General features: G+C 34.8%; 2 protein-coding genes across 3 annotated transcripts in view; both read right to left on the reverse strand.

Moving 5' to 3' along the window:
- Window positions 1-22338: 22338 nt before the first annotated feature.
- Window positions 22339-58122, reverse strand: LOC110092962 (far upstream element-binding protein 2). Of its 2 annotated transcripts, XM_020817683.2 has the most exons (8): window positions 57677-58121; window positions 57398-57526; window positions 55981-56180; window positions 45427-45612; window positions 45219-45314; window positions 45071-45142; window positions 44840-44956; window positions 22339-23834 (listed from the first exon to the last, which is right to left on the reverse strand). In XM_020817683.2, exons 1-8 carry the CDS (start codon window positions 58014-58016, stop codon window positions 22635-22637), a joined length of 2340 nt encoding a protein of 779 aa, XP_020673342.1. In that variant the 5' UTR covers window positions 58017-58121; the 3' UTR covers window positions 22339-22634. The 2 variants fall into 2 exon arrangements, with proteins under 2 accessions (XP_020673342.1, XP_020673343.1); XM_020817684.2 differs by lacking the exon at window positions 57398-57526 and having other exon boundaries at window positions 57677-58122.
- Window positions 58123-67769: 9647 nt separating this feature from the next.
- LOC110092972 (phosphoenolpyruvate/phosphate translocator 2, chloroplastic) overlaps window positions 67770-72089 on the reverse strand; it is a gene marked incomplete at its 5' end in the record, with an annotated part of 4606 nt that continues 286 nt past the window's right edge. Inside the window, 7 exon segments of the mRNA XM_020817694.2 lie at window positions 67770-68174; window positions 68916-69045; window positions 69837-69905; window positions 69999-70118; window positions 70989-71073; window positions 71244-71329; window positions 72004-72089. The exon segment at window positions 72004-72089 is cut by the window's right edge and continues 67 nt beyond it. Of these exon segments, the coding sequence (XP_020673353.1) occupies window positions 68104-68174; window positions 68916-69045; window positions 69837-69905; window positions 69999-70118; window positions 70989-71073; window positions 71244-71329; window positions 72004-72089 (647 nt within the window).

The following is a 72089-nucleotide window of genomic DNA, read 5'->3' on the forward strand; positions in this document are numbered from 1 at the left end:
CCCCACTCGATACATCAGCTCAAATGGAGTTTATTAGATGGTGGAATTCAGTTTCCCACAAGCGCAAGCCCCTGTGGTTAATTATATCTTGGGCTAGAGCCCAAGAAAACTCTCGATTAAGGATCATACATTATTCATTCTAAAATGGGATTGGCATAAGGATAGGGTGAAGACTAGGAAGTCCTACGTGTTTTAGATAGGTGGTCTACCATTTAGGTATACTACAAGACACCCAGCGCAATAGCCTTGAACCTTAGCTCTAAGGTGGATTTAATGTTCTACATAATACAAACACCTGTGTCCTAGCTAATGCACCTGGGCTTATATCCTTCCTGAAAAGGAAGACCATCTAACAACCTAAGTACATAAAATCCATATTATCCAGTCTTTATGAAAGATAGATGGGTGGATAGATTTTGAAAGTAGGGCTGACAGCTAGAGAGTTTTCTAAATGGCCCTGAACTTATGTAGGATGAATGCTCCTAGAGCTAATGTAATTAAAATTTAATTTATATAGTTAGTTTCTAATGCAATGCATGCTGGTTCAGGTATGCTTTAGACTTTAAAAAATAGGCTTATAAAAATAAATTTTTAGAATAGACTAGGCTTCCCTAGGTCTGGCACTTCATCCTCATAGGCCAGATTATTCGGACTCTACCAGCAGGCGGGAAAGTGTCTTATAGAAGGAGAGAGAAGAAATGAAATAATATGAATACGACCCTAGACAATTTTGACAGTTTCCTATGACGTTAAGTTTCTATATTACTTAGTTCTTAAAGTTTATGTCATTGGTTATGAGTAGAAAAGTTTTTATCCTAAAGAGCCTAGTAAAAATCAGGCCACGCACATGCAAGAAAGAAATCTAGAAAAATATGTGATTTTTACTGCTCAATCAATATAAACATATCAATATAAATCACCAGAATAAAAAAAAGTAGAGTTCAAAAAGTCTGTGGCAAGTGCCACATAAATACAACTCAGGGTCTGCAGAAAAGTAATGGTGGCCAGAATCCACCGACAATAACCTAGATTCTAATCCTATTAAATGACGCAAGTCTTAAAAGCTGAGCATTTCATTTTTAAGTCTTCGTCTTCTAGTGAATCATCTCTTCTCTGGATCATCTCCTTTTGAACACCTTCTTTTGGATTCTCCTCCCTTGGGTCTTCCTCCAGGAGAGTACCCAAATGACTAAGAAATTTCCCCATCAAGGGGGGACCTTTCTTATTCTCTTTGGGTACTTAGTATTTGAAATGCCAGACTTTTCAAGACTTTCATAACTCAATATTTATTACAAATTATAATTACATTACATTTGAAAAATAAAAAATCTAGACCCGGACTCTTACATGGTTATCCTAATAAAAATCATTCCAACCAGTTTATATCACATGGCTCAAGCAGTTATATATATTTAGAAAAGTAAACACACTTGGCCACACTCATTTGATTGAGGTAGGGGGCTTTAGCAATTTTTAGAGCATTTGCAGAAAATAGAATTAGTATTTAAAGTATTATTATAACTACCCCCTCTATTTTAGAGTTGCATGAGCATGGACACCTGCATAAGACTGGATTAGCATAAAAGTAGCCCTAGCCTAGGGGTAAGTCTAACACATAATTAATCATAGAGAAAATGAAGTAAGGTGTAGTACATAAGTAAAATAAACACTCACATCAATTCAGAACAACCAGCACACATGCCACATATAAGAACAAACACAACAGAGGAAAAAAAAAGCACCAGCCTAGCCTAGAACTAGAAGTGGTGCTCTAGTAAATAATTCTATATATGTGTTAAGGTCTGTGTGGCTGGGATAGATCCTAGGTTGGGTAGTTAGTTAAAGTTGCCTAAAATTTAGGTTTGTTGAAGGTTAGAAAAGAAACTTTATTTAAAGTTTAAATATTAGTGAATTTAGAATCCATTTTAGTTAATTTAGTTTGTTAATCAATTTTAATACTTAGGGTTGAAATATTTAAAGTTCAAATTATATTTGCCAATTTTGAAAAGTCTCGGGTCCTCCTAGGTACTAGCTTGAGGGGGTCCAAAAGGTCACTATGAGAGTTAGGCTAAGTTTTGGGGATCTAACATTTTAGGTAAATATTAGGCCTTAAGGAGAATAGTTAGGCTTTGTGTTTGCTGTATTTGGAGTTTCCTATGTAAATATATGAATTTTAGAAGATTTAGGCAATTAATGAATTATTAAAACTACCTAATTATGAGTGATTTTATGATTTTGATCCAAATCAGTTCCAAACTAATTTGAATCACCCCCAAAGGTTAGAAATAGCCTAAGAAGGTGTTCCCAAGTGTTTGGAGAAAATTTAAAATTTTTTATAAATTTTAATTGTTTAATAAGGGTGAAATAGTAATTTTTAATTAAAGTTAAATTAAGGTCCATATTGAAGTCTAACTAAGGAGCCCTAATTATTCAAAGTTAAGGACTAAATTATAAACAATTTAAGGTATTATAAGGAATTTTTTTATTTAAAATGGATTTATTATAATTTTTCAAAGTTATCGGGACCTAATTAATGGGTACAGTAGGGTTGGTTAATTAAGGGGTCTAAAGAGTCCTAAAAAATCCTAAAAAATTCTGAGAGGTTTGATATGTCACTAAGTTTAAGTTTTGAAAGTTTCATATCAATCAATGATCTATCCTATCTCTTAGAATTTTTCTAAGTTTGCTAGATGGGTCCTTAATTTTTGTCCTTAGGGTGTTGCTACGTTATATGAGTTTAAATCTGAGTTTTGAGCTAACTCGTGGGATAAAATTCAAAGGAGTACATAAAAACAATAAACAAGTCATATCTTTAGATTTAGGAGAGCCTAAACTAAGTACTCGAGCATCCTATACATATAAAAGATGATAAAAAAAGCGCGCTTATCAGTGAGATTAGTGAATGATTGGACCTCAATCACCCAACTAATCCACCTCCCCCATGAATGTTATTTACATGCATAATCTATGTTTAAAATTTCAAGAGTGGATCTCCCAAAATTAGGGGATTTAATAAGATATGTAATTTTAAAATAATGTAAAATACATATAAATATAGAAATTTTAGGAAAATAATATAATTAAAAGTTAATCAATTTTATAATAAATAAATATAAGGGAAATGCACTGGTAGCCTGAACGAAGTTTCAAAATAAATTTGAAAATAATTTTTAATTTCTAAATAATTATTATATTAATTATTTAAATAATAGTTAAGTAATCAAGTAATTCGTAAATCAGCTAGAAAAATAATGTTTGATATCTAATAATATTTTTTAAATAAAAATACATATTTTTTCTGAAGAGAACGAGGTATTGCACGCTAAAATTCTTTTTAAAATGACATAGATATGATTTTTCAAAGTTTAAAGGTAATAAAAGGGAAATAATAATAATAATAATAATAATAATACACAATATTTTAAATTAAAGATAACATTTTTCTTAAATTAATGATATATAATAATTTTATTTTTAATTTAAAAATAATTTATAATAATTACTTAAATAAAATCTGCATTAAAAATAATTTAAATTAATAAAAAAATTAATTTTAAATCAAAAGCTGGGGGCGGCGACTGTGGATGCGTGGCATCTCCTGGTTCGCGGGTTCAAATCGTGGCGGCGACTGGCACAGGCCATGTGGCAAAGCGGTATTGGTCCCGCCATCCGTGGCAAAACGCCTTCAATCGAACGAAAATTGCCTTGGAAGGATTATGGTCATGGGTCGCCAGAGATCTTGCCGGCGGCGGCCTTGACCGATGGAGTTTGACTTGTGGAAGGGAGAGGGATCCTAGGGGAGCTCTCACACGAAATATCTCATGATGAGAGTGCCTAGGGAGAGAATAAATGCAAAAGTTCCCTCTAAACCCTAAATTTATCCTATTTAAAGCCCCTAGACCTATCATGAACGGCTAGGATTGAATCAGGATTCAATTAGGAGGAAAATTAAATTATTTTGGCCATGGTTTTGAGTTGGAGAGGATTAGGAAATGATTTGAAAGCATTAAAGGGCCTTAATAGGTCATTTTGACCTATTAAAGACTTGGGTTGACCAAGACAAAGTTTGACTCGGTCAGCTTAGTCAATTAAACCAGAGGGGATGAGGGTTTGAGCTCAAGATGGGATTGAATCTGAATTGAATTTGAATAAGGGAGAGTTTGACCCAATTAGGCCTAAGTTGACCCAATTGAGCTAGAGTTGACCCAATCAACATAGTTTACTAGACCTAAATAGGTGGAGGGTTGAGTCCAAGAAAGGTTGGAATTGATTTAAAATTGGTTTGGACTCAAAAGGATCTAATGGGTCAACCTGGGTTGACTTGGTCAACTAGTCAACCAGGTTGACCCAAGACCTAGGTCTAGGCTCAACAGGCTTGGCTTGACTCCTTAAACCCATAAGGAAGGGTCCTAGGGTCTAGCCTGGTCAAATTTGACCTGGTCAACTCTTTGACCCAGGTTAGGGGAAAAAATAGGTCAACAAAACATAAAAGTTTTAATGTGGTATTTTTATCCATCCACCCCAATTTTATTCCAGTTAAGTGTCAATCTTAATCTAGGCCCAGCAATCAATTAACTTTTATAGATCAACCCCAACTATCGCCTAGTTGGATATCAATCTTAATTAGGCCGGCTATCAATCAATTGGTATCGATCTTTATCTTTCATATTAACAACCAATCTTCCATCCAACCTCCCTTGCTTACATGCAAATGTTATATTTTTGTCAATGACATGTATGAAATGCAATAATTCAAAAAATACAAAGAAAATCTATCAAATTAATTCACTATTTATTTACTTCAAAAAATTATATCTTTTAATTTAGCTGGTCAAAATGCAATATATTCAAAAATGCTCATATTGATGAGATCTATCACATACTAAAAGTTATACGATGAAAGTTTTACCAATGTAAAATTATCCTCATTTTTTATAACAGAAATACAAATTTGATAAAAAAATAATAACAATATTAAACTATTGAAAACAGAAATAGGATAATGATTCCTTACAATGAAAATAGGATAATGGTTCCTTATAATGAGACAAGCAAATCTTATAATATGATCAACTAATAAAGATCACTATATAACCTCCAAATCTTATATCTTATTTTCTCTCTTCTCACTCTTCTTCTTCAATTTCTCAAACAATTCTCTGTTAGCCAAAAATGAAAAGGGAAAAGGGATTTTAAAATATTTTAATGATTCTATTAATGACTTAGGATATTTAAATTAAAATAATAATAATATAATTTTTACTCTATCACTACTTTTAATGCAATGTTTAAGAATAATTATATATATTTTCTATTCTACTCAATATCAATCATCACTTAATATGAGCAATAAAAGTATAAAAAATTAATAATAAAATTAAAATGACCACTGAAGTCAAAAGAAATCTATCAAATAATAAGTCATACGGTAAATAGTACTATCACCTAATAAATCATGTCATCATTTAATATTATTTTGTATCAATATTAATGCTAGTATGATTTTAATTATATTATCAATCAATTCAATATATTATCATGTAAATATAATCATGAATGCAATATCTTTAATGTATTATTTTTGCACTTTCACCCCAATTATTGCTTAGTTGGTTATCAATCTTAATCTAAGCTCAACTATCAGAATTGGTATCGGTCAACCCCAATTATCTCCCAGTTGTGTATCAATCTTAATTATTAGGCCCAACTGAATATCTTTAATATATTATTTTTTCACTTTCACCCCAATTATTGCTTAGTTGGTTATCAATCTTAATCTAAGCTCAACTATCAATGAATTGGTATCGGTCAACCCCAATTATCTCCCAGTTGTGTATCAATCTTATTAGGCCCAACTGTCAATCAATTGGTATTGATTTTTATATTTAATATTAACAATCAGCCTTCCATCTAGCCTCTCCTGCTTACATGCAAATGTCAAATTTTTTTCAATGTCATGTATGAAATACAGTAATTCAAAACATATAGAAAAATCTATGAAATTTATATTATCTATTATGTATTTACTTTAAAAAAACATATCTTCAAATATAAATGATGAAAAATAATATATTTCTATCAAAATACTCATATTTATGAGATATATCACATACTAAAAGTTATGTAGTAACAATTTTACTAATACAAAATTATTTTCATCTTTTAAAACAAAAATATAAATTTGATAAAAAAAAAATCAAACATATAAATTTATTGAAATCATGAAGTGGATAATGGTTCCTTATAGAAAGACAAGCAAATCTTCTAATAAGACTAACTGATAAAAATCGCTTTACCTCTAAATCATAGATCTTATTTTCTCTCTTCTTACTTTTTCTCTCAAATTTCCCAAACAATTTTCTGTTAGCTAAAAATGAATAGGGAAAAGGGATTTTAAAATCTTTTTATGATTTAATTAGTGATTTAAGATATTTAGATTAAAATAATAATATAATTATCTAATTTAATTAGTTTTTAATATATATTTAATATAAATTATTTTAGGGCTTCAAAAATTATAGTAAATATTCATAAAATATTCCATTTTATTTAAAAAAATTTGGTAAAATTTATTTGTATAACGAACACTTAACAATCCCAAAACCCTCAATTGTACTGACATGTATCAATTTCTTAAGGATTTGCACTATTGCTCAATTACAAAGAATTTATTATAATTAAAATATAATAATATCTATCTTATGGAAACGACAATTTTCATATTTGACTTATAATGACTCCTTAAAAAATAATTTAACAAGTTAAAATAAAGGCTATTATAAGGACTACCTTGGGTCTAGTTAAGGTCAATCTTTTAGGAAGAGAATTAAGTTTTATTTTGAGTTGAATGATCAAACTTATCCTCATATGGTTTTCTCTAAGTTTTATAAAATCATGTAGTCATTCTAAGGTCATATCCTAATCAGCATAAGCTAAAGCTAGGAAGAGGTAGGCTAAGTTATGCTAGGGTTCACCTATGGAATGATCTAAGGAATGAAATTTAATCTTGAAATAGATAATAAATAATACTTTAAACATATCTAAGAGTGTACTAAACATCTAAGGAAGGGTATTAACTTATTCAAGTTCAATTTATTGAGATAGGTAATAGTCAAACCAAACTCAACTTGAAGGATAATTTGAACTAGTCAAACGTGAGCATAAGATATATAATATGTAGTCTTAAAAAATTTAGTGCTAATAGAAGGCCTGCACCAAACTCAAATCAAATCTCTCAAAATTAAATAACTATTTGGAAGTCCTTAATATTAAGAAAAAAATTAAGATATATATTCCATCTTCTTTTCATCAATTCATGTGCTCATGGAAATATATCACAATCACCTCTTTTAACTCACCTTATTTGGGCAAGTTGATCCAATGAAATCTTCCAAAGTTTTTAGTCAATAATAAGTCAAATAAATTTTTTAAAATGCCACTTTATTTGATTTCCCTCTCCAACTTAAATGGTTTGTTGATCTTCCTTACTTTATTTCCATTTCAGGGTTTGCAATTTCCTTTCTTGATATATTTTTTCTTTCGATTTGTTGTGTCTATTTCTTATTATGTGTGTTATGGTGAATTGATTTCTCTTTTTTCCCCCATAATAATGTGTTTTTTCTATTTTTAAGAATTCTCACAATAAAGTGAGTCAAATAATTTTTTTCCAAGAACTTGCCAATTAATTTATTCGTCGCTTGAGGTTCACCAAATATTTGTCTTGGTTACAAAATCTTATCAAGGTTTGATTCATTTTTTAGTATTACTACCTAGGCATGAATTAGCATGACTGACCTTACCCCAGTAGAGTCCTTCATCCTATATATATAGAGCCAAGGTTATATTATCGTATGATCAGTTTTCTAATAATACTAGAAACTAAATTAAAAAATAGATTAATTATAATAAGTGAATATTTCTCAATTATTGGACAACAAGGATATAAAATCTTACTCATTTTCCCAATTAGGAGAATATTAGGAGCGACTACGCTAAGAATGTCAATGAAAGAGCTAGGTTGGAGCTAGGTCTCAAGACGATACATTAAGCAGAAAATTTTGGCCAAATAATAATAAGAATAAGCCATCTCAACAGTAATCACTAGGTGGGCTCATGGTATCAGGTGCAAATAATGTGCAAAAAGGTTTAGTTTATCCATAAGGAGTAGCTTATAAAATGGCTACATAGAAGAAGGCACTGAGCTCATAGCCAAGGTAAAATTATGCAACATCAAGATAGTAAATCTTCTGGGTAAAACTTTAGTGGTGAGAGGAGAAGGTTGAAGCCTTGATCCATGCCAAGATACCTTGTTATGCCAAATGATAAGTAAACAACTTGTTAAGGCTCATCTTAAGGGTTTCAAGATTGGCTAAAGTTTATCAAAGACAAGGATTTTGATTTAAAGTACTCTAAGAATAGTTGAGCTTGTAGATTTTAATATTAAATATGATATCATATATAGGTTTTAAGGATTACTATAGCTTATCTAAGATTGACCAAATAATTTTAATACATTTTAAGAATAGTGAAAGTTATAAGTTTTAAAGCTAGTTAAGATACAACCTACAGGTTTTAAAGTTAACTATATATTGTTTAAGATTAATCTATCAATTCCATGGTAGTGTAAAATAGCTAAGTATATTAATTTTAAAGCTAGCTAAGTACAATCTACGGATTTTAAAGTTGATCATAACTTATGTAAGACAAGCCTATGATTTCAAGCTAGGTAATACAAAGATATATAAGCCTATGGATTTTAAGTGTATAGCTAACTTATAATTATTGACATTTATCTTGAGCATATGAACTTTCTTTAGTCTATAATACTGCCATAGCTAAGCTTGGTCATAATTTTACCACTCATTGTCTCCTCTCCTTAAAATATCTGATGTTAAGAAGAGGGAATTAGTTACCTTAAATGGGTTGTGAGAAGTATTACTCATAATGATTACATTTGTAAAATAAGTTAGATCTAATTTAGAAATTTTAGGAATCAAAACAAACCAACTCCAATGTAAAGAGGCTAATGATGCCATAAAAACACCAATGGAGGGAAGACACCATTACACAAAGGCACTAATGTTAAGAAAGAGGAGATAAAAGAGATTTAAGATTTTGAGTTATAGGTATGAAGGATTAAGCATGGATATAGATTGAGTTAGGTAGCTATTTTCTTAAGAAATCAAGTGTAAATGGATCTTGAGTTGATAACCATTAATCTTGAAATTAAAGTTAAATATTATACAAGATAATTGAGAGAAATTAGACAATACACTTAATAATCTCCAACTTAGAGTTTGATTTTTTTATCTAGTTAATTAATAATTATGTCGGAACAAGTCACTATATGGCACTGTTTTTTATTAGCCATTATGAGTGAAAAAATAATCTTATATAGCATTTGCAATCTTAAAATCTATGATGTAATTATGAGTCTAAGGAAGGTGCTGCCATAGTCCAATCAAGAAAAATCCCTTGAGCTATCATCAATTTGTAAGCCCTTAATCAATATGTTTAGACCTTAGGACAATTTTATGGATCATGGTAAATTGCTGCTAATGATATTATAAGTCCAATATAGACATCTCCTCCATATGCTATAGAGTTATATAACCACAAAATCCTTTGTTTACACTTAAGTTCCAGATAAATCATTTCAAATTTGATTTTATGTTCTAAACCTAGCTAATCTTAATCATGATCCTTCTTAAGGCTTTGTCCCCATCATCCTTGATGTTTTAGATATAAACTTTTATAGGTCAATTTTATGCAAGCATAAAGAGCATTCTTTAATCAAGAGTATTCTTGGATATCATATTGAATATGTAATTAACCATAGGAACTTGACCTTACGGAAAACCTCAAATTCATATTAAAATACCCTTGGTTAGTTTCACTAGCTATTTAGGGAAAACGTCTCTAATAGATACACCTAGTTTGTCTTTAATGGTAGTACATAAACCTTTTTCTCATTTGGTTCTTTTTTAGCCAACATATATTTTGCATGACATTGTCCAATTAGTCCCCTTCTTCCTCAAACAAGAGAATTTCACTATGTGAATAGTCAAACAATGTTAACTCCATTGCTATTATTCCCCATATTCAACTAGGCATAGTCTCCTAAGATATTGTCAAACTCCCCCTATAGAAAGTTCTCTCTGTAAGCATTACATTCACAGATTCTAATCATGATAGTATGATTGACCTTACCCCAATAGCGTCCTTCCAAGGTTATATTATCGTATGCTTAGTTTTCTAATAATACAAGAAACTAAATTAAAATATATATTAATTATAATAAGGGAATATTTCTCAATTATTGGACAACAAGGATACAAAATCTTACTCATTTTCCCAATTAGGAGAATATTAGGAGCGACTACGCTAAGAATGGCAATGAAAGAGCTAAGTTAGAGCTAGGTCTCAAGACGAGTCATTAAGAAGAAAATTTTGGCCAAATAATAATAAGAATAAGCCATCTCAATAGTAACCAGTAGGTGGGCTCATGGTATCAGGTGCAAATAATGTGCAAAGAGGTTTAGATTATCCATAAGGAGTAGCTTATAAATTGGCTACATAGAAGAAGGCACTGAGCTCATAGCCAAAGGTAAAATTATGCAACATCAAGATAGTAAGTCTTCTAGGTCAAACTTTTAGTGGTGAGAGGAGAAGGTAGAAGCCTTGATCCATGCCAATATACCTTGTTATGCCAAATGATAAGTAAACAACTTGTTAAAGCTCATCTTAAGGGTTCCAAGATTGACTAAAGTTTATCAAAGACAAGGATTTTGATTTTAAAGTACTCTGAGAATAGTTGAGCTTGTAGATTTTAATACTAAATATGGTGTCATATGTAGGTTTTAAGGTTTACTATAGCTTATCTAAGATTGAACAAATAATTTTAATACATTTTAAGAATAGTGAAAGTTATAAGTTTGAAAGCTAGTTAAGATACAACCTATAGGTTTTAAAGTGGACTATATCTTGCTTAAGATTAATCTATCAATTCCATAGTAGTGTAAAATAGCTAAGTATATTAATTTTAAAGCTAGCTAAGTACAATCTATGGATTTTAAAGTTGATCATAACTTATGTAAGACTAGCCTATGATTTCAAGCTAGGTAATACAAAGATATATAAGCCTATGGATTTTAAGTGTATAGCTAACTTATAATTATTGACCTTTATCTTGAGCATATGAACTTTGTTTAGTCTATAATACTGCCATAGCTAAGCTTGGTCATAATTTTATCACTCATTGCCTCCTCTCCTTAAAATATCTAATGTTAAGAAGAGGGAATTTGTTACCTTAAATGGGTTGTGAGAAGTATTACCCATAATGATTACATTTGTAAAATAAGTTAGATCTAATTTAGAAATTTTAGGAATCAAAAGAAACCAACTCCAAAGTAAAGAAGCTAATACAACAACAACAACAACATCAAGCCTTTATCCCACAACGTGGGGTCGGCTACATGAATCCTTTTTCTCCATTGTGTCCTATTAAAAGCCAAATTCTCATTTAAATCTAATAAAGAAAGGTCATTCCTAATATTTTCTAACCAAGTCTTTTTAGGTCTACCCCTACCTTTCTTAACACAAGTCAAATCTAATACCTCTACTCTCCTAACTGGGTCGTCGGAAGGCCGCCTTTTTATGTGACCAAACCATCTAAGGCGACTCTCTCTAATCTTATCTTCTACTGGAGCTACTCCAACCTTTTCACGTATATAATTTTTGTTCGACAATGGAGGGAAGACACCATTACGCAAAGGCACTAATGTTAAGAAAGAGGAGTTAAAAGATATTTAAGATTTTGAGTTATAGGTATGAAAGATTAAGCATGGATATAGATTGAGTTAGGTAGCTATTTTCTTAACAAATCAAGTGTAAATGGATCTTGAGTTGATAACCATTAATCATGAAATTAAAACTACATATTATACAAGATAATTGAGAGAATTTAGACAATACACTTAATAATCTCCAACTTAGAGTTAGAATTTTTTATGTAGTTACTTAATAATTATGTCGGAATAAGTCTCTACATGGCGCCGTCTTTTATTAGCCATTATGAGTGAAAAAATAATCTTATATAGCATCTGTGATCTTAAAATCTATGAAGTAATTATGAGTCTATGGCAGGTGCTTCCATAGTCCAATCAAGGAAACTCCCATGATCTATCATCAATTTGTAAGCCTTAATCAATACCTTTAGACCTTAGGACAATTTTATGGATCCCAGTAAATTGCTGCTAATGATATTATAAGTCCAATATAGACATCTCCTCCATATGCTATAGAGTTATATAACCATAAAATCCTTTGTTTACGTTTAAGTTTCGCATAAATCATTCCAAATTTGATTTTATGTTCTAAACCTAGCTAATCTTAATCATGATCCTTCTTAAGGCTTTGTCCCCATCATCCTTGATGTTTAGACATAAACTTTTATAGGTCAATTTTATGCAAGCATAAAGAGCATTATTTAATCAGGAGTATTCTTGGATATCATATTGAATATGTAATTAACCATAGGAACTTACCGTTACGGAAAACCTCAAATGCATATTAAAATACCCTTGGTTAGTTTCACTAGCTATTTAAGGAAAACGTCTCTAATAGATACACCTAGTTTGTCTTTAATGGTAGTACATAAACCTTTTTCTCATTCGGTTCTTTTTTAGCCAACATATATTTTGCATGACATTGTCCAATTAGTCCCCTTCTTCCTCAAACAAGAGAATTTCACTATGAGAATAATCAGACAATATTAACTCCATTGCTATTATTCCCCATATTCAACTAGGCATAGTCTTCTAAGAGGTTGTCAAACTCCCCCTATAGAAAGTTCTCTCTGTAGCATTACATTCACAGATTCTAATCATGATAGGTTTGTGTGGTTCCACTTAGTAGATGTGATAAAGTTTTAAGTTTTGTGATTTCAGATAATATCCACAAGTTTCTATTTCATATCAGGGTGAATGGTTGCTCTAAGGGGGTGAATTTTTTTACATTAAAATTATGACTTATCATTGTCTTTTTTTTTTTTTGGCCCAAGTTGATCCACAAATATTCTTACAAAAGTTTTATCAATTCGACAATTAGAATTCTAATATCTCAACTATGTTAGATTCATGCCGTTAAAATTCATGAGATAATATATTTTATTCACTAATAAGATGTTTTTCTAGGGTTAGCTACCATCAAACCACCATCATGCCATTATCAATGTCCTCTATCAAGTTGCCTAAACCAACCCTAGCTTAAGCAAGTCAATCAAGGATTCAAGATAACAAAGAGGTGAGATCATCTAGTCTTATTTTTTATCAAGGGACAATATTTTATTCTAGTCATATAAGATCATGAAGAATTATCATTTCATGTTGATTTATTTAACTTATAGTGCACAAGCCTTACTAGAATAGTATTTCAACATGAGACCAATTAGGATGTTCATTTATTTATTTATTTACTCAAGTTTGTTATAGTAAGTTTGAAACTTCCATTACACCAAGTACTCAATTTATTTGATTGGCAAGCTTTTGAAAGGATTAGGACAAGTTTGAATAGATCATTGAATTCCATAAGTTTCTACTATTTTATAAGCTCAATATCAAAGTTAATTAAGCAATTTAACAATTTTTTTAATTATTATTTTTATTTTTATTTTTTATTTAAAAAAAAAATAACTCATTGCTTTTGTAGCATGCTTAGGCTTCGTTTAAGATGACTTTCTTAATGTTTTATAAAGCAATTTTTAAGTACACAACTTGTTGAAGAAACATTGGCAAAAAACCTTCTCAACTGATGCCTTAGGTTTCGTCTGAGACAGCTTTTATAATGCTTTTAAAAGCAGCTTTTAGTATAAAAATTTTAAACTAAAAATTTTGTGTATTAAAAATTTATTTTAGAAAACAATAAGAAAGTTGTCCCAATTGAAAACTTAGGGTTCGTTTGGGACGGCTTTTTTATTGCTTTCTAAAACGGAGTTTTAATAAATTTTTTTTTTTTTGTTCTAAAACGGACTGCAATAAAAAAGCCGTCCCAAACGAATCCTTAGGCTTCGTTTGTTTTTTTTGTGATTTTGTAAAACACAGTTTTAAAAAACATTAGTTCAGAAAATGGAGTTTTCTAACGGAGAAACACATTTAAAAAGCATTCTCAAAACTGCAGAAAAATGAGTTATTGGGAACGTGATTTGACGAACCAAACAACACAAAAAAAAAAATTCCTCCGTTTTAGGAAACGGAGAAGGCAAAAAAACGCTCAAACAAACAAAGCCTTAGTTAAACAAGCTGGCGTTGCGTTAAAAACAATTAGCCGAATTTTCCATGCCTTGTTTTGACAACAAAAATTTCCCTTACAATATGAATACTTTATAGGAGTGGAGTGTGGTTATTTTAACTCTCTGGTAATCAGACTTGTTCATTCAAAATTGCTATGTGCTGGCAACGCTTCACTTGATAGAATAGTCTCAAAGTCTTTTGATATATAACTAATACAAATAATTACAAATACATAATATATTGAAATACTTCTAATTTTTTATTTATTTTATTTTAAGTTAGGTTTTCTTTGGGACGGTTTTGGTTTTTAAATTATAATTATATTTTTGTTTGACTACCGCTTTCTTGTTATTTATAGTTATTTTTTTTAGAAATTTCTGTTATGGAAAGTTGATATTTATAAATTCCTTTATAAAATATTGCAGCCGTCTCAAAGATGTCCTTAATATTAAAATTTTGGATTAAAAAAATACTCTTTAGAAATTTATATTCAAGGTATGTTGTGAGAATAAATAACTAATTAAGTTAGATATTTAAGTAACGGCGGAGATAATTCAGTCTGGAGGATTAATTATATGAACGGCCAAGATTGGCAGTTGACATATATTCATGTCCTAGAATATATATATATATATATAGAAACTGAAGAATATTAAATCTCACTAACAAGTAGTCTCAAATCGCTGTAAGGCTTCTTTTGAGATGACTTTCTTACGAATTTTTAAAATAATTTTTTAGTATAAAAATTAAATTTTTTGTACTAGAAAATTGCTTAAAGCAGTAAAAAAGTCATCCTAAACGATGTCTAAAGGTTTGTTTGGGACGACTTTCTTTTTATTTCTTAAAACAGCTTTTTAATACAAAATTTTTATTGTTTATACTAAAAAATTACTTTAATAATCAATAAAAAATCATCGCAAACGAAGCTAAAGTTAATTAAATTTATAAAAAAAAAACTTCTAATAATTTAATGAAACAAAACATAAAAAAGTCTTAAATCTTCTCTCTCTCTCTCTTAAGTTTCTCAGGAACTATTGGCTATATATAACTCTTAAGCATGCCTTCACTCTCTTTTCTTTTCTTATTTTTCTTTTTTCTTTTATTAACAAAATTAAAAGGTGGTGAGATTTTGAAAAAAAAATTATTCAAATGCATATTTGGGGCTGATAAAAATTTATAATAAAATTTTGTATTGAAAAACATAATTTAAATTAATTTATATTTTTCTCTAAAGCCATCATTTTTTTTTCATATTAATTTTAAGATTAAAATATTTGATTTCATAGGGATATTTGACTTTATGTCCCTTATGATGCATATATTTGGATAAATATGCTCTTTATATTTAATTTGAAGAAATACCCCTTTTGGTCATATTTGGCTGAAAGTAGCCTTATTTATTATTATGAGAGAAAGATCCTCATATTTATGTGAAATTTTGATTAATAAGACTACAGTTCGAATTTTCGTCTTTAGGGTTTTCTTCAGCAATCTAAGAGCTTGTTTGATCTCTCTTGTCAGTCCTCTTAGATTATAATAGGAATTAGAACAATTTGAAGCTAAGTTTGAACTAGAGTTTTGATTACTAAGATTTAGTTTGGGACGGGTTTTAATGATTTCTAAAATAATTTTTTAGTACAAAAATTTATAATTTAAGAAACTTTTTATGCTAGCAAGCTACTTTAAAAAGCAATAACAAAGCCGTAACAAACGAAACTAAGTTAGGAACTTATGTTCGAAATCAAACTTCAAACAAGCATGAAAAAGATTATACAAATAATATGAGATTTGAACTAACATTCTAACAGTAGTCAACCCAATACCCTCACCGCAGATCACATCGCCATTCCTTCCTCAATTTATTGATGTCAAATGTCACAAACATAATCACAACGAGCCGGCTCGGGCTCAGCTTGATAAATAGTTTGTGTTGAACTCGATGAGCTAATAAATTAAGTTTGAGCTCAAATAAGATTAATTAATCAAATTTAAACTCAAATCAGAGGAAACTCGAGCTCGACCAGGCTACTTTACCGCCTAATTCGGCTCACTAGTAACAACTACACCCTCTAACATTCCCAGATTCTCCAACATATTCAAAGCCAACTGTCTTGACAACTTCCTGGATTGCTGAGCTATCTGCCCAGCCAAAGCAAAACTACACTATAAAGTCTTATTTATCAAAACCTAACAGCTGTATTGTCCACCATCAACAGCAGACAAATTCAAAACATGAGTGGGAAATTGTGCAGTTTATTATTTTTTTCCCCAAATTTGTTGGAGCAGTAAGACTGAAAGTTGTATTACACGAAGTACTTCTCAAATTATTAGCCTGGCAAGATTTTGGAAGGATTTGGACGAGTTTGTTTGTATTATGGAATTCCATAAGGTTCTTTTGAATAATATATTACTTTATAGGGTTGGCATCAGAGTTCATTAAGCAATTTTGCTGTCTGATTCCCAAAATACAAAAGAAAAAAAGAATCTCACATTGCCTTTGTAGCATGTTGAGTCAAATGCAAGGACTTGCGTTAGAAACAAATAGCCCAGTTTTCCATGACTTGTTTTGACAAGGAAATTTTTCGTTATGGTGTGAATACTTTATAGGAGGGTGGTTATTTTAAGTCTCTTGTAATCAGACTGGTTAATTCATTCAACATTGCTGAGAGCTGGCAACCATTCACTTGGTTGGACAGTTCGAGAGAATATTGGATATTTGCAGACGTGGAAGAACATGAAATTAGAGAGAGCTTCGACATCATATTGTCAATTCCGACTACCTCCATTAGAATGGCAACATCCGATCATCACCATCCAATCGCCATGTTTGGACCACCACAGTTCGACCATAGATGTCGAACCACCGACATCTGATAACCACCATTCAAACACCAAAGTTTGCCACCACAGTCAGACCATCAACGTGCAACTATCGTAATCAGATCTCCGCTCTCTAACCACTATTACGCAACTAAGATCCTCCTACCACCATTGTCATACTATGGTCCTCTGACCACTATTGTCTAACTACAATCTCCCAACCACCATCATCTGACTATCGTCCTTTGAATATCATCATCTGATTAGAGTCCTCCAACCATTGCCACTTATTTCATTTCTTGATCGTCGTTGACCGAATAAAATCTTCTTATCATAGTCGCCCGACTACAGTTATACGACTACCATTTTCATCATCTCCTGACTACTATCATTTGACTACCATCGCTCAACTATGGTCCTCCAACCAACATCACCCAACAATAGTCCTCTAGTAACCATCACTCGACTACAGTTATTTGACTATCATTACCTACATATAGTTTATTGACCACCATTTTCTAACTATGGTCCTTTAATCACCATCATCCAACTACATCTCTCAGCCACTATGGCACAACTATAGTCTTTTGACCATCCCCCAACTACAGTTCTCCAACCACTATCAGATGACTACAATCCCTACACAATTGTTGCCCAACCATGATCTCTCAAACATTGTTGTCTAACTATAGTTCCTTAGCCATCGTCTCCTAATGATTATTATGTTAGTTTGTGTTGAATCTAATTGTGTTGATCAATCAAGTTAAACTATTGTCATGGATATCAACTCAGTTGTTCATGCTTGTTGAGATGGTGCGGGGGTCCCTCCCCCTGCTTGGGTACTGGTGATTTGCACCTGTTTTTTTCATACAACGCCCCATCATTGTTTACCTAAGCCCCGATGCTGCATTGTTCACTGGACAATTTTCTGCAAAATCAACAGAGAGCATATTGTTGCATCGTTGTATATTCAATGCTACAGTGCCGTCAGACAAATGAAATGACAAAGGTGAGTGTCGTAGGGCTCCAAACTGGCGCCACAATGACGCAAGGCCGGATGGGCAGTTTTTATTTCTTGATTTTCTTAAGGGTGGCGTCCTTGGTGATTGTATTTTAACTCTTTATTTGTTCTAAGTGTATAACGATGTAAGAATGAAGGGTAGCAAGGAAAGAGCGAGAGAGAAGAGAGGTCTATAAAATTTCTCTAAATTTTTATAGTTAATTTCTTGGTATGGTGTGACTCCATAATTTTTTCCCGATTTCAGGCTTTTCCACGTTAAGTTCAGGTGCCATTTTACTTATTTGTTTCATTGTGTGTCTTCCTTCCATCCCCAACATATCACCCAACTCAGTCTCCCAAACACTATCACATGATCGTGATCTCCTAACCAAGATTGCATAGCCACAATCTCCTACCCACCATCATGCGACCACAGTCTCCAACCCGTAGTCATGTGAGTACGACCTCCGGACATTACTTGACCAGGATGATCTCTTATCACTATTGACGGACTATGATCTCCCGGCCATTGTTATTTGACTATGATATCTCTCATAAACTTCCAAGCATACTTACCCATTAAAACAAATAAAAAGCATATTTTTGTATTATGAAGCATATAAAATCACAATTTTAATATAAATTGTATTAACTCATACCAAAATGATAATATCATGAATTATTATTGTTGCAGGCTAGAATATACGCGGCGATAGAGTTATAATTCTACGTCTTAGCGTTGCACGGATATCCAGCTCACACACAAAGAACACAATATTTTTTACGTGGAAAACCCGAAAAGGGAAAAAACCACGGGGCCTAGCCCAGTTGAAGATGATTCCACTAAAATTTGAGGAAAATACAATGGTCTGACTCGTCCTTGAAGACGACCAGATTAAAGATATCAACAGAGAGTTTTACAAAAGTTCAATGTCACTCCATTGTCAGGTGGTGGTCCGGCGGCACTCCAGTGTCAGGCGGTGGATTGGTAGTGGCACTTTAGTGTCAGGGGATAGTTCAGCTTCGGATGGCACTTCGGCGTCACTTGGTGGTCCGTCGGTGGTTTGGTAGAACTACGGCGGTGTTGCGACAGCAGTCCAGCGACCCTTGGTGGTCTGGCGGTGGTGTGGCAAGACTACGGCGGTGGTGCGACAGCACTCCGGCGTCCCTAGCTTGGTAGTCCGGTGGTGGTGCGATAGCACTCCGGAATCCCTTAGTGGTCCAGCAGTGGTGTGGCAGACCTACGGCGGTGGTGCAACAGCAGATTTATTTTTTGAAGTTTCTGAACTGATTTTGCCTCGAGATTCGTGCTGGATCAAGACTATTTTTTGGTGACATCTCAATTATAATGATATTTATAATTTAATTCATAAGAATAAATTTGATAAATTATTATATATGATAATTATATTATGATATATTTGAAAAAAAAAATAATACATATTAAATTTGAAATAAGTAGATTATCATGATTTTCTGTCATATTATCATTCTTGATATGTCACATAGAAACCACCATAATTGGAAACAAATATGGAAGCAAATTGATGGATGGACTTACAAAATTTAGCTCAAAATCATACAAACTCCAATTTCATCAAACTTGTATTCAAACTAATCTGTATGACAAACAAATCTAATGACACTAAAAGTGATCAAATCCGAGTCCAAATAAGTCTAGATCAAGCACTTAAAGCATTTTCGGAACCTTTGGATAATAATTAGAAAACCAACTAATCTACAAACATGGTTTAAAGTTGCGCAATAAGATGCGCGCAGCACAATTTCTCCCCTTTAAGCCTCAAAGCTCACGCAATGAGTTCATGATTTGAGGTGTATGCCTCAAATCTACTGAGGCGCGCCTCGCCTCACAGTTGAGAGGCGTCTGCCTCTAAAAAAAAAAAGAAGCTAATGTACATTCTCGGTACCGCTAGGTATCGCTAGGCACATGCTCGGTACTGCTCGGTACATGCTCGGTACCGCTCGGTACATGCTCGGTACTACTCGGTACATGCTTGGTACTGCTCGGTACATGCTTGGTACCGCTCGGTATCTTTCCATACAAATAACATACAAATTTTAAAAACAAGCAGAACTTCAAAATTACTTCAAGTTGAACCCCATCAGGGGGAAGCGCCCCCTTGGACCCCTGGCATACCGGTATATTATTGTATTCATGTTGTCTTATTATTGGGATATTTTGATTTCAATTCATATTTTGGGTATTTTTATGTTTTATATATTATTTACTCATTAGTATATACAAAATTTATCATTTATGCTTACGCAATTTATTTATTTTGAGACTTACGCCTCGCCTCACGAACAAAAAATGCCTCAATACCCGATTACACAATTTTAAACATTGTCTACAAATTTGGAATGTATATAATCAAATCAAGCATCTCAATGAGGAGAATCCAACCAGCCTAAAATAGCTTAATTTTGGTATCATGAAAGCATGCAAATATTGATCAAATGATTTATGATCAAGAAAATTAATACGGGTAGTCTAATGGATTGTTCCATTTTTTACTATAGTTATGGGGCATGCTAATCTTAAAATCTATAAATGACACCCCAGTCTCTACATGAGGAACCCTTGGCTTGAGATTATTCCACGTTTTTACTATAGTTATGGGGCGTGCTAATCTTAAAATCTATAAATGACACCCCAGTCTCTACATGAGGAACCCTTGGCTTGAGATTATTCCATGTTTTAACTATAGTTATGGGGCGTGCTAATCTTAAAATCTATAAATGACACCCCAGTCTCTACATGAGGAACCCTTGGCTTGAGATTCTAGTGAGATAAAAATGTGAAGAATCCAGATCTCTACTTGAGCGCCATTACCCAACTAATGATGTCAGATCACTAGATCACCACCATTGGACCACCACCTAATAATTTCCATCATCGGCACCCCACAACTATCTTTGTTTAACCATCACTATTGTTAGATCATAGGCTTCAAAATGCCACTATCTGGCCACCGTTATTTGACCACTACCACCTAGCCACCATCATCAAACCACAATCGCTTAACCACCATCATTGGAACACCCTCATCACCTAATCAATGCTATTTGACTGTCAATACTCAACCACCATTGTTGGACTATTGCCACCTAACCTGGCCATCAGACCACCACCATCACAGTATATCACCACCATCAGACTACCATCGCTAAACCATTATCACATATTTTCGGCACCCAATCAAAATTAAAAGATTATTTTCATTATCAGATAATCACATTAGATCATCATCCCATAACTTATTGTGTTTGGCTTCCATCCGTTGGCCTAAACCATCCAAACCATCCAAACACGTCTCATCATCCATCGACTATGAAGTATTTTCCACTAACCATTCATGCTCTTATAATATCATATTCTCTAAATAGGAGGATGAGAAAATCATTATGATCAACGCTCATGTAGTGAAATTATTTCACAGCTGGGATAGACACTTTAATTTCTCTATTTCCAAGTTTTTCATGCTAAAACTATATTTTCACCCCTATTTTTTATTCATATGTTTTTTTATGGGACCTTCGCTCAAAGATAGGATGCAAAACATTCTCTCTCTATTATCATAAATTTTTTTATCATATAATATTTTGTCACAATTTATGGCCGGGAACCAATCCCACCATTATAAGCCTTATAAACACTTGCTTGATGATCAACAGGTGTAATAATTATAACAACGGAGCCTCTTTCTACGTCACTTGCCATTCCACTTCTTTCTACTATAACATGTGTAACCCTACTGATGAACGTATATCATATCTATCCCTAGAAGAATCTATTCGTAAGATGGAGTCCTAGAATAAAAATTTTGAGCTCCTGTAAGGGATTCAGTAGCCAACGTCAATAAAATGTAAAAGGACCTTCTTCCCTTTAGATCAACTGCTAGTTAGGTTCGTTTAGCTTAAAACAATCTGTATAGAACCCCCATGCCATCGAACAAGGACTCCTACTGCACCAAGTTGTTAATCTTATCAACGCAGCTAACTAAATCCTAGGAGTAGATCTGTAGCTATCAAGAGGGGTCCTCATCTTAGGTCTTTCTATTCATCATTGATGTGAGTCCACACCTATGTTGACCTGATCTATCATATAAAAGCATAAATCTTCGACAATGAAGCCATTAATGCCCATCTATAGTAATTTGAATAGCCCATAGGCAACTAAATTTCCAACAAATCAGCTCACAGCGAATGACCAAGGCATAATAACTAGTAATATAGAAGCTTCACTCGAATGACCCAACACAGTGTTCAGCTAAGACAGGAACTCGTTCATCAAACGTTGGCTGCGCAAGCACATCTTGAAGCCTTGACCAAATCACCATAAACCATTCTAGTAGCAGAAATACCAAAATATTAAGACAATACAACTTCCGACTTCCAACTGCTACGAACGCTAACACTTAAAATAAGAAGAAAATTAAAATCCATGATGACGATAGTGACTACAAATATATATATCCTTACTTGGTATGAGCCCTTAAACGGTATTAGTGTTGACCATAAATTTGAGCAGAATCGTACTGACCGCCATATCCTGGCTGTGGAGAGACGCTCTTAGCATAACCAACTGGAGCACCAGGAACAGCATAACCACCTGGTTGTTGAGGCATCGACTGATCATAATAACCTGATGGATTGGCTGGAGGCTGAGAATAGCCAAGCTGGTTGCTAATAGGTTGCTGAGCGGCATAACCGGAGTTGGGTGCATTTCCTATATATGCTGCATCCGTCGTAGCCCCCTGGTACCCATAGTTCACATTGCTTTGAGCGGTCTGATCATAGCTTGGCTGAGAGGAGGAAGGGTACTGACTGTAACCACTAGACTGAGGAACAGATTGACCATATGGAGCAGGCACTGCTTGTCCACCTTGGCCATATACTGGAGCATGTTGTTGAGGATAACCACCAGACGGTGGCGGCTGCTGCGAGTATCCATTGGCAGTTGCATAGGTCTGAGTGTAAGGAGCCTGTTGTGTTGGAGCATTTGAAGTGTATGGATATGGCTGTTGCGCTGGTGGAGCACCTTGATACATCAGTTCTTCGGGCTGGGATGGTCGAGCTGGAGCTGGGGCATATGAAGGAGGAAGCTCACTATATGCCGGCTTGCCATAAGGTATGGATGATTGTTGTCCATACATTCCAGGCTGTGAACCAATGGACTGCTGCTGACCGTACATTTGCGGGCCAGGTGGCTGGTTGTCATAAGTGGGTTCATTATAGCCATATCCATATTTCTGCTGTGCAGGTGGAGGCTGAGTAAAGGGTGCTGAATTTCCATAAACATCTGAAGATTGCGACTGCGCATAGTTGTAGTTCATAGGAGCTGGTGTTGAAGCTGGAACAGATCCAGGCAATGGATTTGGTGGTTGGTTGTTACGGACAAATCCACCTTGGTTATAGTAATCGTAGCCACCTGGCTGTTGAGGGGTAGACTGCATAGGACCAGCTGGAGGCCTTTGTTGATCCCAGCTTGAGCCATATGCACCTCTTGTAGGAGGTTCCTGAGTATAGCTATTGTAGGTTTGAGGATATTGAGTTGTCTGAGGCGGATACATACCTATCTGCTGATGACTATAGCCAACTGTCTGCTGAGCTGGTGCTGTCGGGGTATGACTCCATTGAGTTACGGGAGCAGGCCCATGGGGCGGATGGGTTGTGCTGGAGTGTGATGATTGTCGTACGGGAGGCTACAGGCAGAAGAAAACAGTCATTATGATAATTCAAAGAACCTAAGTGTTCAAAGGATTCCAAATATATTTGAGAATCCAAGAAATAAAATCTGGGTCTAAATCCAGATGACAAGGAAAAGTCTATAAATCTGAAGTAATAACACATACAAATAAGAAGAACACAGAAGATTGATCAAAATTAAAGGGAGAAAGGAAATACATGTTCAAGAAATATGAAACATAACATGGCATCAGCAATTAAGTAAAACAGAAACATAAACAGATACGCGCAGGGTCAGTTCTATATCCAATAAAAATAAATGATATTAAATGATCACCAGAGCTTAATTATCAGATAGAATGGAAGCCCGAGTAGATTTATGTAAAGGATTAGATGAAAAATAAATTTGAATCATTAAGTACTTGTGACATTAGAATTTGCTGATTGCACTCCAAAAAAAAAAACCCTAATACTTGACAGCAGGACAAGCATACAACAAGGTTATGAAACTGACGAGAATGAGAAACGACCTTTTAAACATTCAATCATGGAGGATCAAGAATTGTAGGCTAACTTTGTTTCTAGGTAAACAAAAAGCACTTTAGTTATTCATCAACTGGCAGGATTTCAAATTGAAGCTTTACACCATCAGCAGGACTTACAATGCTCTGAGGGCAGGTTCTCACAAGCTGTAGAGTGTACCATGCCTCAAGAATCAATTTAGAACAATGCATTTGCACTCTGAATACATAAGCCAAAAGAAACCAGTGAAAATAATCAGAAGCTGATTGCATAAACAACCTCTAACAGTTTTCTTTTCTATTCTCCCTTTCAAATTGAGTAGCGACGATGATGCATGACCGCCAGAGATAAAAATCTACATCAAATAGAATTGATGGCTTGATACTTTCAAACAAATATAAGACAGTGCTGCTATAGGATCTCAGATAATATTAAAGTTGCAGTGATATTTATAAAAATGGGCTTAAAAAGAATTACTGAGAAAGAGCCAATAAGATCAGGATTTCAGTAGAGATCTAATTAATGAAGTCCTTAAAGTTCTTGGATATCCACAATCCCTAAAAAAGTAAAGCTTTTAATGGGACTACTACATATTTCAAAAAAATTCTAAACAATAACTAAATTCATGTTATTTCATCAATAGCACATGGTTTCGGTTGACAAAAGCAAAATTTTAGGCATGAATCATTAAAATCTTGAAAAAAGAACAATCAAATGGCACTATGGCAGAAACAAATTGTCCTCTTCCAGAAAATTATCTCGCAACTCAAATGGTAGGTATTCGATGACAAAAAATAATCAATGTCCACATGAAGTTGTGGTAGTACAAAAAAAAAACCAAGAAAAATAGCCACTTGCTAAAAACAATCACATTCCTAACTAAGCACATAGATTGCAGATGAAGAAATTAACACTCACATGATCTGAAAAAATCGAAATTTTCGCTCTACTATAGGTCAAGGACATGCATATTCATACAGATATTGAATACAATATACCCCAAACAGGAATGCATAGGCTACCAGAAAACATGTTAGTATTAGACACATGATGCACGCAATGGCCTACCAGACTACTAAGTAACGCTGAGCCTGGCATCATACTTTTAAATGATCATGAATTTTGATTCCAAGTCTTAAAGCAATCTTACCAACATGATAAGGATTAAAAGTTGATGCCCTTCTTTTGTTGATCAGAGTGAAGTTCTATTGCTACACCAAGATACCGACGTTGATTTCATGAGAAAGGTGTAGCCAGATCTGCAGGGTGAAAGCCAACCAACCCCAAGTTGGAATTTTCAGCATAAATAAGCCAACGTAACCGCCAATAAGTTTAATGTGGACCATGAAAGACTGGGGCAAAATGACTTTAATTTTAAATCCAATTATAAAAACAAGTTTAATTGTCAAGTACATGGAATTATTGAAGGTGGCCATAAAACACATGATTTATTGCTAGGAAGAATTTCAAGAAAATAATGGAAAAATATTCTTATAGCTAAAATGCATACAGTTTATTTAGTAGTCCGTAAACAAAGAACAAAAAGCATAAAGCAGGAATTCTTAGAAACAACAAACCAACATTATTTGCAGAAATTCCCTACCTCTAAACTACTTTCAATAACCTCAAACTGAAGAACAAAAAGAAAGAAACTTAGCATGAATATCTTGATCTTGTCAGCGCGTTATAATGACTGCGTCTCTTTCCTTGTAAAATGCAAGGGAAAAGATGGCCTTCATCCCGGATAAAATATAATCAGAATGCCCTCTCTCTTAAAAAAAATAAAACAAAACACAATTATGACCTAAATAATTTTCTTAATACATAGTATATATTTCCTATGTTTCTTCAAATACAAGTATAAGACAATTCATTCATATGCACAAGTCCTAAAAATTGATTGTACAAAATGCTAAAGGATATGATGGACTGGCTAAGCCGATCAACAAGGGGGGCAGGTCTAGCTAGTGAGGCAAAAAAGCCCTGTGGGCCCTACTAGTGTGGGCGGCGGGCAAGGAGAGAGGGGGGCTCAAAGGGGATTAATTCTACCTTTAATTACTTACTATAGAAAATCAAAATTGGAAAGAAATTAGGAATGTCTATTAAGGGAAAGAGAGAGCTGATTTGAATTCATATTTAAGAAGGAATTATGGATGTTTAATTAGGAAAAGAGGGCTGATTGGGAGGGAATTATGAAGGTTTATTTAGGATTAATTAAGTTTTCTCATTTCATTATGTGATTATATGTTTTGCAGTAATTTTCTTTGGAGTTGTTCCTAACGACGCCTAGGGTTTGTGGAGAGTAAATCTACCTCTCAAATAGTATATTAACTTGTTGTATCTTGATTTGTTTTGCCGATATAAAAAGAATTAGCCTATAATCTCATTATTTCTTGCTGATTTCTACTGTGTTTTCTCTTCATTAATGTTATTTTTTTGGCTATGTGAAAATCATATTCCTATCAAAATAGTATCAAAGCACCTTTTTCAGGAACTATGATGAGTAAGAAGGTTGATACATTGGAGAGGCTTGATGGGGAAGTTAAAAATCTGAATTCAGAGAGCAAATTTCAGTAATTGAGGACAATTTTTTGAATAGGGATGATGAGGGAGGACCATGAGGTGAAATTTTGGAGAAAGAAGAAGAGATGCCACCTTTGAAGCAACTTCCAAGGAGGGCAACACGTGAAGGGTATGAGTGGCAAAGAAATTGGGATGGCGAATAGTGGAGAGCTGATTTGGGGGAGAGGGAAATATGGAGGGATCACAACACCCACTACACTGGAGGATGAAGAAGCTGTTGGAGCCATGGCGATCAATGCCAAGGAGTACGACTAAGGGGTAAATCAAGAGGCTGGCTGAGTCATAAATTTAGAAGAAAAGAGCCCAGGATTTATACTTTAGATGTGATGAGAAGTTCACTCCAGGCTACCGTTGTAAGGACCATTCGTTATAGGTCTTAATAGTCTACGATGAAGAGGAAGATGCTATAGAGGAGGAAGACGATCACCTACACTTAAATGCTACAGAGGTATCCCTTAACTCAGTGGTCGAGTTGAAACCGAACCACACCATGAAGGTTAAGGAGAAAATAGGACATCAGGAGGTGGTAGTACTAGTAGATAGTAGAGCTACCCACAAAGTCATTTCCAACAGGATGGTGGATCAGTTGGGACTGAAATTAGTGGACATGGGGAGTTTTGGGGTTATGTTGGGAACAAGAAAAGTAGAGAGTAAAGGAATTTACAAAGGGGTGATCCTAAACCTTCCAAATGTTCAGGTATTGGAAGACTTTCTGTCATTGGATTTGGGGAGCATAAATGTGATACTGCAAATGAAGTGGCTGCAAAAGTTGGGGAATACCAAGATTGATTGGAAGGCTCTAACAATGGTGTTCAAGGTTGAGGGAAGGAGAGTGGTTATTAGAAGGGATCCTAGCTTGTCCAAAATTATGGTTTCACTCAAAATCATTATGAGGGCAATCCAAAGTGGAGTGGAATTCTTGGTGGAGCTGCGAGATTTGGAAAGAGAATAGGATGGGGAGAAGAAAGAGCACCAGACATAGTTCAACCATTACTACAACAATATCGAGAGGCGTTCCAACCATTTCAAGGGTTGCTTCCTCCGCGAGAACATGAGCATGTTATCATCTTGAAAGAAGGAGACTCGCCTGTTAGTGTTCGTCTGTATCATTATCCCCAAATCCAATAAGATGAGATCGAGGATTAATCAGAGAGATGTTAGAGGCAAGGATCATTCAACCCAATGTCAGTCTATTTTCTAATCCAACGCTATTAGTGAAAAAGAAAGATGACAGTTAGAGATTTTGCATCAACTATCGAGCGTTGACTAAGGAAATTATGTCAGACAAGATTTATATTCCAGTGATTGATGAGTTACAAAATGAGTATAGAGCGGTGCTTTTCTAGAAAATTGATCAAAAGTCAGAGTACCATTAAATCCGAATGAGACCCAAGGATGCAGCATTTAGGACTCATAAGGGACACCGAGTTTTTAGTGATATCCTTTGGCCTCGCTAATGCTCCAGCTATTTTCCAGTCCCTGATGAACAGGATATACCAACCATATTTGCGAGGGTTTGTGTCAGTCCTTTTTGATGATATTTTGATTTAGAGAAGGATTAAGGAGTACTTAAAACACTTGGGATTTGTGTTATCCACTCTGTGGTACCACCACTTGTTTGCTAATCTAAAGAAGTGCTCATTTGCCCAGCCTAGAGTGGAGTTTTGGGGCACATGGCATCACAGGAAGGAGTAGAAACTGACCAGAGCAAAATCGAGGCCATGCTGAGGTGACCAATAGCCAAGAGCTTGGGGGAGTTAAGAGGGTTCTTGGGGCTTAAATGCTACTACAGAAAATTCGTGAAGGGATACAGTTTAATAGCCTAGCCTTTAACCGAATAGCTAAAGAAGGATAATTTTAATTAGGGAAAAGTAGCTACCAAGGCCTTGAAGGAGTTGAAGAAAGCGATGACCAACATGTTAGTATTAGTCATGCCCGACATCAGCCAGCCTTTTGTGGTGGAGATTGATGCTTCGGGATATGGGCTATGAGTTGTACTTATGCAAGGCCAAAGACCGATGGCTTACTTCAGTCAGGTATTGACTGCCAGCATAAAGTTCAAGTCAATCTACGAGAAAGTGCTGATGGTGATTATGTTGACCATCTATAAGTGGTGAACCTACCTGTTAGGGTGACACTTCATTATCATGATTTATTAAAGAAGCTTAAGATTTCTTATGGAGAAAAGGGTAGTTACATAGGAGCATTATAGGTGTTTTTCAAAGTTGTTGGGTTATGATTTCGAAATCCAATGTCGACTAGGGTTGAACAAGGTCACAAATGAGTTATCCAGGTGTATAAGGGAGCCCTACATGATGGCACTGTCAATTCCCTTAGTTGTGGACTGGAAGGCATTGAGAAGGGAAAGTCAACAAGATGAAAGATTTGAGAAAATCATGAGAGAATTATTGGGAAACAAGGATAGTCATCTAGGCTATACCTCGGCCGATCAAAAACTGTTATATCAGGGGCAAATGGTGATACCAAGGGCGTCGCCATACGTACCCCTCTTGTTGCGGGAGTTTCACGTTCCATAGAAGAGCATTAGGGGTACATAATACCTATCAGAGGCTGACAACATAATTGTATTTAGGTTGGAATATAGAAAGATGAGGAGATGATGGCCAGCTGCGATATCTATTAGAAGCACAAATATATCGCAATAGCTTCGAAAGAACTTCTGTAACATATAGCTCTGCTCGAGGTGTGAAAAGAGATAACCCTGGATTTAATTGTAGGTCTGTCAAAATAAGATGGGATTTCGGTGATTTTGGCAAAGTTGATAGGCTGAGCAAGTATGCTCGCTTCATTTCCCTGTGACACCCGCACAGGGCGATTTCAATGGCAGCATCATTTATTCGAGAAGTAGTCCACCTAAATGGAATTCTGAAGTCCATAGTATCATATAGTGACAATGTGTTCCTGAGCCACTTTAGGAGAGAGCTATTTAGGATGCAAGGGAGAAGTTATTTCCATGGTATGATGGGCCTTATGAGGTTGTGGAGAGGATTGGTATCGTCTACCCCCTACTTCCAACATACACCAAGTATTCCATGTGCCCCGCGAGAAAAGTTATTGGCAACCATAGTCCATTAGTGAATATGTCGATGACTTTGATAGAAGAAATGGAGATGATCCTGGAGCCAATGGAAGTGAGAGGAGTTCGCTCAACAACCGGAGCTAGAGAAGTGCTAATCGAGTAGAAGGATCTTCTCGACTATGAAGCAACATGGGAACCATATCGGATGATTCAACAGCAGTTTCCTTCATTCCACATTGAGGATAAGATGGCACTTTGAGAGGGGAGTATTGATGCATTCAAATGTTTATTTTTTATGCTATTGTAATTTTTAAGTTTTATTTTTGTATTTACCCAATGATGGAAGGCAACCGATGAGCCTGCGTGGTTTTGGTGCTCTTGGGCATGTTTTTTTCCTTTTGGAGTGCTAACTACTTTGGGTCTTTGTGCTTGGGCAGCTTGGGTTTGTTAGTAGGAAGCTGAGCTGCTACTTAGCCTTTTTGGTTGTTCAGTTTCACTCTCTGCTTTCCCGATTCCCCTTGCTAGCTATTCGGTTCCTGCTCTTAGCTATCCCGGTTCCCCTTGCTATTGTTGTTAGGGTATGTGTCCAGCTGTGCCGCTTGCTCCTTTTTTCCCACCTTTTGGTTGGTTGTGGTGGGCGGCTAAACATGGCTATTGCCCTCCCTTTTATATCCTATTTATAGAGGAGTTTTGGGCTGTTTTAAGAAGTTTTGGCAAAGTAAAAACTAAGTAAAACCTGAGGGCTTCTTCCCTAGATTGAGAGCTATTTCTTCACTTCTTGTTGCTTCTTCCAAGTCTCCTAACCTCTCCACAAGTTTACACCCCATTGTATCCTTCTTCTAAAAAAATTTGAGAGTGGTGTTAGTTGGCAAGCTTTATTGGGATTTGTCGGAGGAGTAGTGACAAACATTGGATTGGATCAAAGTAGCTGTGATGGACCACTGGTTTGTATGTCCTTGAACATTCAATTTACCTATTTTATCGATACATATGAGGTGATCACTAGTTGGTTGTTCTGAGTGTAGTTTGTTTTGATTTATTCTTTTAAAACAATTTCAATTTGTTTAATGTTATATGGTGATTTGGCTTACTAAGGTTTAAATTGAGTTGTGTTCTACTTTCTTTAGTGTTCTCCTTTGGACTTTTAATCTTGCTAGTCCCATCAAGTATTGATAGACTGGTTGAGCCAGTCCAGCCAATCAACCTGGCCCTAGTAAGGGAGGCAAGTCTAGCAAAGCGGCAGAAGAGCCCAATGGGCCCCACTAGTGTGGGCAAGGAGAGGGGAGCTCAAAGGGGATTAATTCTACCTTTAATTAATTACCATAGAAAACCAAAATTGGGAGGGAATTAAGAAGGTTTACATAGAGAAAGGGGGCATATTTAAATTCAAATTTGAGAGGAATTAGGAAGGTTTTTTTTAGGGAAAGAGAGATGATTTGTATTTAGATTTGGGAGGGAATTAGAAAGGTTTACTTAGGATTAACTAGGTTGTTTTATTTTCATTATGTGATTTTGTGTTTTACAGTAATTTTCTTTGGAGTTGTTCTTGGCGGCGCCTAGGATTTGTGGAGAGTCAATCTACCTCTCAAATATTATATTAACTTGTATCTTGGTTTGTTGTGCTGATATCAATAAAATTAGCCCATAATGCCATTCTTTCTCTCTGATTTCTACTGAGTTTTCTCTTTATTATTGCAATTTTTTGGTTGTGGAGGTCAGATTCCTATCAGAATAATATAGACTAATTGCATAAAATCATAAAAAAAAAAATTATACACTGCATGATTCAAAAAAGTTACATAAAACATACAATAAGTAAGACGAAGAATATAAAAGAGCAATTTGTTGTCATTTCAAGTGAAGGAAGACCGAAACAATTTAATTTATAAAACTTGAAGAAAAAGGTCAAAAAAACTAGTTGAATTGATTTATTTATTTGCCATTTGAGAAAAAAAAAAGTATGATAAAGTCAAAATGATTAAATTCTACATGACTTTACAGTATATAACTTAGAACACATCAACACGTAATAAGTAACAAAAAAAAAGAAAGGCATTTGCAAGACGTGCAAAGAGCCTGAACAAAGAATCAAGAAACTATAAAGGCTCGGTTCTTTTTAACATGCATTGCCAAATTACAATGGCTCTTCTTTTTAATGCGCATTGACAAATAAGGTGCAAAATGCTCTTGAAGTGCTTCACCTTATTTGTGAACCTCAGAGTGCTGATGCCTCAATGCTTCAATTACCATGCGTAAAATATTAAACAGTCAACATCATCCTGCTCTTGCCCATTCTACTTTGGCCCTACCACTAATTATTATGCTAGCATAGTAAGACCCATAGTAATAATTTATCAAAACAAACCCTATGCCATCAATTTTTCCATTCAGGGTTAATATCACAATATATTATAATATATAAAAAAAACGAATCGATGACTTGTAAGAAATAATCAGATCTTCAAGTCATCAAAGAATCATTAAATAGAAAGCTGAACAGATTATCACTCTGGTAAAGTAGCACCAATAAAAAGCAGAAAAATATCTATCTGATATTAGCAATAGGAGCAAAAATAAAAAAATTAAAGAATTACATACATAAGTTTGAAATAACTATCCATCAGCTCTCGAACTGAATGATTGCAAATAACATGCAGTTACTCGGAACATTCTGTAACAAAATCCAATGATTCTATAGATACTCAAGGTATAAATGTCACAATCAGGAATTTGAGAGGTAAAAATCATACTTCCTTGCTCAATTTCTTCCCCTATTTTTAGATCTATACAGGATATCTTAATAAAGAAACAAATATTAACAGATTAATGCATAATAGCCTTAATACATTCCTTCCTAAATCAGCTACTACATTATAGAAAGGAATCAATACGATCATGGAGTGATTCTTGCGTGCTTCAAATGGATCGCTCTTCATGGTCATCAGATCTCCTTCAAGAGGGAGCAGCTGGGATTTAACACTCCCCCTCAAACTGGGAGGTATGGATCTATTATTCCCAGCTTGGCTATCATTCTAAGAAAGGTAGGGTTATCTAACCCTTTGTTAAGGATATATGTGAGCTGATCTTTTGATGACACATGGTTCATACATACAAGACCATTGTCTAACCTTTCTATTATAAAATGTCAGTCAACTTCTATGTAGTTGATCCTGTCATGTTGGACTAGATTGTGAGCTATTTTGATTATTGATTTGTTATCACAATGCATCTTTATAGGTTCGTCCCGCTTGATTCTTAGATCTTCTAGAATTATCTTGATCCATAGCACCTCACATATTCCTAGGGCCATAGCCCTATATTCTACTTCTGCACTAGATCTTGCCACCATATTTTATTTCTTCTTCTCCATGTAACTAGGTTTCCTCCAAGAAATGTGCAGTACCCCGAAGTAGATCTTCTTTCTACTGGTGATCCTGCATAGTCAGCATCAGTGTATACTTCTAGGGTTATTCCGTGGTCTCTTCTGAAGAGAATCCCTTTCCCTGGGTTACCCTTAAGATAGCGCAGTATTCTATCTACCGCTTGCATATGAGTCTGTTTTGAATTTTGCATAAATTGATTGACCATACTTACAGCAAATGCTATACTTGATCTTGTGTGGGAAAGTTAGATCAGTTTTCTCATAAGTCTATGGCAAACCCCTTTATCTACATCTAGATCTTCTTTTACTTCTCCCAATTTTGAAATTCGGCTCTACTGCATTGGTGTTGGCTTACATGCTAGCTTTCTTGTTTCCTTCAGAAGATCTTTAATGTACTTTTGTTCTAAGATGAAGATTCCTTTGCAAGAATGAGCTACTTCAATCCCAAGAAAGTATTTTAGCCTACCGAGTTCTTTGATATCAAATTCCTTGGCAAGATTTTTCATTAGACTTTCTTTCTCCTTTTTATCATTCTCAGTCAAGATAATATCATCCACATAGACTAATAGTATTGTTACTTCTCCTGAGTCTGTGTGTTTAAAGAAGAGTGTATGGTCCCCTTGACTCGGTCGATACCCATTAAGAAGCATGAATTTTGAGAATCTTCCAAACCATGCCCTAGGTGATTGCTTTAGCCCATATAGGGCCTTTCTCAACATGCATACTTTGTCACTTCCAGATTTTTCCTTAAATCCTAATGATATCTCCATAAATATTTCTTCCTCCAAGTCCCCATGTAGGAATGCATTCTTTACATCTAGTTGTTCTAGGTGCTAGTTGTATTTAGCTGCTAGTGAGAGTAGAATCCTGACAGTATTCATCTTAGCTAAATGTGCAAAGGTTTCCTGGTAGTTAATGACATATGTTTGAGTATACTCTTTTGCCACTAGTCTCGCCTTGTAGTACCATCGGCTTTGTATTTTACAGAGAACACACATTTGCAGCCGACTGCTTTTTTTCCTATCGATAGGTTGATGATCACCCATGAGGTGTTCTTCACTAGGGCCTGCATTTCATCTTTTATGGCATTTTTCCGAATTTTCATCAGATAAGGCCTCAAAAATATCATTAGGAATATGAATATCGTCTAGCGTAACCAAGAAGTTTTTATGCGGGGAAGAAAAATTATTGAAGGATATGGAGTTGGTTAAAGGGTTCAAGGGAGGTGGTGAATTTACCTTATTTTCAGGAGATGGTTCAGATTCTTAGATTTGCTTCAGAGCACAGTTTAAACTTGTATGCCTAGAATAGACATTCCCAAATCTAAGGATAATTTTGTCTTCAGTTTCCTTATTTTGAATTTCAGGTGGATTAGTTTGATGTGGTGGAAAAAAGTCAAGGGGGGGCAAGTATACTTTCATCATCTTCCTTTGTTTTCGTCTCCTCTTGAAGATGAGGTTTCGTAAAATATGAATTTTGTTCATCAAAAGTGACATCAATGGATACAAGTGTTTTCTTTATAGGGGGTGATAGCACTTGTAACCTTTTTGGGTGGCAAAGTATCCAATAAAGATACATTTGAGTGCTCTTGGAACTAATTTTCCTCTATTCTGACTATGGATGTGAACATAGGGAGTGCACCCAAAGATTCTGGTTGTAAGGTTATTATGGGTTCAAATATCAGGGTAAAAGGATGACAAAATATCCATTAGAGCTTTCAGTCCCATGGTTTTTGAAGGTAGTCGGTTTATGAAGTAAGTGGCAGTTAGGAGGGCTTCTCCCCAGTAGGATTTTGGTATATTTTGGTGGAGTAGGAAGGCGCAAGTGGAGGCTAGGAGGTAGTCATTCTTTTGTTTTGCAACCTCATTTTGTTATGGGGTGTGAACGCAAGAGGATTCGTGGATGATACCTTCACTCCAAAAATAAGAATATAGAGTTTGGTTGAATTAGTCTTTAGCATTGTTTGAATGAAATTTCTTTATTTTTACCCCGAATTGATTCTGGATCATGATGTGAAAAATGGGAAGAATGGTACTAACGGCAGATTTATTTTTGAGGAGATAGATCCAAGATACCCGAGTACAATCATCAATGAAAGATACAAACCAACAAGCCCCAAAGATGTTGGGGGTTTTTTAGGGTCCCCATATGTCACTATGAATGAGATAGAATGGAGTATTGCATCTCTCATTTTTTTTGGAAAGGAGTTCTTTTGTTTGACTAATTCACAAGTTTCACAATAAAAATGTTCATTTTCCAAATTATGAAAAAGTTTAGAATACATATATTTTAGGACCTCTAATGATGGATGTCCTAATCTGAAGTGATTAAGCCAAATAGTAGATTTCTTGTCAACAGGGGATAACCATAGTTTAAAATTGCGCAATAAGAGGCGCGCCTCTGCGCAATTTGGACCCAAAACGTCTTGAGACCTAAGCAATTTTGGCTTTGGCTGAGGCTTAAGCCTCAAGCAGAGTGAGGCGCGCCTAAATTGTGCTATTGCGCAATTTTGCTTAAGGCGTGCGCCTCAAAGATTGAGTCCCACTCACTTCAAGTAAATATGAAAATGTCTCTCCCTTCTACCAGTCCAAGCTAAACCGCAAGCATCCCGATCCCGCAACCTGCCGTTCCTGATCCCACAAAAAGCTCCAGGCCCGATCTCTCGCACGTCTCCGGCTCTTCTCCCGCCGACGCCGCCGCTCGCCGGTGAGCCCTTTATTTCCGGCCACCACTCTACATCCTTTCTTGATTAGTTCTTAGAGTTTTTTTGAAGTTTAGGGTAAGATTTTTCAACTTATAGGAAAGCTAGGGTTTCAAATTTTTTGAGTATTTTTGTTTTAATTTGCTTTTTTCCTTTAAGAAATATGGTTAAGGGCAAGAAAAAGTCTAATACGTCATTGCGGAGGGACCCTTCTTGGAAATACAGTGTACAAGTTGACATAGGCGGCGGTGAGAAGACTTATATGTATTTGAAATGCAATTTTTCGAGAGAAAGTGGTGAAGGGCGGAGTAACCCGCATGAAGGGACACTTATCATGCTCTCATAAAAACGTAGCATCGTATGCAAATGTGCCGGACAAGGTGAAGGATGAAATTATTGCTTACATGAAGAAAAGTATCACGGCAAAACACTTACAACATGAGCAATTTGATGAAAGGGTCGAACATGGTGCTTACTTCAAGAGCGAGAGTGGAAAGGGCTTTTCCTCCTCTATACATAATAGAGGTGCACGGGTCCGATAGATCAGTATATGACTAATCCAGGAGATGATAGAGAACAAGCACAGATGATGCCTGCGGCTGGTACCAGAGATGGTCTACGCCAGGTTTGCATGGATATTGGCAGATTTTTTTTAGAATGCCATACCATTTAACGTTGCGACATCGCCGGCCTACTTCAATATGCTGCGGTCTGTAGGGTTATATGGGAGAGGGTTGAAGGCACCTTCCATGTACGAGTTGCAAACATGGATTTTGAAGGAGCTGCATAACACAAAGCAAAGCATTGATGAGATTAAACGGACATGGATTGAGACTTGTTCTATTTTGGAATAAAAATGGATTTTTTTACCAGCAAGCAGCAAAATCAACTATTGTCAAACGGTCTCCAAGTATACTTATTTTTGTAAATGCATAATACTTTAATATGTTCTGATTATCATTTTTCTTCTTGGAAATAGTTGAATGGTGGATCCAATTTAGTGATTCAACCCCTGAGTTATAGAATTTTGTTGTTAGAGTTTTGGGCCTCACTTGTTCTTCTTCTGAATGTGAGCAAAAATTTGAGTACATATAGTCAAGTGCAAACAAAGAGAAGAAATCAGCTTTCAACACTCAGAATGAACTTCCTAGTGTATATTATGCACAACAAGAGGTTAAGAGAAAGAAGGTTGAGGAATAAGGGGTTGAAGGATGATTAGGACCCGTTGGTGTCTGATGATGTGTCATATGATAATGAGTGGTTCATAAATGATGAGACAGATTTGTCATTATCAGACCTACAGCTAGAGGATCTAAGTGTGGATGTCTTGAGGGATGAAGTAGATCAACTGGGTACATTCACTAGTTCTGCAGCACAACAATCAAATAAAGGTATTTCACATCTTCTTATATGCTATTGCATTATATTTATATCAAGTGAGCAATTAACATGATAATGATCATTCTTATTGAACAGGGAAGAGAAAAGTAAGTCACATTGAAATAAGCAATAGGTAGGATTAAATAATGTTTAACAATTATGGTTATTGGCAAGGTTTTGCATGGATATAAGATTTGTGAATAATTGAGGTACATGGAGCACATTTTTTAGAGTAAGGGAATGGGATAAGGGTATGCGTCCTTGGCCAACTACTGTGGCAAGAGAACCATCAGCAATGATAATTTTCTTATCACTTGAGCAAGGATTATAATTGATAAAGTGGGCAGTGGAGTTGTCATGTGATCTGTGGCTCTTAAGTCAATGATCAATATTCTTTCAAATGATTTATGTAGGTACTTAATCCACTGAATATGGGAAACTTACCTGAAAGTGCAAGAGAAGAGAATGCAGAAGTTTTTTCAAGGGATACCAGAAGCAGTCTTAGTTTGTCAATGTCTTCTTTATTGAGTTCTTTGAAACTTGTTGGTGCTTATGGGTTAGGCTGACTTGTCGTGGTGTTGGCGTATGATGTGTCTCTTTTCAAGTTTCTTTGATTTCACTCTTTACTTGGGGGCTTTCCGTGTATCTTCCAATATGTTTCCATCGTATGTCTTGACTTCTTGCAATAGCTACACCAAAGTGAGTCTCTATCTTTATATTTTGATGAGTGTTTACCTTTTTTCTTCCATGGAGCTTCTTTGGTCATCATTGCTGAGCTCTCAACAGCTGTTGGTTCCAGCATTACACTTCCTCGGCTTTCTTCAGAGCTGATGAGAGCAATTGTTACATTTAGCAATGGTGTCTCCTCTTTGCCGAGGATCTGGACTCTGACTTGATCAAATTATGTATTTAATCCTACAAATAAATCATAACTCTATCTTTCTCAATAAAGTTCTTTAGGATCTCAGCATCTTCTAGGCATCTAGTTTCTATGCATCTGTAGTTATCAAGTTCTTATCATAGGTTTTATAGTAGGGTGGCATACTCCGTCACAGTATTGCTTCCTTATTTTGTGATCCCTACTTTGATTTTAATTTCAAAGATTGAAGCAGCATCCCGAGCATTTGAAAAAGTTTGTTTGGCAGCATCCCATATGTCCTTTGCAATTGAGAGGAACATAAATGTATCGCTAATTTATAGAGTTGTGGAATTCCATAACCATGGCATAATCATGGAGTCTGCTTCATCTCATACCCCAAAATTAGGATCTCCTCATTTTGGTCCTCCTCTGAGGAGGAGGTGTTTTTGTCCTTTTCCTTTTAAGTATGTCTTTAAAAATTGAGACAACTTTAGGTAGTTCTTCCCGTTTAGGCGATAGGAATGTTGTATGCTTTGGAGATCACCTCATTCTTGGCGTATCATAGTGCCTTCTATTTGATCAAAGCTCTTGGATGAATTTTCTTCAGACATTATAACAGTAATAAAGGCTGCTTTTATTATATCAACAATAAGGTTGATATTAAATAAATCAGATTTTGAGCCTAATCAGGTTGCAGTCAGATCGCAAGCCTAATTGTTGGTTCAAATTTGTCGGATCGCATAAATAGGAGGCTTCGACCCGTGAGTTGGGGCGGAAAGGGGTTCCGTCCTGCTAGGCCTTTGGTTCCACACGCGTCGTCTGTCCCGAGAGCTTCTTCCAGCCCCGTGAGACTCTTCGACCATCCGCGAGTCTTCTTCTTCTACGAGCCTCTTCTTCCACGAGCCTTTTTCTTCCGCGAGCAAGGAGGATCGAGCTGCTTCGACCGCTAGCTTTGTCTTCGTCTTCTGCGAGGAGGATCGAGGCTTCCGGCTCCGTTCAGTAAGGCTTCTTCCCGCAAGGCTTCGATGGTTCCCTCTTCCCTTCGTGAATCTGATACCATGTCGCAAACAGGAATTTGAAAGGGAAAAATCATACTTCATTGCTCAATTTCTTCCCTATTTATAGATATGTACATGATATCTTAATAAAGAAATAAATATTTACAGATTAATGCATAATAGCCTTAATACATTCCTTCCTAAATCAGCTACTACATTATAGAAAGGAATCAATACGATCCTGGTGTGATTCTTGCGTGCTTCCCACGGATCGCTCTTCATGGTTGTCGGATCTCCTTCAAGAGGGAAGGGCTGGGATTTAACAATAAAAAGCATGATAAAAAATCAAATTGTGTATTTCTTGGAAAACAGGCTTAAAAATCTCTGCAGGCACAGAACAAGGACTGTTAAATGCTCAACTTATGCATACATGGAAGGCAATGAGACAAATAGTTCAGTCAAAATTAAATTTACAACTATGCCAACAGCAACATTATTCAACCGGGTTTCATAAAATGCTCAAAAATGTTATGCAACAAAAAAATGAAAAATAAATATATAGCTTTGTCCAGAGTAACTATTCAACAAATAAAAACTCAAGAAAGGATGAGTTTCAAAATATTTAAATTTTCTTTGATATAAGTACAATAAAATAATAATCAATTAATTTTTATATTACACTCATCTCAAAATAAATCCAAAGATCTAACACTTATCCTAAAAAAATTATGATCGGATCAGAACATCTCACAACGTTTTTTTTTTTTTTCTATTTCAACCCAAACAACTGAATATCTACCATAAATCTCAGGTGTACCTAAGCCAAGTTCCAACAAATCTATTCTAAAGTTTGAAAAGCTCCTCTCAAACTCTTAACTATAGAAAAATGCATCAATAGGGAACTCAAGCTCATAAACCAGCCAAAGCTAAAGTTTACAAGCAAGACACTCTCCTCTTGAAACTGTATTTCAATAGCACTAGTTATTAACAAAATATACAACAGAAACATTTAGCTACTTAAAAATTGGCATACTCAACTGTTGACCTCTAAAAATTCCAGAGGTCCATCGAGTTCTGATCAGCCTATGGTTTAGCCCGAATAAGCCTGTCATCTCTCGACTAAATCAATAGTCATGCAGTCATGCATAACCAACGTGACCCCAAATGAATGAACAATCTTCTTGATTCCCCAATCACGGTAGTCTCAACACAATCTTGTGGATATATTATATTGACTAAATATGATTCCAATTAACTCAATCAACTCTACCACTGAATCAATAGTCCTGTAAGACCTAATGTGTCCTCAAACCAATGGGCAACCCCCATCACTCCCACAATCGCAATAGAACACAATCTTGTAGATCCCATTATGCTCATCCAATGATATCCCAATTGACCCAATGCAAAAAAAAGGACCAGATCAGCTTCACCGAGTTTTGACTAACCTATGCTAAATGGAATTGAAAAAGCTAGTTCTGATTGTCCAAACAATCCCCAATTTGTACTGAAGTGACCTAATCGGGTCAAGAACAACTCAATTAACCATAGGTAAGCTAAATGGATTCTAATGGGTTCTCTTAGTGTCTTAATTGGCCCTAAGTTGGGCCTAGTTGATAGGGAGGACTTAATGTACACCCTAACGAGTCCCAATCAAAACCCTTAAGTCATAATTAACCTTGACTCTCTTAATTGACCCGGACTGAATCCATGTTAGTTTAGATACGCTCAATAAACTTGAATGAATACTCTATAAACATACTCGTTCTAAACTAACATAAGTAAAACAGGCTAATCCTAAATGGCCTAAACAAGCCCTATTAGCCTAATATGTCCCTGAAATGTCCTCCTAATATGGTCATGTGGGATCTAGCTCAACCTAAGAGACTTTAAAAAGTGTACCCTCAGTCCCAGTTGACCCTATATCCGTTCTAAATTCTAAGTTGACAATGATGATGGAAAGAGCCTCTATTGGGTCTTAATCAAACCCCTCTAATCATAATTAATTATGACAAAATATTACTTGAATCTAGTTAGATACACTCAAAAGACCAAAAAAGAACTTGTTGGTCCCACTTCCTCTGATCAAACTTTATTCAATCACAACTGATTTAATTAAGCAAATCAGGCCCAATCTTGGCTGATATGGCCTAAATTGGGTTTTTTCATGTCACTGAACACTTAATTGACCCAATGACTTGACTAGATTCATGAGTCCATAGTTCAAATAGAATGAAACTCAACCTTAATCAGCATTAAATGGGTACCCCAAAATTACGTTAGGCTAACTCAATTAAATTATGCATCTTTCATCTGAATCTCGTCAAGTGATCAATCCATAAGCTCGAATTAATTATCTCATCACAAATCTAAATGTAGTAATTAACCCACACAACTCAATGATGATAAGTTAATTAGCCTTAATTAGCTAATTAGGCCTTCGTCAAGCTCAAGTGGCTCTTAGCCTAGCCAATTAGGATCCTAGCCTTTAATTAGAGGCTTTTAAACCACATAATGATGTTCACTCAACCAAATTTGACTTCATACATTAAATTCCATGGTTTCCGCCTCAAAATTAATCCAATTCAAAAAACTCATACCCCTATTGCAACATGATATCATGAGTTGAGCCTAATCCTAATCTAAGATCAAAATTGAGTCCAATAATCATGATCTTAGCCTAATAATCATGACCTAAGCCCAAGGATCAAATTGAACTTAAAATTAAGCTTGGGGATCAATTCCATCATTGGCCCAACCTTGGGCTAGTATGCAAGCTCTAAATTAAGACAAGCCAAACTCAATTAACCTTAGCTCATACAAGCTTTAAGACAACCCCAACCAAGTCCAAATCCATTAAATTAGGAGCTCTATCAGGTTTGTAATCAAACATGTAATTCATCCTAGCACTTGAGCCCAAGGAATGAGCTTAGAAATGTTTTGGCTCGAGTTATGGCAAATGAAGTCATATCTTATGAGCCCACAAGAGAGCTTGCCCAAGGGCCATAAAACGTAACTCAACAGGACACTCATAAGGGAGTCTCCTCTCGTAAGGACAATCAAGGATCATTACATATCACTCAATTCATCACACGCTCTCCATCAAGGGAGGACCACTTGCCGCTATCCATAACAAAATGCTTCCAACTACACCATCATCTTAGCTACAAAAAAGCATCCAACTAAGAGGGTTCCAGCTCGCCCATTATAGAAAACCAACCACAAAACTTATCATCCCCACAACCTAAACACACTCACCTCCTACTCCTAAGCAATCCAAATCTCCACTATAAGTTGCCAATAACCTTGGGATACTAGTTAGCTACAACCCTCTCAGCTCAACACTCACTAGTAGGCTCGCCCTACTCTCCTCAAGATTGAGAAACAATATTAAGATAAGTAATCATCCATCAAGTCAGTCAAAATATGACACATGTATAGGACAGACTGTACTACAATTCATTATCTTATATATTTTTATTTGTCTATTGATGTAGCATTTCCTATAGCCCTTGGTCCCTATAAATAAGAAGTGAAGAAGAATATTTTGGATCTTTTGTACCATTTAGCACTTGTCTGTAGATATTCGAGCCAGTGGATTATTTTCTATAGTACTTTTTCCACTCTTTCTCTCCATTCTTACATAAATTCTCAAGAGTTTCCCTAGAACTTGGTTGCTCGTAAGGTCGGTTGTTACCCACAGACAAACTTTGATCAAACATCCTTAAAATGTAACTCATCCTAGTACTTGAGCCCTAGGCATGAGCTTATCACCATTTGTCCTCAAGATTGTTCTCAAAATTGAACGCAAGATGCAATTAACCAAGTGAATGCTCCTATGGAAAACAAAATAACCTAAAATTAAAATAAACATCAGTCTATCCCACAACTCATTGAAAAAAATCACTAAGATATCTTTTCCAAAATGCCTCTTCAAGGTTATTTTCAATCTCGCTTTCCAATATTGGAGCAACATCCCATTCAAAAGCCACGCATTATTGCAGCTTAAAGAATTAAATATAAAGAGCAAAAAAAAAAGAATAAAACAATAAAATATAAAATATAATACAAAATAACTAATACACACAACAAGTACTTAATAAAATAGAAACATGTATAATAACAAATATATCATTATCCTCATTCAATCGTCGGCCCAGTTACGACCCACCAGTCGAATAGCCAAATCAGACGGAGTCAGGGCTCGACCGCCGGAACCACCATTGGACCAATAATTAAAACAAAAAGAATGATTTAATGATTCATTACATATTCATAAAAAAAAATACAAAAATACAGAAAAAAAAACTAAAGGTTTTCTCAACTTTCTTATGATTAAAAGATGTTAGCCAAAGATGCATGTTGCCTGGAGGAAAAAAACTATGGGGTAGTTTGTTCTAATGAAAAGGGATTGCAATGTAAAAAAAATAAAGTATAAAGTAAAATTAGCGTAATGAAAACCCATTACAGTTGGTTGAGTACACTACAAATAAAAATTTACATTTTTTTTTCATTTGACGAAAATGAATGCAGAGTAAAAAAATAGTACATTATGAATGATATTTGATTGAACGTGGTTAACGGCGACGGGCAGAAACGATGAGCAGCAAAGATTGGATTGGCAGTGGCGGTGGCCCGAAACGATGGGTGTGAATGGTCGATGGCGGTTGACAAATAGCATTAGGTGGTGGCCCGTGGTAACGAAAGCAATCGACATCACTGTACAAGCTATATATTTGGAACTCACCAAACTAGAGCGAATTCCAAATACATTGAAAATGAACTATAATGTGAATTCCATATTGTCTGAAATAAAATGTATTTGAAACACAACCATCCAATCGATCTAATTGTTAAAACTACACTTACTTTGACTCATACTCAAAACATAGCTGACCAACCAACCTCTACATATTTTTACAATATCACTTCACACATGATCAAAGAGGACAGCGTAAGCCAATTAAATGGTACCTTGGGTCACCCATATGCCTTGGGTGTTAAAGAGTTGGTGCAAAATAAGTATGATTTCATGATGATTGGTAGGGTTTATTTCTTAAAACAAATAAGTTTTGTGTATCCCTTCGCACAAACACCAGCTCCCCATCATAATCTAACCATTCCCCTCTGTTTATATTCATATTCTCACTCTTCAGATCAATTAAGCCAGCAAGCTATTGTAAGTAGTACTTTGCAAGTTTTGGCTCAAAGAAGAACGACCTACTAGCATGAAGGCCATTATACAATTGTTTTGTGAAGCTGGACATTAAGGACATTGACACCTCAAGACTCTCCATTAGTTAACTAAAAGAAAAAGACTTTAATTTTACAATGATTTTATCAAGAGATCAAAATCTTCGTGACAAATAGTTTAATACTCAATAGTTGACTTCTGCATAATACGGTGGGAAGAAGCAAAAAAAAAACTCTACTGCTACTAAATTTTTACCACTATAATTTGTTTCGTCTCTCAAAAAAGTTGTCAACCTTATAACAGAGATATCAAGAGAACATTTAGAGCACACAGATTATAAAACAAAAACATTGACCTACAGACCTGGTTTATAACATCCTTGATCAATTCTTTAGCAGATTCAATTTGCTTTTTGTTACCAGTTATCCGGACTGTTCTTTCCCTTGATGAATCACCTTCAGGAAGATGTTGTGGTATCAACTGCATGATATCATAAACCAGTACATAATATCTTTAAAAGTTATGGTGCCCTTAGTTTCAACATTTCTGAGAAATAAGCACTTATTCATCAATTAAAAATAGATTTCAAAAAACCTGAATCCGAGCACCAGTTTTTGTTTGCATGTTCTTTATAGTTCCGCCACCTTTACCAATAATCACTCCAACCTAAAAAATGTAAAAAAAATTGCTAAGGAAAAAGGCTGCAATGAAAATGGCAATGAACGTTTGATATGGTCTGCACCTTCCCATTTGGTATTTGTATCTCAATTTGTTCACTGTCAGGTTGTGAAGTACTAAATCCCCTAGCCACCAATGACGGAGATCCTCCAGCATCAGCCTAACAAGAAAATTATAACAAAGTCCATATTTAACCAATCCTCTAGAACATAAGCAACTACAAATCAACATGGGTGACAATAAAATTAGCAATTCATAGTACAGTAGCAAACCTCAGCAATGACATTTTTTATCAACTGCTCTGCCTTATTAATATTTTCCGGAGTCCCTGTCAGCTCAACAGGTCGAGTGGAAGAAAGTTGACCAACGTCAGCATCCTTTGTGATCTGAATACTTGCCCCAGAATTTAATTGAAGAAATCTAATAGTTTCCCCGGATTTGCCAATAAGGATACCAACCTAAAGACCATAGTATTAGACAAAGGAATCAACACAGCACAAATATATATATATATATATATATAGAACAAATTACGAATGTATAAACTATGTTCTTACAGTCCACCAAAAAGTTTATTCTGGCAACCTTCTTCCTGAAGTGAGTATATCAATCAAAATAATAATAATAATAATAACACTTTTATAATTATTGCATGTTGGCCATTAAAAGAGAAGCTTACTTTTTTAAGTTTAGTGTTGCAACGATGATGATGCTTAGGTGGATGAGTGGCTTTACACTTAGAAATTGAATGCGAAACCACTATATATGTGAAAATGTTGGAGTTGCTCCTATATCAGATAAGATTAGAGAGAGTCACTTTAGATGATTTCGTCACATAAAGTGTTCATCTTCCGATGACTTGCTTAGGAGAGTAGATGTATTCAATGTTTAAAATTGCGTATTCGGGTATTGAGGCGTTTTTCATTCGTGAGGCGAGGCGTAAGCCTCAAGGCGTTTTGAGGCGTAAGCCTCAAAATCAAAAAATTGCGTAAACATAAAATGATAAATTTTTTATATACTAATGAGTGAATAATATAAAACATAAAAAAGCATAAGATATGAAGTGAAATCAAAATATCTCAATAATAAGACAACATGAAATATAGTTCAACTCAAAATTCAATCTTTCTCAAATCCCAGTATTCTTTTCATTAACATACAATTCCAATTTCAAAAAATAAATAGCAATGACATATCACATAAGAACTCATAAGTCATCAGCACTGTCATCACTAAGGGGTTCTTTATTTGAATCATCATTATGGTGAGCTGTTTTCTCCCCTTCCTCCTCTCCTATAGAGTCCAATGTCGGGCATTTACTTCAAGATTTATGTAAGTTTTAATATATATATAGCATGAGGCGTAAGCCTCATGCCAGTGAGGCGAGACGGTCCTCAACCAAGTTGAGGCGCAAGCCTCATAAAAAAAACTCGAGGCGTTTTTTATTGGAATTGCGCAAAGGCGAGCCTCATATTGCGCAATTTTAAACCATTTCAAGTTGATGTAGGAGGAAGTGACAAAGCATAAGTATATTTGAAATGCAATTATTGTGACAAGGTAGTTAACGGTGGTGTACTAAGGATGAAGGAACACGTCTCCGGACATCACAAAAAAATGTGGCACCATGTGCTAAAGTACCAAAAATACTAAAAGATGATATTAGATCATATATGAATAAGTCAACAATGTCAAATCTAGCTTATTATATGGGAGTGAGCGTAGTAGCCAGCACTTGTCATCATCCTTGCCACCAATGAATAACTGGGGTGTGCAAGAGGTCCCATGCATCATTACATCGTCAACCTAGAGGATGATAGGCAACGAAATAGGCCTTCTGCATAACAGATATTGTCCCCACAGACTGTCAGGGAGGCACGCAAATGTGTTTGTATCAATATAAGGAGTTTTTTTTTTATGAGAACACTTTCCCATTTAATGTTGCAATCTCTACTTCCTACTACACCATAATCCATTCCATCAGAGCTTATGATTGAGACTTGAAAACCTCGTCCATCTATGATTTAAGAATGTTAGTTTTAAAGGAGTTCGCCAACAAAGAGAAAGGCATTGAAGAAATTAAGCAAAATTGGAACAAGACCGAGGTTATTGTGATATCTGATGGATGGTCTGACATTAAGAATAGAAATTAAATCAACATGCTATTAATATTCCATACGGAACTATTTTCTTTAAGTCTGTACAAACATGTGATCAAGTGAAGGATGCAGAGTAGATTTTTGGATTACTAGATTGAGTGATTAAGAAGATAGGAGAGTATTTAGTTGTACTAATTGTAACAAATAATGCTAGATCTTGCAAGGCAGCAAGAGTCAAATTATTACAGAAGAGAATGAACTTATATTAGACTCCATGTGTTGTACATTATATAGATCTCGTACTTGAGAAGCTAAGTGAGTTGCCACAACACAAAAATGCACAAAGTAAAACCAAGAAGATCAGCAAAGTCATATATTATCATTACGATGAAGCTTTCAAAGAAAGAGATACAACAACCTGGTGCAAGAAGATTTGTTGCAGATTATTTGACACTATAAAGCATGCTAAAAGCCATGCACCCTCTGAAAGCAATATTTACTTCCACTCAGTAGTTGAGTTAAGCTTGAGCAAAGAAAGCTGAGGGAAAGGAGGTTAGAAAAATTCTTTTGATCGAAAGATCTAACTATATCATATGCAATAATAACAACAAAGCCACTAGTTCAACCGTTGAGGATGCTTGATACAGAGAAGAAGTTTGCAATGGATTTTATATACAAAGCAATGAATGGAGTGAAGGAGTTGATAACCTATACTTTATGAGGAGATGAGACAAACTATAAGGAAATATAGGATACAATCGATGATAAATGGGTATTACAACTTTATCATCATTCACATGTTGCAGACTATTATCTAAATCTCTAGTTTCAATATGCAATATATAAATTAACAAATCCTGAGATAAATTTAAGGCTTTACCATCATGAAAATACTTTTTTGCCAACACATCTGAAAGGGAAAATGCTAATATGCAACTTGTACCTTTTAAAAATAATGAAGGGGGGGGGGGGGGGGGGCGAGAAAAAAAAAGGGGGGGGGGGGGTCTCAGTAAGCAAAAGACAAATACAAAAACGAAATCTCCATTTTTTTTTTTTTGTTCCTATTGTGCTGGATGCAATTTCTACTTTCCATTTTTTTTTCAATTATGTTATTTCTTCATACTTAAATTGAGTGGTGTATACAATTTGTTTATGACACTCGGGAGTTACCATATTTTTTTTTTTAAGGTTTTGGAGTTTGCATGCTCTTCATACGGATGTGAATGCAACTGATGTATGTATAATCAAATTCACACAAAAAGAAGAAATCATGTAAAAATCTAATGATAAATTCTTTGATGTACATCATGTACAACCTGAAACTTAAGTACAAAAATTGAAAAAAAAGTTTGAAAGATGATGAGGATCCATTGCTATCTGATGATATTCCATTGAATGACGAATAGTTCATGTATGATGAAGTTGAAGTCACACCATCTAGTTTATAAAAAGAAGATATAAATGTTGATCTCTTTGATGGTGATAGAAATAAAGCATTTGCAACTAATACAAGCCAATAATAAAAAGAACAAAAAAGAGGAGTTTTTCATATTTTTTGTTGTTTAACAATATTTAAGGAATGGGAAAATGATTGAGATTAAAGATGAAAAAAGAAGAACGAGAGGCCTTGGACTCCACAAATGATGAGGAAAGGAAGAAAGCCATTTGATGCAACGACGAATCCAATTAGCACACCCTAAGTGATGACTTCTGAGTTATTATATTGTTAATTTGATCTTTGAAAGTTTAATGTTGAAGAGTATGAAACTAGGAATGAATGATCAAATTTTGTGACAAACATAGTTAATCTTTAACTTAGCCTTGATATATTTTGTTACTTTTAATTAATTAATATAACTTATATTACTATGGCATGTTGACGCATATATTACATCTATTTCACGCAATTTGTAACTTCATAATTTGCGTCTTGTGCAATTTATTACTTAATATGTACGTCAATTTATTACTTCTTAATACATTAAAACGTTAATATGTAATTTTGTAATATGTTATTTGATTATGATGCTAATAATTCACTTTCAACCTTTATTTTAACTTCATGCAATTTTTGAATTGTGAGACTTTCTCCTCTAAATACCTTGAGGCTTACACCTCATCTCACTCATAAAAAACTTCTCAACACTCAATTGCACAATTGTAAACCTTGCATTAAACCACCAAGTACCGATAGCACTGAAAAAAAGTAACTTACAAAGAAGATTTTTATACACCAGTCATATGTTTAAAATTGCGTATTCGGGTATTGAGAAGTTTTTCATTCGTGAGGCGAAGCGTAAGCCTCAAAATCAAAAGATTGCGTAAACATAAAATGATAATTTTTTTATATACTAATGAGTGAATAATATAAAACATAAAAAAGCATAAGATATTAAGTGAAATCAAAATATCCCAATAATAAGACAACATGAAATATAGTTCAACTCAAAATTCTATCTTTCCCAAATCTCAGTATTTTTTTCATTAACATATAATTCAAATTTCCAAAAATAAATAGCAATGACATATCACATAAGAACTCATAAGTCATTAGCACTGTCATCACTAAGGGGTTCTTCATTTGAATCATCATTATGATGAACTGCTCGCTCCCCCTTCCTCCTCTCCTATAGAGTCCAGTGTCGGGCATTTACTTCAAGATTTATGTATTAATATATTGCGTGAGGCGTAAGCCTCATGCCAGTGAGGCCAGGCAGGCCTCAAGGCGGGCCTCAACAAAGTTGAGGCGCAAGCCTCATAAAAAAACTTGAGGCGTAAGCATCGAGGCATTTTTTTCTAGAATTGCGCAAAGGCGGGCCACAAGGCGAGCCTCATATTGCGCAATTTTAAACCGCATGTAATCATCCAGTAAGAGTTTATTTTAATATTCCATTGGCAAACTGAACTTGAATAGCCTTTTTTTCCAATAGCATCGTTCATAACAATCAATATGTATTATCTACACTTTTCTTCAATGAATAGATGAAAGAATAATAAGCTAAAAAACCCAATGAGTGATCAATAAAAAAACAACAACAAAAAAGCCTTTATCCCACCATATGGGTGGGCTACATGATTTATTTTTCTCAATTGTCCTATTAAGAGTCAAATTATCATTTAAATCTAATAAAAAAGATATTTTTAATACTTTCTAATCAAGTCTTTTTTTATCTACCTTAATCAAAACATAAATATTCCACATTATTCAATCATCATATAGATAGAAAACAAGGCCTACCAACAGCCGACTATATAACATCATGGTTTTATTGTTAATACTAACACATGGCTTCGTATAGTAAATGAAATTCAAATATCAACATGCCTTGTGATTCATTCAAACGATGCACTGATTGGGGAAAAAAAGTTTTACATGCGTATCAAATTGACATGCAAATCACAAAGGACTTGTGAGGATTAAAAAATAATAATTAGCCTATTTTTGATGTATGCACAAAAACAAAATCAATATTATCTCTCTCACCCCCCTATAGGTAGCACCTCACGAAGGAACCAAAGGAATTTGAATTTTCAAATGGAAGAAAACAAGACTTAAACCAAAGAATAGATCTACATTTGGTGCATAGAAAACTCAATATTCCTGCTTTCATGTCCAGCCATTCTTGCATTTGTTTTATGTTTTATTCATGTATTCATGAAAGAAAAATGCTATATAAAGGAGAATGCTCCTATAATAAATGAAGACTTGGCTTGAATCATGTAAAATACTTGAAAAGCATTGGTAAGGAAGGAGCTTGGTGGATTCTCACTGTTATGGTTAGTTTGGTGAGTATCCATAAATAATACTTCGCATCTTCCCTTTCAATCATGAATGAATATTCATCCTCTCTATCATTCATGGTTTTATCAACTTCATCTCTCCACCCATTTATGTTAGGCTTGACCACCACATACTCTTAAGAATCATTTGTTCATGGTTTTATCATCATCATCTCTCCACCTATTCATGTTAGACATGGCCACCATAATCTTAACACCATTGATTTAAATTGCATCATATTAAATGATGACCATAAATTAAATATATTATTATAGCTCTTTGTTTTCATATTGAATAATAATGAGGTGTACCCTCAACCTTTCATTTAACATCCCCCTTTCCATCTATTACCAATTTGGAATCACAGACAAAAGAAGATTCATCTACTTATTTGTAAAAATAATTTGATCACCTCCTCTTTTTTGAATTAATTTGATGAGTAAACTCAAAGCCACTGATTGCTCTTTCTAATATTAACTTAGATTTTCAAATTAATACTCCCATGGCTCTTTTCTGTCAAAAAATATTTTTTTTCTCCCACCATTCCAAAAATAAGCCTAGGTCAAGGTGGACCACTGTGTAAAATTGCGCAACTTGAGGCGCGCCTCAACGCAATTTTCATTTGGAACGTATCGAGGCGAACGCATGGAAGGGCTTTTGTGAGGTGTACGCCTTGAGTTTATAGAGGCGCGCCACACTTCATTTATGTGAGGCATTCGCCTCAATAAAATAGAAAAAAAATTAAAAGCTTAAACCTAAGCATCCTCGATTCATCTTTCACGTGTTGTTTGACTTCGTCTACTGCAGCAAAATTTTGAATGATTTGCTAAAACTACTTCTCCTTCGTCGACGACTTTCCCTGTTTGATCATAAGTTAGCATAGTTCGACGAGTTGGATCGGAAGTCACGAAAGGTTTGACGACACCTTCGTCTGTTGTGGTAGTTTCGCACGATTCATTAAAATCCCATTCGCCTTCGTCCACGATATCCCCTATTCGATTGGAAGTCAGCACACGTCAACGAGGTTGTCTATTGGATCGAAAGTCACGAAAGGTTCCTCGACCTTTTCTCGCTGCGTTAATAACCATCTTTCTAAACTTTCATGTACTCCTTCGTCAGTGTTGTTCGGCCTCGCTTATGCTGCATTGAAGGTAAGCATTTTTTTTCTCTTGCTTAATTTTTTTATTGTTATTTTTACATGATACACTTCTCTACAATTTAATCTGCATCATTACTTTATTACATATGCTTTTAATGGATTTTGCGGTTGATTTGTATTATGAGTTTTTATTTCTGTGATTTGAATTTCAATTTGTATTCAAAGCAAGAGTTCTTACAAAAAAAGAAACGAAAAGTCAATTAAACTTCTCTTTCTATTGATTAAACTGAACAGCCCTCTCCAGCATTCCTCTTGCTTCATTGTCTGTTATTTCAAGCTTTAATCCATCTTTTCAAGTTTTCTAAGTTCATCTATTTTAATAATTGAATAAAATTAAATATTTTTCTTTTATTTAATGCATTAATAAATAGGATTAAATATTGACCCTCTAGATCATTTACATTTATGAAGGTTTTCTTTTTCTTAACAAGAAACTCAATAAGAGTTTAAGGGGATGCTTATTTACTAATAATTTTTAGTTGTTTTTTATTATTTATTTTATGATGAATTATTATGTTTTTCAAAATTTGTTCATATTAATGATAGTGTAAGTATGATAAAATATTTAAAAAATGGTTAGATCAAAATACTAAAAATATAATTTTATTTCTTATTAATATTTGATGACACAATTTTTTAAAATTTTACAATTATGGTTAAAAACCAAATTTTGTTTTTTAAATATTTGATAATAATTAGATGGGTAGATTAAACATCATTATTTGTTATTCATAAAACATTAAAAATAATGCTCAACAAACTACTGCTAATTTTGATTTAAAAATTATGAATAAATTTGTTAAATTATTAATTCAACTCAATTAAAATTTGATTATAATTAAATTAGTAAGTATAATAAAAACTTCTTAAAAAATTATACTCAAATCAACATAATATATTAATTTATCTTTCTAACTTGAAATTTTGATTATAATTAAATTAGTAAGTATAATGAAAACTTCTAAAAAAATTATACTCAAATCAACAAATCTTTTATACATATACATTCCTACCTTTCAAGTCAATCAGAAGAATTTGCAGCAGATTGTTATTGTAGTATTCTTCCACTTTTTGAGTGGCAAATAGTTGAGTAATATTGAAAAAAATATTGAGGAAATTAAGAGGACTTAGGGCCCAAACAAGGTATTACAATTATGTTTGATAAATGGTAAGATGTGAAGAACATAAGTTTAATTAACATATTGATTAATAACTTATATGGCACCTTTTTTTTTAAAAGTCAATTGAGGAATTTGATATTGTTAAAGATGTTGAGTTTATTTTTGGATTACTAGACAGTGTTGTTCAGAAGATTGGAGAGCACTTGATTGTCCAAGTGGTAACAAATAATGTTAGTGCTTATAGGGCCGCAAGGACAAAACTTATGAAGAAAAGGCAACATTTATATTGGAATCCCTATGCCACACATTGCATTGATCTAATCCTTGAGAAGCTTGGGGAGCGGAGCTGCCGTAGCACAAAAATAATTTGACAAAAGCAAAGAAGATACGTAAATTTATTTACAATCATTCTTGGAGTTTGGCGCTTCTGAGAAAATTTTCAAAGAAAGAAATATTTTGTCTGCAGCAACAAGATTTGTCACTACTTACTTTGACTCTACAGAATATATTGGACGCTAGGCAACCTTTGGAGTCTATATTTATCTCTATACAATAGTTGAGCTAAGCTTGGGGGAAAAATCTGAGAAGAAAGAGGTTAGAAAAATTATTATAAATGAAAACTTTTGGCAAAGTGTCATGTATACAATCACAACCATTCTGCCATTAGTGCAAGTTCTTAGGATGGCCTATGCCGAGAAGAAGCCTGATATGGGCTTTATATACAATGTTATAGACAAAGCAAAAGAAATGATTGTCTGCAGTTTAGAAGGTGAAGAGGGGAGCTAAAGATAAATTAAAAATATTATTGATGATAGATGGGAACTATAGCTTCACGAAATTTGCATGCAGCATGCTATTATCTGAACCCTCAATATCAATATGTTGAGAATAAATTTAGAAATCCTAAGATAAAATTAGGATTATATCATTACATAAATACACTCATAGCTGATTCAACTAAAAAATCAAATGTTGACATACAACTAATACTATTTATAAATAAAGAAGGTTTTTTTGGATTACAACAACCAAATGATATTATTTCCAAGCGATCTTTGGGTAAGTTAATTTGTTGCTTTACTTTATTATATACTCATTTATTTAAAAGTCATTCCATTAATACTAACTCCACTTATATATATGAATCTTAGTTGAATGGTGGATTCAGTTTGGAGATGACACTCCAAAATTGTAGTATTTCGCTGTGAAAGTTATAGGATTAACGTGCTCTTCATCGGGATTTGAACGCAAATAGAGCACATACAACCAAGTGCATACAAAGAAAAAAAATCGTTTGACAAGCTTAAGGATGAATTCCTTAGTATACATTATGTATAATAAATTTAAAGAAATGAATTTGAAGAAGAAATGGTTGAAGGATGATGAAGATCCTTCAATTTGTGAGGATATGACATCAGATGACGAGTGTTTTGTAGATGATGAATTGGAGGGTATGACATCTAAATTGCAAAAGGAAGATTTGAATATTGATTTCTTTGACGATGATAGAAATAGAGCATCTACATCTACCACGGTCAAGCACAAAAACGATAAACCAGAAAAGGTATATAAAAAAATAGTTTTTGTTAAAGCTTATTTTAGCTATGAGCCTATGTCATTACTATTTCTTTTTTATATTAAATGTTAATGAACAATATATTGGGAAATATAGAATTATGAGATGAATATATTTTATATTATTTTATTATTGTGATGTTTAAATTTCAATTCAATTTCACAAAGTTGATTACTTGTCATTTTCTATCTTGTGCATTTTATGTTTCATATTTATGACAATTTATTTTTTTACGTAAATTTTAACATATTATTTAGTTATTATATAAAAAATACTTATTTTGACTTTACGTAATTTTCTAATTTTGAGGCTTACGCCTCCAAATGCCTTGAGGCTTGTGACTCGCCTCACAAATGAAAAATGCCTTAATACCGAATTGCGCAATTTTAGACATTAAGGTGGACATCCCATATTGATCTTTTGCGGGATTAATCCTTCATGGAAAATTGTTAGGAAATGAAAATTTGTTCTCATATGTTAAGATAAAGAGTCAGCATCTAAGAAATGCTTGACTAGTTGGCTTCCTTGTCTTTCTAATAAGGAGAACCCTAGCCCCATTAAACTATCTCTCTTTCCTATATCAACAAGGCATAATGATTCAAAAACCACATCATCAATACCACTATCTAAATGTTCAACACTCTACAATAGTTCTTTATAAAGGAAAAATTTATACTAGGCTCGGCCACCTCCAGCTCTTAACACCATTGGTTGATATTCCTCCTATAGCATGCTAGCCCACCATATTTATCTTATAGTTCTTAGTTCATGTTAAATAATGGTGAGGGCTACCCTCACCTTTCTTTTTCTACCACCCTTTCCATTTGTTTATTACAATGACAATAGCAATCTCAATAAGATCTATGCTACAGTAAATATAAAATAAGTGAAACATGATTGCCTTGAGTTTATCAAAAGAAAAGTTTGCTACTAAAAAAAAATCATGTATTAGGGAAAAAAATTAAAAAAATCACAATGAGAGAAATGTAGTTTTGATGACAATGGTATGGTGGGGAAAAAGACAATCCAAAGCAGATTGTTGATTACTTTGTTTCCAAAGAAACTAATCATAGAGAAGTGTGCATAAAATTACCTTGTTGTTTGGAACTTCAATTTTCCGTGATGAACTTGAAAGATCATACGGAATCTGATGCATATCATGTGGAAAACCATCTTGCTGAGGAGCCAAAGAAGCATTTTGTGCATCGTCAATATAAGCATGTTCTATGTTGCTTGTTGATGAAATTTGCCCATTCCCTAATGGCTCCTTTTCCATCATCGCCTGCCTAAGACCTATATCACCAAATGTCCAACTAAGCCAAGCAAATAAACTTACAATGCACCTTGAAGTTTACCAATATGTAAGAGACCACACAAGTAAAATGCACATAAAAACATTAAAAATAAGGCAAAATAAAGAGACAAAGCTCTAAATTTTTACTTTTACACAGTAAAGCTTAACACCATTGAAAATTAGAATTTTTTGTCAGAAATAACTTTATAATATTTCAGATGCAGAAGCAGCTTTCAAACTACATCTTCACTGGCTTATTCTTATAGTTTTCCAATCCATTTCATGGAGACTTTATTCATCAGACTAGTAACGAAGCCCTCAAAACTTACAAACACATTAACAAAGTAGCAGCAGATTGTGTAAGGGAACTCATATAATTCAACCAAAACTTTCAAGAAGAATTGTGAGATGAAAACTACATGGCATTCCACTAAGAGAAGCAAAGAGAAATCAAGAAGGCTTATATCTGCCTGGATTTCTTTGTTTTTTTTTTTCCAAAAATACACCTCTAGGTTTTCAAAGGTATTTTCCTAACCCTTCCATGATTCCTCCATTCACAGGGCCTTTCTTTAGCATAAAGAAGCAACAAACTATAGGATACCCCGTTTAGATCCCCTGAGTTTTTGCATATTGGTAGGGTTATGAACGGTCCGATCTCAATACAATTCAACCCAAGCACAAAATCATCTCAAAGCAATAACACCCCATATCAACCTGTGTAAGGCCTAATTATAGGTTGCCTCAAGCTCTCAACTAGATTGAATTTCAAATGAAAAAATTATTATATTTTTCATCTTCTAAGATATTTTTCAGTTTCACATTAACGGATTGATACATAAATAGATCTATAGATGCATAACTACAAATATTCAAAAACACATGATACAAGTATATATGAGTTCATAAGTACAAACTATATTTACTAAACTTCGGAGTTAGCTCGATTTAATCCAAGCCCGGCTTACTCAAAGTTATTTTAGCTCAATGATTTAGATTTAACACAAAAGATAACACACACAAGGAAGAGGTCTCGTGAATCAGATGAGAAAAAAAAAATAAGCAGAACAGGCAAAGTAGAAATCATCTAGCACAATGTTTGGTTTTTTTCAGTTTTAGTTTCGCAGCACTCGGACGCAGATCACATGCATAAACAAGAAATAAAAAAAAATTACCATCACCACGCATTCAATCTAACTAAAAAAAATCCGAGACATGCCTTCCCCGCCAATCTCTTCATTCTGGCCTGAGTGCTCTTCAACATTCCCGTCAACTGCAGTGATACCATGCGCCGAGTCTGACGTCGTGCTATCAGCCACTGCAACATTTTTTTCCGTGGTCGGGTATCCTAGGAACAAAAATTTCTAAGAAAGCGCGATAATATCTAAACACTTCCCCTGAGGGAAGCACTCAAACCATTAAAAATCCTAATCTGTATGCTTGGAAAAGGCAAAACAAAAGAAAAAAAAACGAAAGCTGGAACCAATGCGACACAGACCAGAGCCGTCAGTTTCCTGAGCTCCAATTTCTCGCGAAGCTTCATCCGACGCCACCGTTCCCTGATCTTCAGCGGGAACCGAACTCTCTGAAGTGGGCTCCGCTATGTCGATCTGCTGCTTCTTGGCAGGGGCCTCATAATTCTCGAGAGGCTCCAGATCATCAAGCTTCCTCTTGTTATCCGAGGCAACCTGAGTCTCCGCTGCCTCGACAGCGGCTTCCGGCGTCCCTTCTTCCGACCGCTCTGTTCCTTCCGCCACTATTTCCTTCACCGGAAGTGAAGCCCCTTCTCCCTCGGAGCCAACCGGCTCCGCAACAGCTAAAGGTTCCTCCTCGGCCATGGAAATTGGTTTCTAGGTTCAAGAAAACTGGGAGGTGAGCAAGGCCTGTGGAGATGGATCGTAGGCGTAAGAACCTGGAGGGTGAGACTGAGACAAAGTAACAGTGCGCGAATGGCGTGGGTTTGTTACTTATAGTAGGGTTTCTTCTGATTGCCCTAAAAATTAAAAAAATTACAGGTATACCACTATATTTCATGCTATTTATATATCTAAAAATTAAAAAAATTACAGGTATACCACTATATTTCATGCTATTTATATATCTAATATTTAATCTTTTAATATTATATGCTTATCATTCATAAAACAAATATAAATGCATGAAATAAAATATTAAAATTTAAAGGTTGATATGAGTGGTAAGAATAAAATATATATGTGATATTTTTTATATTAAAATTTTATGAGTGGTTGGAATATAATATTAAATTTTTTTGTATTAGATATGCAAATAGCATGAAATAAAGTGGTATGTATGTAATCAAATATTTCATAAAAAATTTTTAAATATTATTATTATAATTATTTTTAATATTCGAAGTTATTGAGAAATTTAAATTTTGATTTTATTATCAAATGAGATTTTTGTAGAGAAAATAATTTAATAAATTAAAATATATTTCAATACTATAATAGATTTATGTTTCCATTAAATTTCAATAATTAACTTATGTTATAAAATAATATTTCTTAAAAAAAAAAGTTATGAGAAAAATAAAAGAATCTTTTTCCTGCTATTTTTTGAAAAAAAAAAATTGATATTATTAATTTTTAAGTCATATATTTGATGGTTTATTGTTTATTATTCATAAAAAATATTAAAATTTATTAAATATCTATATTTAATTCATTTCAAAATAAATATAATAATTTTAAAATTCATTCTAACCAAATAATTTATCAAAATGTTCTAATTTTTAATATATTTTTATATGATATATCATAAAAACATATTTGTTGAAATTATATTAATTTGATTACATCAGCATTCTAATTTTTTAATTATTATTTAAAATTTTTAAGCCAAAATTAACATAAGATATTTCTTAAATTCCACATAGTTAGAAAATTATTATCATATGTCTAGTTTGTATTATATGTTATCCCTCGATGGCCAAAATATTATGTCACAAACACTATGCAAGCAAAGAAACATTAAGAATATAACAAAAAAGAAGTTGTAGCATTTATTAGTATGTTTCGTATACATGTAAGCTATAGTGAGAGGTATATTTATACTACTTGTTTAGAGCAAACTTATACTATGAAATTGCTTATCATGTGTTGAGCAACTGCACATGTGCAAGTTGTATGCGGAGTGTTCAAGGCCCATGTGCTTCATTATTTACTTTTTGTTACATGCCCCTTCAAATTGATAGAGTGCTCATCTCGGTCAGTTTGCTAGCAATAGCTTTAAATCTGGAGATGGCTAATGATTTTGTGAAAATGTCAGTAAGCTGATCATGAGTTGCAATATGATGCACAATAATTTATTTTGTTTGAATGCAATTGCGAATGAAATGGCATCCCACTCCAAAATGTTTCGTGCAAGCATAAAACACCAGGTTGTTAGTTAGTGCAATTACGGAGGTTTTGTCACAATATAAGTCGGTGGGTGTTACTAGAGTGTGATGAAAATCAACAAGAAGTTGATTGAGCTAGATTATTTTGGATGCGACAGTAGCGAGGGCCCTATACTCAGCCTCCATAGATGAACATGCTACTATGGTTCTCTTTTTCACATACCAGGAAATGAGAGATCAACCTAAGAAATTGCAATAGCCCTAAGTAGATTTTCTGTCATGTGCATCACCAGCCCAATCTGAATCACTGTAGCTATATAATGTAAGAGTATCTTTGTATAATGGTAGTTCATAAGATAACGTTCCTTGTATGTATCTAAGCAATCTTTTGAGAATGTCAAAGTGACACATGAGGGGTTTGTGCATATTTTGGCATACCTAATGAACAACAAAAGTAAATGTCTCATCGAGTGAGAGTTAAGTATTGTAATGAACCTGCTAACTTACGTTACATATGCATATTAAGAAAGTTAGTGGTATTTGGAACAACAACCATTCGCTTGATAATGTTGGGAGTAGATACCCAGCTTTGAATTGTTCATTATGGCTTGAGTTTAAATCTGTTGAGCATTCTGAGTTTGTGTGCGATGAACTCCGTATGAAGTTGTAGTGACTTGAATGCCGAGAAAACGTGACAACGAGCCCAAGTTGCGTATGCAAAACTGAGAGTGTAATTGGGCAAGTAATATGTTTATTATTGTTTGATCATTTCTGGTAAGCAATATGTCATCAACATATATCAGAATATACATGAGTATGGTACTAGATTGATAGGTTATAAGAAAGGGATCAACATTGCTAAACTGGAAACCAAAAGCCTGTAGTTGTGCAGAGAAGGTAGCATACCACTGTCTATGTGATTGCTTAAGGCCATAGATTGTCTTTCTTAATTTGCATACATAGTTCGGATGAATCTAATCGATAAAGCCAGGGGCTGTTGCATATATACATTTTCCTTGAGATGCCCTGTGGAGGAAAGTGTTTGATACATCGAGTTGTACGAAGGTCCAGTTGTGATGGAGAGTAATGAGGATAAAAACACAAATAGTTGGCATTTTAGTTATAGGACTAAATGTTTCGTGATAATCATTACCCCGCTCTTAATTGAATCATTCTGCAACCAAGTGAGCTTTGTATCTCGCAGTGGATCCGTCTTAGTTCAGTTTAGTTCAGTAGGTCCATCAACAACCAAGTATATTCTGCTCAGGGGATGGTGGAACTAGCTCCCAGGTGCCTTGTACGTGATTATAAGGCTTCAAATTCTTCGAACATTGCCTTGCGTTAGTGTTTATGCTTGGAGGCATGTAGATAGGTGGAGGGATCAGGTAGATGGAGTGTATGAACCAAGTTGAAGATTTGTTTGGGTTTGGTGATGCAACTTTTGAGTTTGGTGGTCATGTGATGGGTGAAGGGTGGTAATGGTGGAGGCTGAGAGCTAAACTGAGGCAAAGGTTGCATGGAAGCATTTATAGGAGTTGGTGGAGAGAGTGTAGGAGATTATTGTTTTGATAGTGATGGGAAAGGAGGGTGGGATTGGGATGTGACTTGGGAGGATTGTGGAGTTTGATGGAGGTTGGATGCTGGGACAAGTAATAAAGGAGGTAAATGTGAAGGAACGGTGGATTGCCCGGTTTTGATGGATGGCTGGAGAAGGGGTGGATGCCTTCATTAAATATAATGTGGCGAGATGTATATATTTTGTGGGTAGTGGGGTTGAGGCAGCGATAACCCTTCTTAGATGAGGCGTAACCAATGAACACGCATGGATGGGAAAGAGGGGTGAGTTTATTTGGAGTGTATATGTGATGCCCAGATATCAATAGTGAAATGATTCGTCTGACATTCTGATCGAACTCCATTCCAGCTGCCTTGCTCAGACCTGAAAATTTCAACCACATATAATGAGCTTACAAAGCCCAGCAGGTCACCAAAGCCTACAACTGAAATCAAAGCACGGCGATGCTATCAATATGCAGGTCAATCAAATCAAATCAATCAATGGTCAATGAGTCTATGCAATGCGGAAATCCATAGTCAATGAAATCAAGTCTGAACAGCGAAAATCAAATCAGTAGTCAATGCAGTACGGAAATCAATACTTCTCAGCATCAATCATAAGGACTGAAGCCAATATTATGCCATCTAGCAGTGTCTAATCATACTATCAGTTCAATCTCGTCGTCCCTAATCAATTCATTGTATCTAATCTTTCACATCAATCAGGATGTCTGTGTCAATTAATAGAAATCATAACGTCAATTAATTCAATAAAGGACTCGTGTCGAGACGTACCTTTGCAAATCAGTCAATCCATTATTCAATACGATTTACTCGATATCATATACAATCAATGACACTACGGCAGTGAGTACGGTCAATAGTGACGACGTACTACAATAGGGAAATCATCTCAATCATAGAGCACTTTCCAGTCAATTATATCTATAGCAGGGAATCCATAGCCAATCGATCAACTCAATAAGCTAATAAACAAATCCAATATGACATCAGGTCAATGACAATACAATCAGCTCCATAAAGAAATCTATCTCCGATAAATCATATTCATACGGCAATATCCATTCAATCAATCATCGATAATGGTCCGATAATCAATTATACGTGTTTCAATAGCTCTAGGATCTTCGTATAATAGTATCCATATGTCATATCATAATCCATATGTCAATGTCGATGTCGGTATCTATCAATCGTACAATCTATATAAATCAATCGGAAAAGCAATACGATAATCAATTGTAGCAAGTCAATACAATGCAAAAAATATAGTATCAATGATATATAATATCAATCTATGCCGTCCATGTCCATATCAATGTCAATAATCAATAATCAATAGTATCAATGCTCAAATGATCAATCAATGAATATCATGAATCCGTACGATACAGTAAAACGATCAAATCAATAAAGCAGATCTTAAACAATAATTCCGTTCAATATAAATCAATTCAATAAATCCATCATATCAATAATCAATCAGAAATCAATAAATCAATGCAGATCAGGAATCTATGCGATGCAATTTATACATGCAATTTCATACAGTGTCTACTCGACAAGCACAAGCACTAGCTATGATCAATAGTGATATGTAGAATCCATAGTGCTGTTGTGAATCCATATTGCGTGTTGTAGATATCCGCAGTTGGTTTCATCAAGAAGAGTCGTCATCTTTTCCCGTCGGCCGTCCGTCGGCATATAAAACTCTTATGATCTCCAATTTATATCAATGATCTTGGTTTAGGAAAGCCGTCGGCCCACCATCCTGTACAGGTCAAGTCAATCTCCAACCAACGTCATCAAGGTTCCCACTTGTCTTCAGTAACAATCAATTCAATCAATAGTCAATGCAATAATCGATGCAAATAAGCAATATAAAAAATCTAGAACAATCATATCAATATCATACGCATATCAATTTAATCTATCAATTTCGGAAATCAGAAAATCATACGAAAATCGGGCGAGTAACGCAGTCTATCAAATTACACAAAAATCCTACAAAAGGCACAAATTCCAAATCTCTCCAATTACAGTAGAATATCCACGACATCATAAACAAAACTATTATTCATTAGATTCCAAATCAAATCACGTCCTGATATTTTCTATTCAATTAAAATCGCGTATCAATTCCGACCGGTAATCGTCGTAGAAAATACTCAATCGTGTACATAGTCATATCTATAACATACTAAAAGTTGTGCGGTGAAAGTTTGTCAAATCAAAATCATGTCAAAATTGACTACGAACACAAAACAGTGCACAACTCGGTCAAAACTCAATATCTCTGAAAACAGAATAGGATTCGGAGTCCTTACCGACGAGTTACACTTTCTCCAACAGCTGCGTCGGACGAAAGCGCTCCGCGGCCTCAAAACCAGCTTTCCTTTACTTTTCCTCTCTTTCTCTCTCTTCTAAATATCTGATTTTAATAAAATGATTTTCTCTTCCTCAAAACGAGTTGATTTTCTTATATATTAGGCTGATTCGGCCGACGCTCGTCAAATCGTCCCGGGACGAGCCCAAATCGATCGCCTGGACGTTCCCAGAACTAGTTTCAGGACGGTATTTTGAACAGTACAGATGGCCTGGCCGACTCTCAATTCGTCCGGACGATCCTGGAGGAACCATCAAGTTAGGAGGATTAGGAACGAGGTCTCAATATCATGGGCGAAGCACGTGTAGATAGCACTGAAGACCTTGAGTGATCATATGTTGGTGGAGCTTGATGAAGTTGTTCTATGGAAATTGTGGGTGTTAGGAGAGGAAGACGATTGATTAGATAAATAGTGGTATGGAGTGCATCGACCACAGGTATTGAGAGAAGGTGAGCTTCAATGAGTATGAGCTGAGGTTTCAAAGATGTGGTCTGTTTGCGCTCAGCCCCATTTTGGAGGGTGTTTCGAAATGGTGTTTGATGAGAATGCCACAAATATTTAGAAAATATTTGAATAAGTGATTGATGAATTCACCGCCCCGTCCGTGCGAAGGGTTCGAATGGTGGCATTAATATGAATCAACCATTATTTTAAATGCAATAATTTTATGATTGCTTCTGATTTTTGAGTTTAGAATAGACCTGTGTAAACTTATTATAACATCAGAATGAAATATAGAATAGTGAAGGCTAGTACTTGAGGGGTAGGGGATGGACCCAATGTCGAATGTATAAGAGCAAATTTTTTCATTACTCTTGATAAAATTTATCTAAATGGAGACGATGCTTTTAGTAGCTGTGGATTCTAATGTAGAGTTGTTAGTTAAGTGATTAGGTGTTAGATAGACATGTGCCAAGTCTTCAATGCCATAGGTTGGTAGCATTGCTGAATAAAGTGAGATTGAGTTGTGTAGATGACGAGGATGTTGAGGATGTTGCCAGTGGAATGTTAAGAGGATAAAAACCATAACACCCGCGAGTAGAGCGTCGGTCTTCTGGTCGTTGGTTATAATCCATTTGAGTAGAATGAATATCACAGTTATCTTATAGTTGTGAGGATCGTGAACAAGAAGAGATTGAATGAAAGATGGAATATGGTTGGTTGAGTAGTTGAAGACTACTTGTCGGTATAGGAAAGTCCTTACAAGTATGTTGAATGGGCATCTATTGTCAGTTTCCAGCGTGACTTGTTGGAAACAATATTACTTGGAGATTGAAGGGCAATGGAATCGAATGTGAGATGGGAAATGCTCCACTATCAAATACCAATAGGTGAGGTTGAGAGCTTGCTGGGGAAAATGAGGTGACACATGTTCAGTAGGTATATGGGGTCATGTATGTACCAAACATTGACTGTTGAATGACCTTGTTTCCACAAATCTCGCAGATAATATTGGTTTCATGGATTTGCCCTTGGTTTGGAGACGCTGGAACTGAGTTGGTATTGAGGAGAGCAGTGGGTTCCGAGAGACTAGTTGAACCAACGACACGTCGCGGAAGCCGCGAGAGAGAATGATTAATTAAGATGTAGACGAGCCTGGTTTCGGCCTCACCTAGACTGCCTCTTCATTGCACAAGAGTGTGTAAAAGATCACCAGTGTGAGTAGTTGCAGTTTGTCTTATTGCAGTTTTGAAGCCGGTAAGTGGTTGATAACCCATTTAATATGTAGTTATGACCTCTTCGAATAGAGGGTCCGCACGGTCACCAAGGAGAGTCGCCTTAAAATTTGATATCCCAAAAGATATTTGCCAATCGCCTGGCTCATTCTAGTTAGTGTTGAAGCTCATTCCTTGAAGCTGCGGATTTGTCCCTGGCTCCGCAGTGGTTCGTTGGTGACGTCCCGATGTGTGGATGTCTGTACGCTAGGATCTACAAAGGGAATGCATTGGGCAGCTCCAGCCGCTGCGAGATTCTGAGTTGCAAGCCAAGTGACAGTTCTGATCCTTAGCACCTCAGGTGTTAGTCAATGACAGCATTAGGCTCGTCTCGCGCAACGCCCCACAGTGCAATCGGATCTCTTTGCATCCGGGCATCGCATGAACCATGAAAAAAACTTTCAATAACCTTGGCTTAGGTACAGAAGTTATGACCTGTGATTTCAGGTAGGGTAGTGTACAGTAGAGGAGAAAATTCATTCTTAAATATAGCCATGCAACGCAATTTCAGCTGAGCCTCTGGTTGTTAGTCAATCCGGAGACAGCGTCAGTTATTGTTGTTGACTTGTATCAGTGGGGGAGTCATTTTGATGGATGCCTATTCACCATTGTTGTAGAGGATTCTTATAATAATGACCTATAGCTCTGATCACATAAAGAGTAGGCAATTACAAACATATGCCAAGTAACGAAAAGCAAGTAAACCGATACAAGAATTAAGAGTTGTGTGCTCAGTGAGTATATTTTGGTATACTTATAGCTTCCATGAGAGAATTATATTATATACTTCATTAATAACAACTTGTTATATATGAGACTGTTTATATATTGCTGAGCAAGTCTGCAATGTGCAAGTGTTATTGTGGAGTGTTGGGCCAGTGCTTTCGGTTATATTGTTGCTGTTACAAGTCTCGAGCTTCAGCTCATTAGCTTGACAATGAGCTCGTCGAGCTGGCTTGACGTGGGTTCGAAGCTTCCGTTTGCGTCCGCGTACAACCTCACCTTTTGTGATTCGCTTCGCTTCTGAGCCCGGCCTTTTCATCTCCAACTTGTCACAACTTCATGATCTCTATTGTAGATTACAGATTGTCTTTCATTTTAAACTCAAAGACACATAAGATGCCTGTGAAAATTAACAATGAATATCAGAAAGATATAAGATTGTTTTTTTCCTAGAATTGCATGTGAACAATTTATACATGTATCAAAGCCTCATATCAAGATCCTTACCATTTTCTTTGAAAACTAGTAAATCGTAATGACCATAGTACTAGCACAAAATACTTACAGCTGAAAAATCAATACAGAATGAAGAGCAATAATATGCATAATCATGATAAGAATACATGCTATCACTGTCTATATTGATTATCTATCTCAATTTTCCATCTATACGTTCTGACATCTCAATCCTTAACATCTCAGGTCATTAGTATGCAGTATAACATCAATTAATTACTCTGCAGTTAATAATACTATAGTAATATATAGTATACTAGTTATATCTATTTATATAATTTCATCGGCTACAGCGCCATAAGCTCTCCGCTTACGGATCAACGCCAATTTCATATTTTTCAAATAAATTTTTTTCACATATTTGAGTTCTTACACGCCTACCTCGTCTGAGCCCGCCCCACGATTCTGCTTTGCACCTATGTCCGAGCTTATCACACGGTTCCATCCACATTCAGCATGTATACATTTAGATGATTTTTATCACTCTATATGAGAAATTGCTAACTCAATTTTATGACAAAAATTTACTTTTTTCACCGACTTTGAAATTACTATAAAAAACACTTTTAAAAAAGGGTGGACAACGCATAAAATCAAAATGTTAACCTCACATGAGATACACTTGAAGGAAATGTGTCTTAAGCTTGGTTTGTGACAACTTTCTCATATATTTATATTTCAAATCGCAATCATAATTTCTTTTAGTTACTGATTTCTCATTGTTTTTTTTTTTTTAATTTTTGTGACAAAAAATGTTTTTAACAATCAAAGCTTTTAAATTACATTCTTCAAAGCAACTTCACAGCCGATTTTATAAAACATTACAACCATCTCAAAAATACTCTTGATCTTCAACAAATTATAATTGTCAAACACTTCTTAAGTTATGTTCATTTCTATACTGCTTAAATTAGAATAGATTAATTCGGATTAACACATTTTTATTTCTCGCAAAACTAAACATCATGAAATAAAGAGTGACACTACCATAACAAACAAACTTCACCAAGACGTTATTATTATTTTAGATCTGGAATGAATTTGATTGTAAATTTAAACACATCGCATATACAATGCCTCAAATTTAAGACCTCTTCGATGATAGCCTAAGCTCCTAACCTTTTTTTTTTGGGACGTTTGAGCCAAGGACAACTCACACACATGCAAGACTCAAATTCAAACCCTCTTGATTAGTAGCCAAAAGTCTAAACCAACCGACCAAGTTGAGTTGCATCCCAAGCTCCTAACCACGTGCAAAGAATCATTTCCTCATATTTATGTCAATCATACATGTCCTACCCACAAGTAGGATTGATAGCAATCGACAAAAATAGAGCTGTTAAGCTTCCACATAAAGAACTGTTCCTGACATGCTGTTTTTTCAGAAAATAAAGCTGTATTCAGATGGAGAAATTTGAACTTTACATCATAGATTCTCCTGAGTCAGGTTTTGCCATTCCAAAGAATTTTTTTTTCAATCAGACAAATTTCAACACATAACAAATCCCAAAAGACAAAAAGGAGAGGCTATCCATACTTCAACTGGAAAGAGTGAAGTCGGCAGCAAAAGAATGCAGTCATCATTAGAATGCAATAATCGCCCTCGAATAAAGGCTTGGGTCTCCAAGAATAATTGCAGCTTTCTTCATTCTGCTTTTGGTTTTATTCTCTTCACTCTTGAGTACAAGAAAACTCCTGCTAATGCCACAGCAGTTCCTGAAAATGGAGTGACCAAAAGTTTAAACGAGGAGAATCTATGAAAGAATAATGTAGAAGCAAATTAGAAGGTGGAATTAAGGATCCAATTCATCATTTGAGACATTCGTTTTTGTTCTATGTTAAGTGAAATGTTTTTAGAATGTATCAAATAAGGAGTTACAATCAACACCGGCAAAATGAATGAATTATTACTTGTGGAGACCGGATACAGAGAATCGTCTGGTTTGTCTCTGTGAACAGTAAAAGCGCACACCACTAGGCAAAAGGAAAACGGAATTTTTTTTTCCCACATAGCAAAAATGTGTTTTTAAGTACAAAAATGCTAGTAATTTTCTTTAAAGCTGAGAATGGCACTGCCACATTTGATTGCTACAAGCAAGAGTGGCATTCTTCAATGAAAAAACCAACGGCACTTGCTGCCTTCTCAGGATGAGGCATATAAGGGCCAAATCTCGTCTATTAAGACAACAGATATCGGAAGGCAAATATGAATTGGTACGAGGGGCTGTCATTGTTGTAGGTGGGGTTGAGAAATACTTTATTTTACTCTCATCTTCTCTGTAAATATAAACATGGAAGAAATTTAATGTTACAAAAAACTTCATGGCAGCAGACGTTGATGTTATTTATTTAAAATCTGTTGTCTAGGACACTCCCGCTCAGTTACTTGTCACAGCAAATTAAGGTGTATTATACATTCAAAGATAAGAAAAAGAACTCAGAAAGAGAAGTTTTTACCAAGGGAATTAATAGCTGACACAGGAGTCTTGAAGAAGATAACCGATGATACAATGACCACCACACGCTTCACAGAGTTGCTTACTGAATGGGTAACCGGTGATACTCTGGCCAATATCATGTATGAGACCTGCCAGTTGTATGGTTTGAGAATTAGTACAGTGGAAAATATTTGTAGGAATTGATGAATAAAAAACAAAAACTGATAACAAAACTATAACTGAACTAAAATGGGCAAGTTTAATATGCCCGTGTATAATGATTGAGCAAATTTCAAATGCCATCTTTCTTGAAAGTAAGATTTAAGAAAAAGAAAAATTTCACAATTTGCAATATAATGTTTGTGTAATTGCAGGCTAACATTTCAACAACTTCAAATCTCTTAAAAGCATGATCAAATTAGAATTGGGCATATTTATACTGAGACTTGTCATGAAGTAAAGCACGAGGATTGAAACAATTTTGAAATGGATTTCGAGCAAAACCCGAATAGCAATCGAAACAATTTGGCGCCTATAAATTTTGATTTGAGCAGGGTCAAACTGATTGGGAAGTAAGATATGAATTTAAGACTGGTTGGACTCAATTTTTTGAGGTTGCCCTAACTCTGTTAAACATGATTGGTTGAATTCCTAACTAAGGTGTATGCAAAAACTGGACTTTCAGATCTCCATCGGAAACAATGCATGAACCTTTCTTTATCCCTGAAATTTGAATCTGTTTTGTCCATAAATATTATAAAAGAGAAGGATTTCTAGTGCCTTTCTTTATAATTCAGAAACCAATGAGGAGACGCAGATGCCTTAACCTCCATAAAAACCGAATTTTCTACATCATTTGATTGGAAACGATGCACGAAAGCCAAATAAATGATCGTTACAGTGAAATTAATTTGAGAAGCTAAGAGAAAAAGCATTTTACCTGCTGATAAGCATGAAAACAGAGTCCAGAAAGAAAACATCTAGCATAAAACTCTCTTAAACTCAAACCCTGTGAAATGAACAAGGACAAATAAAGAACTATTTAGAATTATTAAAAATAAGAAGAAAGAAAATTGAAAACATTTGTGCACCTGATACTCACAGAAGATTGCAAATAAGACGGGGTGAACTTGATACCTTCAACAAATAGAGTTATAGGCACTGTAAATAAAAAAGACATAATTGTTATGATGGAGAACAATGTTATGTTGTCCAGAGTTTCCTGCAAAAAAACATTTTCAATGTCAGGAATCAGCTTTAGAAACCAAATAATAATTGTCAGGAAGTAAAAAAATATATATTTGCAAAGCATAATAACTATAAACACTAGATAACTCCAAACTAATCCTCAGTGGCAGCAATACTTCCGATAGCCATCTTAAAAATTGAGTGGTTTCAGTTAAACTACTGATTTTCCTTAGAGAATGCGCGAAAATGATAAATAACCCAAAATTCTACGGCAAAATCTCCCAGACTGGCCTTATTTGACGATCCCACACTATGCCTTTCACATGGCCAGTTCTCAAAACAAGCCAGAATCAAAGAGTTCAATGCATGCAATCTCCATGCAGTAAGATTAACTGGATTGAAGCAGAGCTTCTTCAAATAATTTTACAATGTTGTATCCTTCAGAGACCTTTTTAACAAGGTAAAAGTGGAGTTCGCTCTTCCCGTGACATTAGTAACTAGGAATTCTTAGTATCTATGTCTCAAACCCTTGAAAAGTTGCCAAGTCAACCTCCTGAAGGTTCACCATGCCATACTTGTTCAAAATTTGTTCAGTGATTTCATCAACAAATTAGAAGCTCCATCCGTATTAGTTAAATACCTCTTCTCTTCTTGCTCCTTTTATGAAATTTAGAAATTACTCTCTACATCTTGTTCAACATACATATACTTTTCTCATGCCGAAAACCCTAGTTTTCCTTGTACAATTTGCTATTAATCATCAGAACATTAAATAAAAGAAATGCTATCAGTACTGCACATTTTTGTAATGGAAATGATTTCATCAAGTAATAAGACAGTAACAACCAGTTGTATCATACTGTAAGCACCTCAGCAAACATAATCTATTCCGCATCTGAATTACCTCTTTTTCAGCCATGAGTTTCTTGCTGAGAACATTCCGGGATTGATTGGTAACATTAGAAGCCATCGCACTCCAAAATCCAATCCTATTTCAAAATTTGAATAATCATTAATTGTTTTCCAATATGTAAATTAAAAAAGGGGTTCTCATAAACTCAATAAAAGCATTTTGTTTTTTCCGGCATTAGAAGCAGCAGTGATCTTATAATGTTCTGATAATATTAGTTAACTGGAAGTTTCAATTCGATGTACCAACCAATTAAAAGATGCTTCAGTGAGGGATGCCAGTGCAACACCACTAACAATTGGCACGAGAGAAGATATAATCCAAATAGTAGGTAACTGCATGAATATTTAAACAAAAAATTAGTTCTTCTCGGAAACATGCAGGCAGATCAAGAAGAATAGATTGCTCACTCATGTTTCATATATTGAAATGCTTTGATGGCACATTGTCAACATTATCATGGATACAATTTACTAAGGTTCATTTGGGTACTTGAAGATGGAAAATATGTTTTAGAAAACAATAATTTTGTTTTCACTGATTTTGCATTTGAAAATGAAATCATTACCTTTGAGAAAGTTTTGACGAAGTTAATGGAGTTCAACATCAATGTTGGTTTCTAAAAGTATCCAACCAAACCATGGATTTAATAAAGTTCACTGCTTTCAAAATGTGCTTTATACTAAGCGACTAAGGCTTCGTTTGGTACAACTTTCGTACTGCTTCATAAAATAGTTTTTTAGTATAAAATTTTCTAATTCAATATATTTTTTTTATTAGAAAGTTGTTTTAGAAAGCAACAAAAAATTGTCCCCAATGAAGCCTAAATGATCCGTTGGAGAAGCAAAATTCATAAGGGATGTAATAGCATCACACAGCTTAAAATATGAGGAATTCAGAAGCATTTTAAAAATAATTTTCACCCTTTTGTTTCAAATGCTGTTGTCCATTAAAAAAATGTTATTATCCGTTGATTGGTGTAAGGAAAAGCTATGAAGTAGAACAATACCTCTCCTAGGAACAAGGCAGAGAACAGAACCGAGAAAAAGGGTTCCATAGCTTTAATTGTATGCGTGAAAGAAACAGCAACCTTCC

Source organism: Dendrobium catenatum, unplaced genomic scaffold (assembly GCF_001605985.2).
Source record: "Dendrobium catenatum unplaced genomic scaffold, ASM160598v2 original_scaffold_161204, whole genome shotgun sequence".
NCBI lineage: Eukaryota > Viridiplantae > Streptophyta > Magnoliopsida > Asparagales > Orchidaceae > Dendrobium > Dendrobium catenatum.

Bases quoted from the DNA above. Each gene is read 5' to 3' on its own strand.
- LOC110092962 (XM_020817683.2), bottom strand. From the start codon at position 58,016: ATGGCCGAGGAGGAACCTTTAGCTGTTGCGGAGCCGGTTGGCTCCGAG. The intron at 45,315-45,426 runs GTTTGCTACTGT...TTTTCTTGTTAG, and splicing joins TAAAAAATGTCATTGCTGAG to GCTGATGCTGGAGGATCTCC. The intron at 44,957-45,070 runs GTTTTTTGAAAT...GATATCATGCAG, and splicing joins AAACTGGTGCTCGGATTCAG to TTGATACCACAACATCTTCC.